Below are 70,397 nucleotides of genomic sequence, written 5' to 3'. Positions count from 1 at the left end.
CACTAGGCTACTGCCGCCCCTACACTCTACCACTAGACGACCTGCTGCCCCTCCACTCTAACCACTAGGCTACCTGCCACACCTCACACACTAACCACTAGGCCCTAACCGACTGGCCCCTACACACACGGAACCACTAGGCTACCTGCCGCCATTACACTCTAACCACTAGGCTACCTGCCGCCCCCCTACACTCTAACCACTAGGCTACCTGCCGACCTACACTCTAACCACTAGACGACCTGCTGCCCCTACACACTAACCCAACTAGGCTAACTGCCGCCCCCTACACTTACCACTAGGCTAACCTGCTTGCCCCTCCACTCTAACCACTAGGCTACCTGCCACCCCTACACACTAACCACTAGGCTACCTGCTGCCATTACACTCTAACCACTAGGCTACCTGCCGCCCCTACACTCTAACCACTAGGCTACCTGCCGCCCCTACACTCTAACCACTAGGCTACCTGCTGCCCCTACACAATAACCACTAGGCTACCTGCCGCCATTACACTCCAACCACTAGGCTACCTTCCGCCCCTACACTCTAACCACTAGGCTACCTGCCACCATTACACTCTAACCACTAGGCTACCTGCCGCCCCTACACTCTAACCACTAGACGACCTGCTGCCCCTACACACTAACCACTAGGCTACCTGCCGCCCCTACACTCTAACCACTAGGCTACCTGCTGCCCCTACACACTAACCACTAGGCTACCTGCCGACCCTACCCTCTAACCACTAGACGACCTGCTGCCCCTACACACTAACCACTAGGCTACCTGCCGCCCCTACACACTAACCACTAGGCTACCTGCCGCCCCTACACTCTAACCACAAGGCTACCTGCTGCCCCTACACACTAACCACTAGGCTACCTGCCGCCATTACACTCTAACCACTAGGCTACCTGCCGCCCCTACACTCTAACCACTAGGCTACCTGCCGCCCCTACACTCTAACCTCTAGGCTACCTGCCACCCCTACACTCTAACCACTAGGCTACCTGCCGCCCCTACACTCTAACCACAAGGCTACCTGCCGCCATTACACTCTAACCACTAGGCTACCTGCCGACCCTACACTCTAACCACTAGGCTACCTGCCGCCCCTACACTCTAACCACTAGACGACCTGCTGCCCCTACACACTAACCACTAGGCTACAGGCCGCCATTACACTCTAACCACTAGGCTACCTGCTGCCCCTACACACTAACCACTAGGCTACCTGCCGCCATTACACTCTAACCACTAGGCTACCTGCCGCCCCTACACTCTAACCACTAGGCTACCTGCCGCCCCTACACTCTAACCACTAGGCTACCTGCCGACCCTACACTCTAACCACTAGGCTACCTGCCGCCCCTACACTCTAACCACTATGCTACCTGCCACCCCTACACTCTAACCACTAGGCTACCTGCCACCCCTACACTCTAACCACTAGGCTACCTGCCGCCCCTACACTCTAACCACTAGGCTACCTGCCGCCCCTACACTCTAACCACTAGGCTACCTGCCGCCCCTACACTCTAACCACTATACTACCTGCCGCCATTACACTCTAACCACTAGGCTACCTGCCGCCCCTACACTCTAACCACTAGACTACCTGCTGCCATTACACTCTAACCACTAGACTACCTGCCGCAATTACACTCTAACCACTAGACTACCTGCCGCCATTACACTCTAACCACTAGGCTACCTGCCGCCCCTACACTCTAACCACTAGGCTACCTGCCGCCCATACACACTAACCACTAGGCTACCTGCCGCCATTACACTCTAACCACTAGGCTACCTGCCGTCATTACACTCTAACCACTAGGCTACCTGCCGCCATTACACTCTAACCACTAGGCTACCTGCCGCCCCTACACTCTAACCACTAGGCTACCTGCCTCCAATACACTCTAACCACTAGGCTACCTGCCGCCCCTACACTCTAACCACTAGGCTACCTGCCGCCCCTACACTCTAACCACTAGCCGACCTGCTGCCCCTACACACTAACCACTAGGCTACCTGCCGCCCCTACACTCTAACCACTAGGCTACCTGCTGCCCCTACACACTAACCACTAGAATACCTGCCGACCATACACTCTAACCACTAGGCTACCTGCCGCCCCAACACTCTAACCACTAGGCTACCTGCCGCCCCTACACTCTAACCACAAGGCTACCTGCCGCTATTACACTCTAACCACTAGGCTACCTGCCGCCCCTACACTCTAACCAATTGGCTACCTGCCGCCCCTACACTCTAACCACTAGACGACCTGCTGCCCCTACACACTAACCACTAGGCTACCTGCCGCCCCTCCACTCTAACCACTAGGCTACCTGCTGCCCCTACACACTAACCACTAGGCTACCTGCCGCCATTACACTCTAACCACTAGACGACCTGCTGCCCCTACACACTAACCACTAGGCTACCTGCCGCCCCTACACTCTAACTACTAGGCTACCTGCCGCCATTACACTCTAACCACTAGACGACCTGCTGCCCCTACACACTAACCACTAGGCTACCTGCCGCCATTACACTCTAACCACTAGACGACCTGCTGCCCCTACACACTAACCACTAGGCTACCTGCCGCCCCTCCACTCTAACCACTAGGCTACCTGCTGCCCCTACACACTAACCACTAGGCTACCTGCCGCCATTACACTCTAACCACTAGATGACCTGCTGCTCCTACACACTAACCACTAGGCTACCTGCCGCCCCTACACTCTAACCACTAGGCTACCTGCCGCCATTACACTCTAACCACTAGACGACCTGCTGCCCCTACACACTAACCACTAGGCTACCTGCCGCCCCTACACTCTAACCATTAGGCTACCTGCCGCCATTACACTCTAACCACTAGACGACCTGCTGCCCCTACACACTAACCACTAGGCTACCTGCCGCCATTACACTCTAACCACTAGACGACCTGCTGCCCCTACACACTAACCACTAGGCTACCTGCCGCCATTACACTCTAACCACTAGGCTTCCTGCCGCCCCTACACTCTAACCACCAGGCTACCTGCCGCCCCTACACTCTAACCACTAGGCTACCTGCCACCCCTACACTCTAACCACTAGGCTACCTGCCGACCCTACACTCTAACCACTAGACGACCTGCTGCCCCTACACACTAACCACTAGGCTACCTGCCGCCCCTACACTCTAACCACTAGACGACCTGATGCCCCTACACACTAACCACTAGGCTACCTGCCGCCCCTACACTCTAACCACTAGGCTACCTGCTGCCCCTCCACTCTAACCACTAGGCTACCTGCCACCCCTACACACTAACCACTAGGCTACCTGCCGCCATTACACTCTAACCACTAGGCTACCTGCCGCCCCTACACTCTAACCACTAGACGACCTGCTGCCCCGCCACTCTAACCACTAGGCTACCTGCCACCCCTACACACTAACCACTAGGCTACCTGCCGCCCCTACACTCTAACCACTAGGCTACCTGCTGCCCCTCCACTCTAACCACTAGGCTACCTGCCACCCCTACACACTAACCACTAGGCTACCTGCCGCCATTACACTCTAACCACTAGGCTACCTGCCGCCCCTACACTCTAACCACTAGACGACCTGCTGCCACTCCACTCTAACCACTAGGCTACCTGCCACCCCTACACACTAACCACTAGGCTACCTGCCGCCCCTACACTCTAACCACTAGACGACCTGCTGCCCCTACACACTAACCACTAGGCTACCTGCCGCCCCTACACTCTAACCACTAGACGACCTGATGCCCCTACACACTAACCACTAGGCTACCTGCCGCCAATACACTCTAACCACTAGGCTACCTGCTGCCCCTCCCCTCTAACCACTAGGCTACCTGCCACCCCTACACACTAACCACTAGGCTACCTGCCGCCATTACACTCTAACCACTAGGCTACCTGCCGCCCCTACACTCTAACCACTAGACGACCTGCTGCCCCGCCACTCTAACCACTAGGCTACCTGCCACCCCTACACACTAACCACTAGGCTACCTGCCGCCCCTACACTCTAACCACTAGGCTACCTGCTGCCCCTCCACTCTAACCACTAGGCTACCTGCCACCCCTACACACTAACCACTAGGCTACCTGCCGCCATTACACTCTAACCACTAGGCTACCTGCCGCCCCTACACTCTAACCACTAGACGACCTGCTGCCACTCCACTCTAACCACTAGGCTACCTGCCACCCCTACACACTAACCACTAGGCTACCTGCCGCCCCTACACTCTAACCACTAGGCTACCTGCTGCCCCTCCACTCTAACCACTAGGCTACCTGCCGCCCCTACACACTAACCACTAGGCTACCTGCCGCCATAACACTCTAACCACTAGGCTACCTGCCGCCCCTACACTCTAACCACTAGACGACCTGCTGCCCCTCCACTCTAACCACTAGGCTACCTGCCACACCTACACACTAACCACTAGGCTACCTACTGCCCCTACACACTAACCACTAGGCTACCTGCCGCCATTACACTCTAACCACTAGGCTACCTGCCGCCCCTACACTCTAACCACTAGGCTACCTGCCGACCCTACACTCTAACCACTAGACGACCTGCTGCCCCTACACACTAACCACTAGGCTACCTGCCGCCCCTACACTCTAACCACTAGGCTACCTGCTGCCCCTCCACTCTAACCACTAGGCTACCTGCCACCCCTACACACTAACCACTAGGCTACCTGCCGCCATTACACTCTAACCACTAGTCTACCTGCCGCCCCTACACTCTAACCACTAGACGACCTGCTGCCCCTCCACTCTAACCACTAGGCTACCTGCCACCCCTACACACTAACCACTAGGTTACCTGCCGCCCCTCCACTCTAACCACCAGGCTACCTGCCGCCCCTACACTCTAACTACTAGGCTACCTGCTGCCCCTCCACTCTAACCACTAGGCTACCTGCTGCCCCTACACACTAACCACTAGGCTACCTGCCGCCCCTACACTCTAACCACCAGGCTACCTGCCGCCCCTACACTCTAACCACTAGGCTACCTGCTGCCCCTACACTCTAACCACTAGGCTACCTGCTGCCCCTACACACTAACCACTAGGCTACCTGCCGCCCCTACACTCTAACCACTAGGCTACCTGCCGCCATTACACGCTAACCACTAGGCTACCTGCTGCCCCTACACTCTAACCACTAGGCTTCCTGCCGCCCCTACACTCTAACCACTAGACTACCTGCCGCCATTACACTCTAACCACTAGGCTACCTGCCGCCCCTACACACTAACCACTAGGCTACCTGCCGCCCCTACACGCTAACAACTAGGCTACCTGCTGCCCCTACACTCTAACCACTAGGCTACCTGCCGCCCCTACACTCTAACCACTAGACTACCTGCCGCCATTACACTCTAACCACTAGGCTACCTGCCGCCCCTACACACTAACCACTAGGCTACCTGCCGCCATTACACTCTAACCACTAGGCTACCTGCCGCCCCTACACTCTAACCACTTGGCTACCTGCCGCCCCTACACTCTAACCACTAGGCTACCTGCCACCCCTACACTCTAACCACTAGGCTACCTGCCACCCCTACACTTTAACCACTAGGCTACCTGCCGCCCCTACACTCTAACCACTAGGCTACCTGCCACCCCTACACTCTAACCACTAGGCTACCTGCCGCCCCTACACTCTAACCACTAGGCTACCTGCCGCCCCTACACTCTAACCACTAGGCTACCTGCCGCCCCTACACTCTAACCACTAGACTACCTGCCGCCATTACACTCTAACCACTAGACTACCTGCCGCCATTACACTCTAACCACTAGACTACCTGCCGCCATTACACTCTAACCACTAGGCTACCTGCCGCCCCTACACTCTAACCACTAGGCTACCTGCCGCCCCTACACTCTAACTACTAGGCTACCTGCCGCCATTACACTCTAACCACTAGGCTACCTGCCGCCATTACACTCTAACCACTAGACGACCTGCTGCCCCTACACACTAACCACTAGGCTACCTGCCGCCCCTACACTCTAACTACTAGGCTACCTGCCGCCATTACACTCTAACCACTAGACGACCTGCTGCCCCTACACACTAACCACTAGGCTACCTGCCGCCATTACACTCTAACCACTAGACGACCTGCTGCCCCTACACACTAACCACTAGGCTACCTGCCGCCCCTCCACTCTAACCACTAGGCTACCTGCTGCCCCTACACACTAACCACTAGGCTACCTGCCGCCATTACACTCTAACCACTAGATGACCTGCTGCTCCTACACACTAACCACTAGGCTACCTGCCGCCCCTACACTCTAACCACTAGGCTACCTGCCGCCCCTACACTCTAACCACTAGGCTACCTGCCGCCCCTACACTCTAACCACTAGACTACCTGCCGCCATTACACTCTAACCACTAGACTACCTGCCGCCATTACACTCTAACCACTAGACTACCTGCCGCCATTACACTCTAACCACTAGGCTACCTGCCGCCCCTACACTCTAACCACTAGGCTACCTGCCGCCCCTACACTCTAACTACTAGGCTACCTGCCGCCATTACACTCTAACCACTAGGCTACCTGCCGCCATTACACTCTAACCACTAGACGACCTGCTGCCCCTACACACTAACCACTAGGCTACCTGCCGCCCCTACACTCTAACTACTAGGCTACCTGCCGCCATTACACTCTAACCACTAGACGACCTGCTGCCCCTACACACTAACCACTAGGCTACCTGCCGCCATTACACTCTAACCACTAGACGACCTGCTGCCCCTACACACTAACCACTAGGCTACCTGCCGCCCCTCCACTCTAACCACTAGGCTACCTGCTGCCCCTACACACTAACCACTAGGCTACCTGCCGCCATTACACTCTAACCACTAGATGACCTGCTGCTCCTACACACTAACCACTAGGCTACCTGCCGCCCCTACACTCTAACCACTAGGCTACCTGCCGCCATTACACTCTAACCACTAGACGACCTGCTGCCCCTACACACTAACCACTAGGCTACCTGCCGCCCCTACACTCTAACCATTAGGCTACCTGCCGCCATTACACTCTAACCACTAGACGACCTGCTGCCCCTACACACTAACCACTAGGCTACCTGCCGCCATTACACTCTAACCACTAGACGACCTGCTGCCCCTACACACTAACCACTAGGCTACCTGCCGCCATTACACTCTAACCACTAGGCTACCTGCCGCCCCTACACTCTAACCACCAGGCTACCTGCCGCCCCTACACTCTAACCACTAGGCTACCTGCCACCCCTACACTCTAACCACTAGGCTACCTGCCGACCCTACACTCTAACCACTAGACGACCTGCTGCCCCTACACACTAACCACTAGGCTACCTGCCGCCCCTACACTCTAACCACTAGACGACCTGATGCCCCTACACACTAACCACTAGGCTACCTGCCGCCCCTACACTCTAACCACTAGGCTACCTGCCGCCCCTCCACTCTAACCACTAGGCTACCTGCCACCCCTACACACTAACCACTAGGCTACCTGCCGCCATTACACTCTAACCACTAGGCTACCTGCCGCCCCTACACTCTAACCACTAGACGACCTGCTGCCCCGCCACTCTAACCACTAGGCTACCTGCCACCCCTACACACTAACCACTAGGCTACCTGCCGCCCCTACACTCTAACCACTAGGCTACCTGCTGCCCCTCCACTCTAACCACTAGGCTACCTGCCACCCCTACACACTAACCACTAGGCTACCTGCCGCCATTACACTCTAACCACTAGGCTACCTGCCGCCCCTACACTCTAACCACTAGACGACCTGCTGCCACTCCACTCTAACCACTAGGCTACCTGCCACCCCTACACACTAACCACTAGGCTACCTGCCGCCCCTACACTCTAACCACTAGACGACCTGCTGCCCCTACACACTAACCACTAGGCTACCTGCCGCCCCTACACTCTAACCACTAGACGACCTGATGCCCCTACACACTAACCACTAGGCTACCTGCCGCCAATACACTCTAACCACTAGACGACCTGCTGCCACTCCACTCTAACCACTAGGCTACCTGCCACCCCTACACACTAACCACTAGGCTACCTGCCGCCCCTACACTCTAACCACTAGGCTACCTGCTGCCCCTCCACTCTAACCACTAGGCTACCTGCCGCCCCTACACACTAACCACTAGGCTACCTGCCGCCATAACACTCTAACCACTAGGCTACCTGCCGCCCCTACACTCTAACCACTAGACGACCTGCTGCCCCTCCACTCTAACCACTAGGCTACCTGCCACACCTACACACTAACCACTAGGCTACCTACTGCCCCTACACACTAACCACTAGGCTACCTGCCGCCATTACACTCTAACCACTAGGCTACCTGCCGCCCCTACACTCTAACCACTAGGCTACCTGCCGACCCTACACTCTAACCACTAGACGACCTGCTGCCCCTACACACTAACCACTAGGCTACCTGCCGCCCCTACACTCTAACCACTAGGCTACCTGCTGCCCCTCCACTCTAACCACTAGGCTACCTGCCACCCCTACACACTAACCACTAGGCTACCTGCCGCCATTACACTCTAACCACTAGTCTACCTGCCGCCCCTACACTCTAACCACTAGACGACCTGCTGCCCCTCCACTCTAACCACTAGGCTACCTGCCACCCCTACACACTAACCACTAGGTTACCTGCCGCCCCTCCACTCTAACCACCAGGCTACCTGCCGCCCCTACACTCTAACTACTAGGCTACCTGCCGCCCCTACACTCTAACCACTAGGCTACCTGCTGCCCCTACACTCTAACCACTAGGCTACCTGCTGCCCCTACACACTAACCACTAGGCTACCTGCCGCCCCTACACTCTAACCACTAGGCTACCTGCCGCCATTACACGCTAACCACTAGGCTACCTGCTGCCCCTACACTCTAACCACTAGGCTTCCTGCCGCCCCTACACTCTAACCACTAGACTACCTGCCGCCATTACACTCTAACCACTAGGCTACCTGCCGCCCCTACACACTAACCACTAGGCTACCTGCCGCCCCTACACGCTAACAACTAGGCTACCTGCTGCCCCTACACTCTAACCACTAGGCTACCTGCCGCCCCTACACTCTAACCACTAGACTACCTGCCGCCATTACACTCTAACCACTAGGCTACCTGCCGCCCCTACACACTAACCACTAGGCTACCTGCCGCCATTACACTCTAACCACTAGGCTACCTGCCGCCCCTACACTCTAACCACTTGGCTACCTGCCGCCCCTACACTCTAACCACTAGGCTACCTGCCACCCCTACACTCTAACCACTAGGCTACCTGCCACCCCTACACTTTAACCACTAGGCTACCTGCCGCCCCTACACTCTAACCACTAGGCTACCTGCCACCCCTACACTCTAACCACTAGGCTACCTGCCGCCCCTACACTCTAACCACTAGGCTACCTGCCGCCCCTACACTCTAACCACTAGGCTACCTGCCGCCCCTACACTCTAACCACTAGACTACCTGCCGCCATTACACTCTAACCACTAGACTACCTGCCGCCATTACACTCTAACCACTAGACTACCTGCCGCCATTACACTCTAACCACTAGGCTACCTGCCGCCCCTACACTCTAACCACTAGGCTACCTGCCGCCCCTACACTCTAACCACTAGGCTACCTGCCGCCAATACACTCTAACCACTAGGCTACCTGCCGCCCCTACACTCTAACCACTAGGCTACCTGCCGCCCCTACACTCTAACCACTAGACGACCTGCTGCCCCTACACACTAACCACTAGGCTACCTGCCGCCCCTACACTCTAACCACTAGGCTACCTGCTGCCCCTACACACTAACCACTAGGCTACCTGCCGACCCTACACTCTAACCACTAGACGACCTGCTGCCCCTACACACTAACCACTAGGCTACCTGCCGCCCCTACACTCTAACCACTATGCTACCTGCCGCCCCTACACTCTAACCACAAGGCTACCTGCCGCCATTACACTCTAACCACTAGGCTACCTGCCGCCCCTACACTCTAACCACTAGGCTACCTGCCGCCCCTACACTCTAACCACTAGCCTACCTGCCGCCCCTACACTCTAACCACTAGGTTACCTGCCGCCCCTCCACTCTAACCACTAGGCTACCTGCCGCCCCACACTCTAACCACTAGACTACCTGCCGACCCTACACTTTAACCACTAGGCTACCTGTCGCCCCTACACTCTAACCACTAGACTACCTGCCGACCCTACACTCTAACCACTAGGCTACCTGCCGACCCTACACTCTAACCACTAGGCTACCTGCCGACCCCACTCTCTAACCACTAGGCTACCTGCCGCCCCTACACTCTAACCACTAGGCTACCTGCCGACCCTACACTCTACCCACAAGGCTACCTGCCGCCCCTACACTCTAACCACTAGGCTACCTGCCGACCCTACTCTCTAACCACTAGGCTACCTGCCGCCCCTACACTCTAACCACTAGGCTACCTGCCGCCCCTACACTCTAACCACTAGGCTACCTGCCACCCCTACACTCTAACCACTAGGCTACCTGCCGCCCCTACACTCTAACCACTAGCCTACCTGCCGCCCCTCCACTCTAACCACTAGGCTACCTGCCGCCCTACACTCTAACCACTAGACTACCTGCCTCCTCTACACTCTAACCACTAGGCTACCTGCCGCCATTACACTCTATCCACTAGGCTACCTGCCGCCCCTACACTCTAACCACCAGGCTACCTGCCGCCCCTACACTCTAACCACTAGGCTACCTGCCACCCCTATACTCTAACCACCAGGCTACCTGCCTCCCCACACTCTAACCACTCGGCTACCTGCCCCCCCCTACACTCTGACCACTAGACTACCTGCCGCCCCTACACTCTAACCACTAGGCTACCTGCCCCCCCTACACTCTAACCACTAGACTACCTGCCGCCCCTACACTCTAACCACTAGGCTACCTGCCACCCCAAGACATACTGAAATACTATCAGAAACATGTTGGATCATTTTCACAGCTTTCAATTGACTTAAAACCGGTCAACAGCTGATTTTGTAAATGATGCACTGGAAATCTCCCCGCACCCTAAACGTCTTCCCTCCGAGAGAGAAGTAGAAATGAAAGACAAAACCTACAGATGATTAATTCCTTCTGTCGAATGATGACATTATTCTGGTGAGCTTTTGGGTTGATTTAGTCTTCTAGGGCAACATATAATGACAGAAGACAAGACAAAAGATGACATATTTATTGAACAACAAGGGGCATGCAGGAGGCAGGTCGTGGACTGGCAAAAGTTCGTAAAACAGGTCAGAGTTCCAAACGGTACAGGGCGGCAGGCAGGCTCGAGATCAGGCAGGCTCGAGGTCAGTCAGGCTTGAGGTCAGGCAGGCTCGAGGCCATGCAGGCTGAATGGTCAGGCAGGCTCGAGGTCAGGCAGGCTGAAAGGTCAGGCAGGCTCGAGGTCAGGCAGGCTGAATGCTCAGGCAGGCTCAAGGTCAGGCAGGCTCGAGGTCAGGCAGGCTCGAGGTCAGGCAGGCTGAATGGTCAGGCAGGCTCGAGGTCAGGCAGGCTGAAAGGTCAGGCAGGCTCGAGGTCAGGTAGGCTGAATGGTCAGGCAGGCTCAAGGTCAGGCAGGCTCGAGGTCAGGAAGGCTCAAAATGATCCAACATGTTTCTGTTGTCAGGATAGGCTGAATGGTCAGGCAGGCTCCAGGTCAGGCAGGCTCCAGGTCAGGCAGGCGGGCTTAGTGTCAAATAAGGCAAGACGTCAGAACCGGGAGGACTAGAAGAACAGAGACTAGGGAAAAAAACAGGAGCTTGGACAAACACGCTGGCAAGCTTGACAAGACGAACTGGCAACAGACAAACAGAGAACACAGGAGTAAATACCCTGGGGATAATGGGGACCTGGAGGGGGGTGGAGACAAGCACAAAGACAGGTGAAACAGATCAGGGTGAGACACCTGGAGGGGGGTGTAGACAAGCACAAAGACAGGTGAAACAGATCAGGGTGTGACAGATAGTTGTGAGTGGGATATCAAAGGTGCATGAAATCAGTTTATTCTGAATAAGACCTTAACCCGGGATATGAGCTAATATTCGTAGTACTGTGAGAATGTAAATATAGTCAGTGGTTCCTGCGCCATAGACAGGCAACTGCTTTGGATTTGAAATAATGTTAAAATACTTCAATATGATCAACCCTGAAATAATCCAGACCTACATTATGAGTTGTTGAACGGGAGTGACGAGTGTGTTGGTATATCAGTATGCGTAATATTATGAAAAGTACACATTTACAAAATACAATGAAAAAAATATGTATTTGTCACATGCTTCATAAACAACAGGTGTAGACTAACAGTGAAATGCTTCATAAACAACAGGTGTAGACTAACAGTGAAATGCTTCATAAACAACAGGTGTAGACTAACAGTGAAATGCTTCATAAACAACAGGTGTAGACTAACAGTGAAATGCTTCATAAACAACAGGTGTAGACTAACAGTGAAATGCTTCATAAACAACAGGTGTAGACTAACAGTGAAATGCTTCATAAACAACAGGTGTAGACTAACAGTGAAATGCTTCATAAACAACAGGTGTAGACTAACAGTGAAATGCTTCATAAACAACAGGTGTAGACTAACCGTGAAATGCTTCATAAACAACAGGTGTAGACTAACAGTGAAATGCTTCATAAACAACAGGTGTAGACTAACAGTGAAATGCTTCATAAACAACAGGTGTAGACTAACAGTGAAATGCTTCATAAACAACAGGTGTAGACTAACAGTGAAATGCTTCATAAACAACAGGTGTAGACTAACAGTGAAATGCTTCATAAACAACAGGTGTAGACTAACAGTGAAATGCTGACTTATGGGTCCCAACAACTAAGAAATAAAGAAAATAGAGAACTAATAGAAAAGTAATGACACATAATAATACAAGTATAAATAAATACATGATGAGTAACGATAACCAGGCTATATACAAGGGGTTATCAGTACAGAGTCAATTAGTAATGATAACCAGGCTATATACAAGGGGTTATCAGTACAGAGTCAATGAGTAATGATAACCAGGCTATATACAAGGGGTTATCAGTACAGAGCCAATGAGTAACGATAACCAGGCTATATACAAGGGGTTATCAGTACAGAGTCAATGAGTAATGATAACCAGGCTATATACAAGGGGTTATCAGTTCAGAGTCAATTAGTAATGATAACCAGGCTATATACAAGGGGTTATCAGTACAGAGTCAATTAGTAATGATAACCAGGCTATATACAAGGGGTTATCAGTACAGAGTCAATTAGCAATGATAACCAGGCTATATACAAGGGGTTATCAGTACAGAGTCAATTAGTAACGATAACCAGGCTATATACAAGGGGTTATCAGTACAGAGTCAATTAGTAATGATAACCAGGCTATATACAGGCGGTTATCAGTACAGAGTCAATTAGTAATGATAACCAGTCTATATACAAGGGGTTATCAGTACAGAGTCAATTAGTAATGATAACCGGGCTATATACAAGGGGTTATCAGTACAGAGTCAATCAGTAATGATAACCAGGCTATGTACAAGGGGTTATCAGTACAGAGTCAATTAGTAACGATAACCTGGCTATATACAAGGGGTTATCAGTACAGAGTCAATTAGTAATGATAACCAGGCTATATACAAGGGGTTATCAGTACAGAGTCAATTAGTAATGATAACCAGGCTATATACAAGGGGTTATCAGTACAGAGTCAATTAGTAATGATAACCAGGCTATATACAAGGGGTTATCAGTTCAGAGTCAATTAGTAATGATAACCAGGCTATATACAAGGGGTTATCAGTACAGAGTCAATGAGTAATGATAACTAGGCTATATACAAGGGGTTATCAGTACAGAGTCAATTAGTAATGATAACCAGGCTATATACAAGGGGTTATCAGTACAGAGTCAATAAGCACTAACTATTTAACTAACGATTTAACTAACTATTTAACTAACTATTTAACTAACGATTTAACTAACTGTTTAACTAACTATTTAACTAACTATTTAACTAACGATTTAACTAACGATTTAACTAACTATTTAACTAACTATTTAACTAACTATTTAACTAACGATTTAACTAACTGTTTAACTAACTATTTAACTAACGATTTAACTAACTATTTAACTAACAATTTAACTAACCATTTAACTAACCATTTAACTAACCATTTAACTAACGATTTAACTAATGATTTAACTAACTATTTAACTAACGATTTAACTAAGGGGGGGGGGGGGGTTGACACTTCACACCCTGTCATAAATTACAGAAGGAGACTTTATCTCCCCCTCCAGTATTTGACTCAAGGAATGTTCTTTGTTTCACAGACAGTTTTCCCAGCAAAGCTCTTACGGTCAAACGTGAATACCAGAACAATAATAACATAAGAATGTGGGGTATTGTCAGTGGGGAGCTAATGTCATACTGGGTTTTATTTTGTGATGTCATTAAAAAGATTATCAAGGAAATACTGTAACTTGAAAAGTATTTTGCATATAATATGAACAATTCGGACATTCTTTTTTAAAGATAGGAATGTGATTTTAGGAGTTATAAGAGAATCTATCTCTTATAAATTGTGCCACGCCCCGAAAAGGTGTCAGACTGACGAGGTGAAGAAATAAACTCAGAAGAATCTCAAATATAAAATATATTTTGATGTGTTTAACACTTTTTTGGTTACTACATGATTCCATATGTGTTATTTCCTTGTTTTGATGTCTTCACTACTATTCTACAATGTAGAAAATAGTACAAATAAAGAAAACCCCTTGAATGAGTCGGTGTGTCCAAACTTTTGACTGGTATTGTGTATATTATGCATGCTAACATATTTGGCAATAATTAGATCCAGCGTTTTACCATTGCACCATTTGATGTCACTTTCACTGTGGTTCGGGAAGTGTGATAGAGTTCACAGCTGCTGATGTCTCATCATGATTGGTTATTCCCCATCATTTTAAACATTGTCAATGAGCGTCATCATCTTTCCTTTGTGGTACCTCAAACTGTCTTGACTACCAGCTGAGATAAACTTTCAGGGGCTGAGAAGCGTTTGTTGTTGTTTTATAGCAGGTTTTAACAGGATTCCTAGAGCCTTTTCTGAGATGGTTTGTGAGACTCAAGGATAGTAGGATATTTTTTAAATAACATCAATCAAAGCCAAGATGCTGAGATTGTTTACAGTCACTGTGGCTAAATAGTGAAGTTACACTGAGACGTTATGGTGACGTTGGAACCCGTCTGATTGAGTTGACATCATTCTGAGGTCAGTAATGTCCTGTAACGGTCAGCCAGTTATTTATGAGTCGCCAAGGCACCACAGGGCTGCCATGTTGCCTGGGAACCAGTCCACTCCCACTGGGCAATTTTTGTTGTTGAATCAACGCTGTTTCTACGTCATTTCAACAACAACAACATCTATGTGATGACTTAAACGTGGAAAACTGATAGGATTTTCAAAAAATGGATCGAAAACTGTGGACACAAGGGCAAAATCTCTCTCTCTCTGTATCTCTCCCTCCCTCTTTGTCTCTCTCTCTCCCGTTCTCTCTCTCCTCTCTCCCGTTCTCTCTCCTCTCTCCCATTCTCTCTGTCTCTCTCTCCCGTTCTCTCTCCTCTCTCTCCCGTTCTCTCTGTCTCACTCTCTCTCCTCTCTCCCATTCTCTCCCTCCCTCCCTCTCTCTCTCCTGTTCTCTCTGTCTCTCTCTCTCCTCTGTCTCTCTCTCTCTCTCTCCTCTCTCTCTCCCTCCCCCTCTCTCTCCCGTTCTCTCTCTCCTCTCTCCCGTTCTCTCTCTCCTCTCTCCCGTTCTCTCTGTCTCTCTCTCCTCTCTCCCGTTCTCTCTCCTCTCTCTCCCGTTCTCTCTGTCTCACTCTCTCTCCTCTCTCCCATTCTCTCCCTCCCTCCCTCTCTCTCTCCTGTTCTCTCTGTCTCTCTCTCTCCTCTGTCTCTCTCTCTCTCTCCTCTCTCTCTCCCTCCCCCTCTCTCTCCCGTTCTCTCTGTCTCCCCTCATGTTTTTGTTGGACCACAGCCGTTGTCTTGTTTATAAATGCAACATTAAAGAGGAAGGGTGCAAATGGCAACCTATTCCCTATATAGTCCTTTTGGGCTCTGGTCTAAAGTAGTGCTCTAGATAGGGAATATGGTGCCATTTGGGACATATGGTTTCAAAACACATCTTCCTGTCAACACAGTTAGTAGACAGTAGAGACACATGATTTTGTACAGTATGAGTCACATCCGCTGTGTAAATCTAAGAGATGTCGCAATTCTTCAGTGAACAACTGGAAAATACTTGATAAGTATAGTGTATGTGATTCTTTATTCAAATCAAATCAAATCAAATTTATTTATATAGCCCTTCGTACATCAGCTGATATCTCAAAGTGCTGTACAGAAACCCAGCCTAAAACCCCAAACAGCAAGCAATGCAGGTGGAGAAGCACGGTGGCTAGGAAAAACTCCCTAGAAAGGCCAATACCTAGGAAGAAACCTAGAGAGGAACCAGGCTATGTGGGGTGGCCAGTCCTCTTCTGGCTGTGCCGGGTGGAGATTATAACAGAACATGGTCAAGATGTTCAATGTTCATAAATGACCAGCATGGTCGAATAATAATAAGGCAGAACAGTTGAAACTAGAGCAGCAGCACAGTCAGGTGGAAGTTGAAACTGGAGCAGCAGCATGGCCAGGTAGACTGGGGACAGCAAGGAGTCATCATGTCAGGTAGTCCTGGGGCATGGTCCTAGGGCTCAGGTCAGTTGAAACTGGAACAGCAGCATGGCCAGGTGGACTGGGGACAGCAAGGAGTCATCATGTCAGGTAGTCCTGGGGCATGGTCCTAGGGCTCAGGTCCTCCGAGAGAGAGAAAGAAAGAGAGAAGGAGAGAATTAGAGAACGCACACTTAGATTCACACAGGACACCGAATAGGACAGGAGAAGTACTCCAGATATAACAAACTGACCCCAGCCCCCCGACACATAAACTACTGCAGCATAAATACTGGAGGCTGAGACAGGAGGGGTCAGGAGACACTGTGGCCCCATCCGAGGACACCCCCGGACAGGGCCAAACAGGAAGGATATAACCCCACCCACTTTGCCAAAGCACAGCCCCCACACCACTAGAGGGATATCTTCAACCACCAACTTACCATCCTGAGACAAGGCTGAGTATAGCCCACAAAGATCTCCGCCACGGCACAACCCAAGGGGTTGCATATAACCTGCATATATAACCTGCATATAGAGCCAATCAGAACCGAACTGCTCTCTTTACAGTTCTGGATGTCCTAACAGTATGTAAATAAAACAGGTAATCCCTCTTAACAGAAACTATCGATGCCAAATGCTATTCCCTATATAGTGCACTACTTTTGACCAAGGCCCAAAGGGCCAGAACCTAAAATGAACGCCTGCCACCTTCCAAATGTGTGTAGTAGGTCTTGGCATTGGCTTCTACAGTGTGGGCGTTTCATACAATAGTCAAGTCAAGTATGGCCACATGTACGCGTTGTGATTTATAGGTAAATAAATGCTGCAGTAGCTGTTTTCTCAGTATTTGTGTCGTTTTGTTTCATGCTGGTAACGAACAAAGAATGTGAATCCTAACGTTATAGATATCGCGCAGCAACACTGTGAGTTACGTGTTGAAAGACTCGTTTTTAGAAGCAATGTGTGCAAGCATAAAAGTTGGTCTAATTTACTCGAAACTCTACTTAAGTGAGACTTTGTCCCTGTGTTTCTATTTACATAGTCTTCTTCATAAGCTAGGTTGCTGTTCGTCGTTTAGGTTTCCTTCCACTGCTAGCGAAGAGATAATGTCGCACACTTGAGGACGACACAGTGAATCTGCGAGGTAACGCAGGGGCAGCTGAGCATGTTCCTTAAAGGGGCAGCTGAGCATGTTCCTTAAAGGGGCAGCTGAGCATGTTCCTTAAAGAGGCAGCTGAGCATGTTCCTCTGGGATATTTTGGTTAAAACACTAAGGTACATAATATTCCATTACATTGAGAAAAATACCACATTACTTCTTACTAGTAATACATTTATTGTATTAGAAACATTACTAAGCATGCTCATCTGTTTTTTGTTGTTGTATTTCTTTGTGTAATTACAAAGAAATATATATTTTGGCTGGTAAAAACACAGCTGGTATATATCTTATATCTAACTGCCCCAGTGGCTGGTATATATCTTATATCTAACTGCCCCAGTGGCTGGTATATATCTTATATCTAACTGCCCCAGTGGCTGGTATATATCTTATATCTAACTGCCCCAGTGGCTGGTATATATCTTATATCTAACTGCCCCAGTGGCTGGTATATATCTTATATCTAACTGCCCCAGTGGCTGGTATATATCTTATATCTAACTGCCCCAGTGGCTGGTATATATCTTATATCTAACTGCCCCAGTGGCTGGTATATATCTTATATCTAACTGCCCCAGTGGCTGGTATATGTCTTATATCTAACTGCCCCAGTGGCTGGTATATATTTTTTAATCTAATTGCCCCAGTGGCTGGTACATAATTTTTAATCTAATTGCCCCAGTGGCTGGTGCATATTTTTTTAATCTAACTGCCCCAGTGGCTGGTATACTAAACAGTTTGTTTTAGGCTGTGCATAGGGCCCTTGTATAGTAGTAGTGCACATGCATACACACATGATAACATACACACTATACACACACATACACATGGATTATGTGTTGTAGATATGTAGAGTAGGGGCCTGAGGGCACACACTTAATGTGTTGATAAATATGTTGTGAATGTATTGTAAGTTTTTTAAATTGTATAACAGACTTAATTTTGCTGAACCCCAGGAAGAGTAGCTGCTGCCTTGGCAGGAACTAATGGGGATCCATAATAAACCCCAGGAAGAGTAGCTGCTGCCTTGGCAGAAACTAATGGGGATCCATAACAAACCCCAGGAAGAGTAGCTGCTGCCTTGGCAGAAACTAATGGGGATCCATAACAAACCCCAGGAAGAGTAGCTGCTGCCTTGGCAGGAACTAATGGGGATCCATAATAAACCCCAGGAAGAGTAGCTGCTGCCTTGGCAGGAACTAATGGGGATCCATAATAAACCCCAGGAAGAGTAGCTGCTGCCTTGGCAGGAACTAATGGGGATCCATAATAAACCCCAGGAAGAGTAGCTGCTGCCTTGGCAGAAACTAGTGGGGATCCATAACAAACCCCAGGAAGAGTAGCTGCTGCCTTGGCAGAAACTAATGGGGATCCATAACAAACCCCAGGAAGAGTAGCTGCTGCCTTGGCAGAAACTAATGGGGATCCATAATAAACCCCAGGAAGAGTAGCTGCTGCCTTGGCAGAAACTAATGGGGATCCATAATAAACCCCAGGAAGAGTAGTTGCTGCCTTGGCAGGAACTAATGGGGATCCATAATAAACCCCAGGAAGAGTAGCTGCTGCCTTGGCAGGAACTAATGGGGATCCATAATAAACCCCAGGAAGAGTAGCTGCTGCCTTGGCAGGAACTAATGGGGATCCATAATAAACCCCAGGAAGAGTAGCTGCTACCATGGCAGGAACTAATGGGGATCCATAATAAACCCCAGGAAGAGTAGCTGCTGCCTTGGCAGGAACTAATGGGGATCCATAATAAACCCCAGGAAGAGTAGCTGCTGCCTTGGCAGGAACTAATGGGGATCCATAATAAACCCCAGGAAGAGTAGCTGCTGCCTTGGCAGGAACTAATGGGGATCCATAATAAACCCCAGGAAGAGTAGCTGCTGCCTTGGCAGGAACTAATGGGGATCCATAATAAACCCCAGGAAGAGTAGCTGCTGCCTTGGCAGGAACTAATGGGGATCCATAATAAACCCCAGGAAGAGTAGCTGCTGCCTTGGCAGGAACTAATGGGGATCCATAATAAACCCCAGGAAGAGTAGCTGCTGCCTTGGCAGGACCTAATGGGGATCCATAATAAACCCCAGGAAGAGTAGCTGCTGCCTTGGAAGGAACTAATGGGGATCCATAATAAACCCCAGGAAGAGTAGCTGCTGCCTTGGCAGGAACTAATGGGGATCCATAACAAACCCCAGGAAGAGTAGCTGCTGCCTTGGCAGGAACTAATGGGGATCCATAATAAACCCCAGGAAGAGTAGCTGCTGCCTTGGCAGGAACTAATGGGGATCCATAACAAACCCCAGGAAGAGTAGCTGCTGCCTTGGCAGAAACTAATGGGGATCCATAATAAACCCCAGGAAGAGTAGCTGCTGCCTTGGCAAGAACTAATGGGGATCCATAATAAACCCCAGGAAGAGTAGCTGCTGCCTTGGCAGGAACTAATGGGGATCCATAATAAACCCCAGGAAGAGTAGCTGCTGCCTTGGCAGGAACTAATGGGGATCCATAATAAACCCCAGGAAGAGTAGCTGCTGCCTTGGCAGGAACTAATGGGGATCCACAATAAACCCCAGGAAGAGTAGCTGCTGCCTTGGCAGGAACTAATGGGGATCCATAATAAACCCCAGGAAGAGTAGTTGCTGCCTTGGCAGGAACTAATGGGGATCCATAATAAACCCCAGGAAGAGTAGCTGCTGCCTTGGCAGGAACTAATGGGGATCCATAATAAACCCCAGGAAGAGTAGCTGCTGCCTTGGCAGGAACTAATGGGGATCCATAATAAACCCCAGGAAGAGTAGCTGCTGCCTTGGCAGGAACTAATGGGGATCCATAATAAACCCCAGGAAGAGTAGCTGCTGCCTTGGCAGGAACTAATGGGGATCCATAATAAACCCCAGGAAGAGTAGCTGCTGCCTTGGCAGGAACTAATGGGGATCCATAATAAACCCCAGGAAGAGTAGCTGCTGCCTTGGCAGGAACTAATGGGGATCCATAATAAACCCCAGGAAGAGTAGCTGCTGCCTTGGCAGAAACTAATGGGGATCCATAATAAACCCCAGGAAGAGTAGTTGCTGCCTTGGCAGGAACTAATGGGGATCCATAATAAACCCCAGGAAGAGTAGTTGCTGCCTTGGCAGGTACTAATGGGGATCCATAATAAATACAAAAAAAAAAATAAGAAGGGAAGAAAGTGCCAATTGGTAGGGAGACCTTGAGTGTCTATACGAGCGCAGGAAAATGAATGACCAGGGCCTCATTCCTGCTGTCTGTCGTCTGAGCAATGAACGTTTCTGAGACAGTAAACATTTACTGACCGAGTCAAAGGTCATTTAAACTGACCTGTAGACCATGACTGTCCTGACATTCACATGCCCCTGTCGTCCTGTGACACGATAATATACCAACCATAACAAACCCTGCTCCTGCTAGCGTTCTGTACTCTCTGGACAGCCCAAAGCACTCTGGGTTGGAGAGAGACCCTCCCGCTAACACAGTCCCCTGCTCCGAGTTCCCCTGCTCCTGGTCATGCCTCTGGAATTCATCTGGCCGGTTTCCCGGACACATTAAGTCTAGTCCTGGAGAGCATCTTAGACTGAGTCAGTACAGAACCCTGAAAGCAAAGTAGGTTCTATGTAATGAATGTTCTACTGCAACCACAATAGAACCGGAATCACACAAACAGAGAGACATAAGAGCACAACAAATACATGTTTGGTTGGCTTTGGGAAACAAAATATTATCTTCATGATAATAAAGCCATCCGATCTGGGGCGGCTCCGAGTTCAGTCAGTCAGTAGTGGGAAGCTCCAGTCCCAGAGGAGTTCAGTCAGTGGTTGGAAGCTCCAGTCCCAGAGGAGTTCAGTCAGTCAGTGGTGGGAAGCTCCAGTCCCAGGGGAGTTCAGTCAGTGGTTGGAAGCTCCAGTCTCAGGGGAGTTCAGTCAGTGGTTGGAAGCTCCAGTCCCAGGGGAGTTCAGTCAGTGGTTGGAAGCTCCAGGCCCAGGGGAGTTCAGTCAGTGGTTGGAAGCTCCAGTCCCAGGGTAGTTCAGTCAGTGGTTGGAAGCTCCAGTCCCAGAGGAGTTCAGTCAGTCAGTGGTTGGAAGCTCCAGTCCCAGAGGAGTTCAGTCAGTCAGTGGTGGGAAGCTCCAGTCCCAGGGGTTCAGTCAGTGGTGGGAAGCTCCAGTCCCAGGGGTTCAGTCAGTGGTGAGAAGCTCCAGTCCCAGGGGAGTTCAGTCAGTGGTTGGAAGCTCCACCCAGGGTAGTTCAGTCAGTGGTTGGAAGCTCCAGTCCCAGAGGTTCAGTCAGTCAGTGGTTGGAAGCTCCAGTCCCAGGGGTTCAGTCAGTCAGTGGTGGGAAGCTCCAGTCCAGGGTTAAAGGTACAGTAGCCTGCGTCAGCTGACTACGTAGCGTATAGCGTAATGAACCAGGGAATGGATTGCCCTCTTCCTCTCTCCCCACTTCTCTTCTCTCTCTAAACTCAAAGTCCAGCACAGCCTACTGTACTGTAACTGTAGCATCCTGCCCACAGACCCAGCCTCCAGCCTGTCGCCTGATAAACACCTCATTCTCCACACAGATCATGTGCCTCAGCGTTCAGCCACTGGCTCGGCTCTCCTCTCCCTGCTGCAGGAAGTCTAGCTTGTTATTCTTTATACCCCCTCCTCCACTTCTCCTCTTCTCCATTCACCCTCCATTCTTTTCTTTCCTCTTAGAGCCTGACACCCCCATTCACTCACACATTTCTCTCTGCGCATTCGCTCTCTGCCTCCTGCTCTGTTAGGCGAAAGAGAGAGAGCTGTGTCTGTGTTGTCGTGCTGTAGCCCAGGCTGAAAGAGAGAGACAGAGGACGGCTCGTGAGAGGAGGAACCGTCACTACAGTGCACCGAAGGAGAGGAATAGAAGGAAGAAAGAAGAGGAGGAAAGGAGAGGCCCCCACTGTGGCTAGGAGATCCAGGGGCAGCCAAGTGAGAACCAGCCAGGGAGGGAAGAAGAGGCCCCCACTGTACCTAGGAGATCCAGGGAAAACCCTGGTAAAACCAGCCAGGGAGAGGAGAGGCCCCGACTGTACCTAGGAGATCCAGGGGCAACCAAGTGAGAACCAGCCAGACCAGGTGGTCATGGAGGCCCAGGTGAGGGATCTATCCCTCCTGTCTCCCCTGGGTACCAACGAGTCCCTCCCTCCCCCCACCTTGACCCCGGCTGTATCCCCTTACGTGAAGCTAGGTCTCACTGTGGTCTACACTGTCTTCTACTCCCTGCTGTTCCTCTTCATCTATCTACAGCTGTGGATGGTGCTGCGCTACAAACACAAGAGGTTCAGCTACCAGACAGTGTTTCTCTTCCTGTGTCTGCTGTGGGCTGCATTGAGGGCCGTCCTCTTCTCCTTCTACTTCAGAAACTTTGTGACAGCCAACACACTGGGACCATTCACCTTCTGGCTGCTCTACTGTTACCCTGTATGCCTGCAGTTCTTCACCCTCAGCCTCATGAACCTCTATTTCGCACAGGTGAGTTTAGCACAGTTGAGTCAGTACACCCTGTCTCTGTGTGGATCCTGCCTCTGTTTTAGCACATGTGAATGTAGTCCATGTGAAATAGCTAGCTAGTTAACTATGGCGCACCGGTAGCAAATCTATCGATATCGTGCAGTGACGTCAACTGTGACTCAAGAATGGGTGGTGAGTGTTGTTGTGTGCCGACGGTCTCTGTTTTCGGCCCAGCTCTGGGCAGACAGGAAGCAACACTGTTACAAGTGGAGCAGATCCACATGTATGAGACCAGTCAAGTTGTAGGTTGTTGAGGCCAGAGATGAGACCATAGCTGTGTTCCAAAACCCATACCAACATACTGTATACGGCATACTATATACTATTAGCAGTGGCGACCCACAGTTTTGCATGTTATTTTGGCATTAATACGTGTCACATATCAGTTTGCAAACATTGTAAAAAAATCATCAACATAATTGAGTCAATAAAGCCACCTGCAGACTTGGTCTCTTCTTTGCTATCCTGACTGAGGCAGCTCCAAAATGCAGGTGTTTCAGCCTAGCTCAGTGCTTTCCTGACTGAGGCAGCTCCTAAATGCAGGTGTTTCAGCCTAGCTCAGTGCTTTCCTGACTGAGGCAGCTCCAAAATGCAGGTGTTTCAGCCTAGCTCAGTGCTTTCCTGACTGAGGCAGCTCCAAAATGCAGGTGTTTCAGCCTAGCTCAGTGCTTTCCTGACTGAGGCAGCTCCAAAATGCAGGTGTTTCAGCCTAGCTCAGTGCTTTCCTGACTGAGGCAGCTCCAAAATGCAGGTGTTTCAGCCTAGCTCAGTGCTTTCCTGACTGAGGCAGCTCCTAAATGCAGGTGTTTCAGCCTAGCTCAGTGCTTTCCTGACTGAGGCAGCTCCAAAATGCAGGTGTTTCAGCCTAGCTCAGTGCTTTCCTGACTGAGGCAGCTCCTAAATGCAGGTGTTTCAGCCTAGCTCAGTGCTTTCCTGACTGAGGCAGCTCCAAAATGCAGGTGTTTCAGCCTAGCTCAGTGCTTTCCTGACTGAGGCAGCTCCAAAATGCAGGTGTTTCAGCCTAGCTCAGTGCTTTCCTGACTGAGGCAGCTCCTAAATGCAGGTGTTTCAGCCTAGCTCAGTGCTTTCCTGACTGAGGCAGCTCCAAAATGCAGGTGTTTCAGCCTAGCTCAGTGCTTTCCTGACTGAGGCAGCTCCAAAATGCAGGTGTTTCAGCCTAGCTCAGTGCTTTCCTGACTGAGGCAGCTCCAAAATGCAGGTGTTTCAGCCTAGCTCAGTGCTTTCCTGACTGAGGCAGCTCCAAAATGCAGGTGTTTCAGCCTAGCTCAGTGCTTTCCTGACTGAGGCAGCTCCTAAATGCAGGTGTTTCAGCCTAGCTCAGTGCTTTCCTGACTGAGGCAGCTCCAAAATGCAGGTGTTTCAGCCTAGCTCAGTGCTTTCCTGACTGAGGCAGCTCCTAAATGCAGGTGTTTCAGCCTAGCTCAGTGCTTTCCTGACTGAGGCAGCTCCAAAATGCAGGTGTTTCAGCCTAGCTCAGTGCTTTCCTGACTGAGGCAGCTCCAAAATGCAGGTGTTTCAGCCTAGCTCAGTGCTTTCCTGACTGAGGCAGCTCCAAAATGCAGGTGTTTCAGCCTAGCTCAGTGCTTTCCTGACTGAGGCAGCTCCAAAATGCAGGTGTTTCAGCCTAGCTCAGTGCTTTCCTGACTGAGGCAGCTCCAAAATGCAGGTGTTTCAGCCTAGCTCAGTGCTTTCCTGACTGAGGCAGCTCCTAAATGCAGGTGTTTCAGCCTAGCTCAGTGCTTTCCTGACTGAGGCAGCTCCAAAATGCAGGTGTTTCAGCCTAGCTCAGTGCTTTCCTGACTGAGGCAGCTCCTAAATGCAGGTGTTTCAGCCTAGCTCAGTGCTTTCCTGACTGAGGCAGCTCCAAAATGCAGGTGTTTCAGCCTAGCTCAGTGCTTTCCTGACTGAGGCAGCTCCAAAATGCAGGTGTTTCAGCCTAGCTCAGTGCTTTCCTGACTGAGGCAGCTCCTAAATGCAGGTGTTTCAGCCTAGCTCAGTGCTTTCCTGACTGAGGCAGCTCCAAAATGCAGGTGTTTCAGCCTAGCTCAGTGCTTTCCTGACTGAGGCAGCTCCTAAATGCAGGTGTTTCAGCCTAGCTCAGTGCTTTCCTGACTGAGGCAGCTCCTAAATGCAGGTGTTTCAGCCTAGCTCAGTGCTTTCCTGACTGAGGCAGCTCCAAAATGCAGGTGTTTCAGCCTAGCTCAGTGCTTTCCTGACTGAGGCAGCTCCTAAATGCAGGTGTTTCAGCCTAGCTCAGTGCTTGCCTGACTGAGGCAGCTCCAAAATGCAGGTGTTTCAGCCTAGCTCAGTGCTTTCCTGACTGAGGCAGCTCCAAAATGCAGGTGTTTCAGCCTAGCTCAGTGCTTTCCTGACTGAGGCAGCTCCAAAATGCAGGTGTTTCAGCCTAGCTCAGTGCTTTCCTGACTGAGGCAGCTCCAAAATGCAGGTGTTTCAGCCTAGCTCAGTGCTTTCCTGACTGAGGCAGCTCCTAAATGCAGGTGTTTCAGCCTAGCTCAGTGCTTTCCTGACTGAGGCAGCTCCAAAATGCAGGTGTTTCAGCCTAGCTCAGTGCTTTCCTGACTGAGGCAGCTCCTAAATGCAGGTGTTTCAGCCTAGCTCAGTGCTTTCCTGACTGAGGCAGCTCCAAAATGCAGGTGTTTCAGCCTAGCTCAGTGCTTTCCTGACTGAGGCAGCTCCAAAATGCAGGTGTTTCAGCCTAGCTCAGTGCTTTCCTGACTGAGGCAGCTCCTAAATGCAGGTGTTTCAGCCTAGCTCAGTGCTTTCCTGACTGAGGCAGCTCCAAAATGCAGGTGTTTCAGCCTAGCTCAGTGCTTTCCTGACTGAGGCAGCTCCAAAATGCAGGTGTTTCAGCCTAGCTCAGTGCTTTCCTGACTGAGGCAGCTCCAAAATGCAGGTGTTTCAGCCTAGCTCAGTGCTTTCCTGACTGAGGCAGCTCCAAAATGCAGGTGTTTCAGCCTAGCTCAGTGCTTTCCTGACTGAGGCAGCTCCTAAATGCAGGTGTTTCAGCCTAGCTCAGTGCTTTCCTGACTGAGGCAGCTCCAAAATGCAGGTGTTTCAGCCTAGCTCAGTGCTTTCCTGACTGAGGCAGCTCCTAAATGCAGGTGTTTCAGCCTAGCTCAGTGCTTTCCTGACTGAGGCAGCTCCAAAATGCAGGTGTTTCAGCCTAGCTCAGTGCTTTCCTGACTGAGGCAGCTCCAAAATGCAGGTGTTTCAGCCTAGCTCAGTGCTTTCCTGACTGAGGCAGCTCCAAAATGCAGGTGTTTCAGCCTAGCTCAGTGCTTTCCTGACTGAGGCAGCTCCAAAATGCAGGTGTTTCAGCCTAGCTCAGTGCTTTCCTGACTGAGGCAGCTCCAAAATGCAGGTGTTTCAGCCTAGCTCAGTGCTTTCCTGACTGAGGCAGCTCCTAAATGCAGGTGTTTCAGCCTAGCTCAGTGCTTTCCTGACTGAGGCAGCTCCAAAATGCAGGTGTTTCAGCCTAGCTCAGTGCTTTCCTGACTGAGGCAGCTCCTAAATGCAGGTGTTTCAGCCTAGCTCAGTGCTTTCCTGACTGAGGCAGCTCCAAAATGCAGGTGTTTCAGCCTAGCTCAGTGCTTTCCTGACTGAGGCAGCTCCAAAATGCAGGTGTTTCAGCCTAGCTCAGTGCTTTCCTGACTGAGGCAGCTCCTAAATGCAGGTGTTTCAGCCTAGCTCAGTGCTTTCCTGACTGAGGCAGCTCCAAAATGCAGGTGTTTCAGCCTAGCTCAGTGCTTTCCTGACTGAGGCAGCTCCTAAATGCAGGTGTTTCAGCCTAGCTCAGTGCTTTCCTGACTGAGGCAGCTCCTAAATGCAGGTGTTTCAGCCTAGCTCAGTGCTTTCCTGACTGAGGCAGCTCCAAAATGCAGGTGTTTCAGCCTAGCTCAGTGCTTTCCTGACTGAGGCAGCTCCTAAATGCAGGTGTTTCAGCCTAGCTCAGTGCTTGCCTGACTGAGGCAGCTCCAAAATGCAGGTGTTTCAGCCTAGCTCAGTGCTTTCCTGACTGAGGCAGCTCCAAAATGCAGGTGTTTCAGCCTAGCTCAGTGCTTTCCTGACTGAGGCAGCTCCAAAATGCAGGTGTTTCAGCCTAGCTCAGTGCTTTCCTGACTGAGGCAGCTTCAAAATGCAGGTGTTTCAGCCTAGATCAGTGCTTTCCTGACTGAGGCAGCTCCAAAATGCAGGTGTTTCAGCCTAGCTCAGTGCTTTCCTGACTGAGGCAGCTCCAAAATGCAGGTGTTTCAGCCTAGCTCAGTGCTTTCCTGACTGAGGCAGCTCCAAAATGCAGGTGTTTCAGCCTAGCTCAGTGCTTTCCTGACTGAGGCAGCTCCAAAATGCAGGTGTTTCAGCCTAGCTCAGTGCTTTCCTGACTGAGGCAGCTTCAAAATGCAGGTGTTTCAGCCTAGATCAGTGCTTTCCTGACTGAGGCAGCTCCAAAATGCAGGTGTTTCAGCCTAGATCTGCTTTCTGTGGTGGTGGGACAGCCAGTGGAAAATACTGAGCGTAGGGGTTGGTAATGTTCTCTAGTTGCGCTGTGATTGGCTCAGCGTTCTGTCACTCATGGGGACACCATGTCACCGCAAAATCTAAGGGTAGAGCTCGAAAATTCAAGCCCCTTGGGTGCTGCCATAGAGTTGCATTAGACGTGCCCATCCACGGAGGCTCAAGGTCATTTGCCACAGATAAATTTACATCAAATCACATGATATCTACAGCAGCTTTGATTGGACTGATCATGTCAGCATCATACTTTCAAAATCTTATCTAGTAAACTAGCAGTCATCATCATGAATGAAGACGACAATCTACAAGCAAATCCTTTTCAATCCTTGTCATATGAAGATAAATAATTAAGAGAAATTATAGATAATCGTATTGGTGCTCATCAACTATTGGACATAAACATTACACAACAAGTTGGAAATCGCAACAATGAGTGGTTTGGAAGGAATCAGTGGCTAACTGCAAGCATTGCAAAGCAATTACTAGCCTGCTATTCAGTGGAGTGGGTGTGTGGTCCCAAGTCTGGGTTTAAGGGTATCTTTTCCAAGGTTAAAGAAGATAAACATTCAACATTGGCCTTGCTGTCAATCCAGCATGACTTCTGCCGTGTCCAAAACAACTGGAAACTCAGAACTGGAAAATAAGACTTCAGTGAGTTCAAGACAACTGGGAACTTTGAAAGAAAAACAGCTCAGACTGGGAAAATTCATTTTGAACAGTCATCCAACTCGGAATTCCAAGTAGGGGACTCAAGCCTCATTCTAGAGTGCTGACCTTAAGATCACTGATGTTATGATTCGACCTTGTTTTCTTCAGAGTTCCCAGTTGTCTTGAAAGCACCATAAATCCAGAGAATGACAGGCTTTGATGACAAAGTTTGCTGACAGAATTTGCCCACAAGAAGGACCGCCGCGCCACCTTCCTGTACAAAGTGAGTCCAAAAATGTATTGTAAGCTGCTGCATAAATGATGTAATATGCCAGGGATATATGTATACTGTCTGTAGCTAAGAAAGTAATACTAAGTGTATGTTGTGTAGTAAGCCCATGTGCCTCACCCTCATAATTTGGTCACTTTTCCCCCCATAATTTTGCCTACTGTTCTGGCTTGGTGATGCACACGTAGCCTATAGCCTGTTTTAGAGAAATGTAATCATTGAATATTGTAAGAGCTTTCATTGTCTGTTTATATGCCCCCTTTTATTTATCCTATGGTTCTGACTTGGTGTACAGGAAGAATACTGTAAGAACAGCCCAGGTTCTGAATTCTGTTCGCTGTATATTTCAAAAGTGCTGAACAAATAGTTAAATTGACTACGTCCATCCTATCATTAATGTCTTAATTAAAATTATGGATTGCCTCTTATCCACTTGTCGTCCCCTTATGCCATAGTTTGTACATCTCAATTGTCATTAGAAACCACATTTGTTTAAGTAAGTCAGCCATATCAACTATGTTTTTTTGAAGGCAGTAAATGAGGCTGAATGAACTGTTTCGCTGCCAGACAAGGCTCCGCTGATAGTGTAGCAGTGGTAAGGTGTTTGGACTCTGCGGTTGGGACAGCTTTATGTAGGCCCTAACAGTTTGTGGGCACCGTTTGTCACCGTTATAGTGCAATGAATGTTTTGTTTAGTGTTGTGTAGTGGCTTTGCATAGAAATAAAAATAAAGTGTTTGCCTCACCAAGATTTACATGCTAAAATCGTCCCCTGACTATTAGTTAATTTTAGTATACTGTAAATGAACGGTATTCTTTCAGCTGAGCGTACTAGCTTCACCTGTCTACCTGAAGTTGATGCTGTTGCTATGCAACCTCTTGCTAGCTTGTTAGCATAACAAATTACTAGCTAGACATTTTACGACTTTGGGTATGTTTGTAAATTCACTCTGGATTGCCAGAATGTGCTCTGGGCGTTTGTAAATTCAAAGCGTTGTCAGATTGCCCTTAGGTAAATTCAGAGCATTCAGAATGCACACTGGACGCTCTGGCCAAGGAGTAGGGTTGATCTGAGCATTCTGACCTCACAACTGCAGTCAAGCACCCAAGCTAACTGGCTAACCTGCTAAGTACTTCCAGACACAAATGAGAGAACAGCTCACTCTGACCATTCTACTCTCCCTAGCAGAGCTAGTTAGGCTGTTTTCATGTTATCCAGAGCATTGGTGACTGTAACTGTGCTGCTGGCAAGAATTGAATTAATATTTTTTGCAGACCTTTACTGACACCGGCCATATTCATCTGGTGTTGAGCGTTCATGAATTCATCAGTTATTCTGCGCTCTGGCACACTCAGACAAGAGTGCTCTGAAATCAGAGTAGATAGCCAGAGTGAATTTACAAACGCACCATTGAGAACGCACAACAACTATACCACTTAGCTAAGAATGACGTAAATAATCATGTCAATAAACTTTGGGTAGTTAGTTAGATAGCATATAGTTAATATACTGGCAAGTTCGATGTATTAGTAGACAACTAGCGTTAGGTAGCTAGCTAACATACCGGTAACGTACATACTGATTACTGCTGTAATGATATGCTTTGCCAGCCAACAACATAATGTGTAACTTATTTGAAAAGTCATTACAGTATTACATTACTCAACATTTTGTTAACATTTGTCATAATTAGCTCTCGTTGCATATTTTCCGCTATTTTCTAACAAATCTGAAAATGTTGTGAAGCCACACCCATTTTCTGAAGAATTGCATTATGGGCCATAAAAGCAAGGAAATGTTTCCAATGCTTGTATACTTCGTATTTTGACAGATGTAGAACAACATCCGGGAACCTTTAGCATGCTAATTATATCTTACTCTGACTAATAAGCATACGACATAGTACATGCTAATTTTACATCACAAATAGTACGGTTAGTGCGTTACTATGCGTATTTGAACACAGCTCATGTCTCTCTGAGAGGTAAGGTGTTAGAGGTCAGGGGGTGAAGGCCACCATTTGGCACAGCAGTCAGACACAGACGCCGGAGCAAAGAGCTGCAACACAGTTTTGTCTAGTTTATGATTTGTTCAAAGCTTGGCTTGTGAAACGCTCCATAAACTGAATTAGACTACAGAACACTTTACGACTCATCATTGTGCTGCTCAGACTGGAGTCCTATTGTGGCTAAAGGACCTGCTCAGACTGGAGACGTTTGGTGGGAGAGAAAGAGAGTTGTGATGAGATGTTTGGTGGGAGAGAAAGAGAGTTGAGATGAGATGTTTGGTGGGAGAGAAAGAGAGTTGGGATGAGATGTTTGGTAGGAGAGAAAGAGAGTTGGGATGAGATGCTTGGTGGGAGAGAAAGAGAGTTGGGATGAGATGTTTGGTGGGAGAGAACGAGAGTTGGGATGAGATACTTGGTGGGAGAGAAAGAGAGTTGAGATGAGATGTTTGGTGGGAGAGAAAGGGAGTTAGTTTGAAGACTAGAAACATGTCTCACTCCTACAACAGAAGCATTACTTGTATCATTCAGTGGCTCTAGCAGATGTCAGTGCTCTAGCAGATGTTAGTGGCTCTAGCAGATGTTAGTGGCTCTAGCAGGGTCAAGAGACACTCCAACTGGTACTGCTGTGATGCCTAGCAACTGTAACTGAGCAACTGTAGCTTAAGGCCGTTCTACTTCTTTGAACTCAGCTATTCTGAACCCAGAGGTTTCAAAGGAATGTTTGGTGTCTTTAGGACAGAGAGAAAGCAGAAGTGAGAAAGCCTTGTTTTTTTCGTCCCTTTCAACAGAGAAACACAGAACATGCGATACAGTAGAATATATATATGAGGTTTAAAGGACATTTGTCTTTCTACAGGTTGTGTTCAAGGCAAAATCGAAACATGCACCAGAGCTTCTGAAATACAGGTACGATTTAATAAACACTAAGCACCATTCAACATACAATAATGTTCCATCCTACCGACACTATATATACTATATATACTATATATACTATATATACTAAAGTATGTGGACACCCCCTCTAAATTACTGGATTCGGCTATTTCAGCCACACCAGTTGCTCACAGGTGTATAATATCGAGCACCCAGCCATGCAATCTCCATAGACAAACGTTGGCAGTATAATGGCCTTACTGAAGAGCTCAGTGACTTTCAACATGGCACCATCATAGGATGCCACCTTTCCAACAAGTCAGCTTGTCAAATTTCTACCCTGCTAGTGCTGTAAGTGCTGCTTTGTGAAGTGGAAACATCTAGGAGCAACAACGGCTCAGCCGCGAAATGGTAGGCCACACAAGCCCACAGAACGGGTACGTAGCCCGTAAAAATCGTCTGTCCTCGGTTGCAACACTCACTACTGAGTTCCAAACTGCCTCCGGAAGCTTCATGAAATGGTTTTCCATAGCCGAGCAGCCGCACACAAGCCTAATATCACCGTGTGCAATACCAAGCATTGGCTGGAGTGGTGTAAAGCTCACCGCCATTGGACTCTGGAGCAGTGGAAACGCGTTCTCTGGAGTTATGAATCACGCTTCACCCTCTGGCAGTCAGACAGACAAATCTGGGTTTAGCAGATGCCAGGAGAACGCTACCTGCCCCAATGCATAGTGCCAACTGTAAAGTCTGGTGGAGGAGGAAAAATGGTCTGGGGCTGTTTTTAATGGTTCAGGCCCCTTAATTCCAGTGAAGGGAAATCTTAACGCTACAACATACAATGACATTCTAGACAATTCTGTTGCAACAGTTTGGGGAGGCCCCTTTCCTGTTTCAGCATAACAATGCCCCCGGTGCACAAAGCGAGGTCTATAAGGAAATGGTTAGTTGAGATCAGTGTGGAAGAACTTGACTGGCCTGCACAGAGCCCTGACCTCAACCCCATCGAAACACCTTTGGTAAGAATTGGAACGCTGACTGCAAGCCAGACTTAATCGGCCAACATCAGTGCCCTAATATTCTTGTGCACTAATGCTCTTGTGGCTGAAACGAAGCAACTCCCCGCAGCAATTTTCCAACATCTAGTGGAAAGCCTTCCCAGAAGAGTGGAGGCTGTTATAGCAGCAATGTTCCTACATCTAGTGGAAAGCCTTCCCAGAAGAGTGGAGGCTGTTATAGCAGCAATGGGTGGCAGCCAACTCCATATTAATGCCCCTGATTTTGGAATGAGTCGTTCGACAGGCAGGTGTCCACATACTTTTGGTCATGTAGTGTACTGTTCTATACTCTATAGTCCCTCTGTCTTCTGAACCTTACTGTTCTATACTCTATAGTCCCTCTGTCCTCTGTCCTCTGAACCTTACTGTTCTATACTCTATAGTCCCTCTGTCTTCTGAACCTTACTGTTCTATACTCTATAGTCCCTCTGTCCTCTGTCCTCTGAACCTTACTGTTCTATACTCTATAGTCCCTCTGTCTTCTGAACCTTACTGTTCTATACTCTATAGTCCCTCTGTCTTCTGAACCTTACTGTTCTATACTCTATAGTCCCTCTGTCCTCTGTCCTCTGAACCTTACTGTTCTATACTCTATAGTCCCTCTGTCTTCTGAACCTTACTGTTCTATACTCTATAGTCCCTCTGTCTTCTGAACCTTACTGTTCTATACTCTATAGTCCCTCTGTCTTCTGAACCTTACTGTTCTATACTCTATAGTCCCTCTGTCTTCTGAACCTTACTGTTCTATACTCTATAGTCCCTCTATCTTCTGAACCTTACTGTTCTATACTCTATAGTCCCTCTGTCCTCTGTCTTCTGAACCTTACTGTTCTATACTCTATAGTCCCTCTGTCCTCTGTCTTCTGAACCTTACTGTTCTATACTCCATAGTCCCTCTGTCCTCTGTCTTCTGAACCTTACTGTTCTATACTCTATAGTCCCTCTGTCCTCTGAACCTTACTGTTCAATACTCTATAGTCCCTCTGTCCTCTGTCTTCTGAACCTTACTGTTCAATACTCTATAGTCCCTCTGTCTTCTGAACCTTACTGTTCTATACTCTATAGTCCCTCTGTCCTCTGTCTTCTGAACCTTACTGTTCTCTACTCTATAGTCCCTCTGTCCTCTGTCCTCTGAACCTTACTGTTCTATACTCTATAGTCCCTCTGTCCTCTGTCTTCTGAACCTTACTGTTCTATACTCTATAGTCCCTCTGTCTTCTGAACCTTACTGTTCAATACTCTATAGTCTCTCTGTCTTCTGAACCTTACTGTTCAATACTCTATAGTCCCTCTGTCCTCTGTCTTCTGAACCTTACTGTTCTATACTCTATAGTCCCTCTGTCTTCTGAACCTTACTGTTCTATACTCTATAGTCCCTCTGTCCTCTGTCTTCTGAACCTTACTGTTCTATACTCTATAGTCCCTCTGTCTTCTGTCTTCTGAACCTTACTGTTCTCTACTCTATAGTCCCTCTGTCTTCTGAACCTTACTGTTCTATACTCTATAGTCCCTCTGTCTTCTGTCCTCTGAACCTTACTGTTCTATACTCTATAGTCCCTCTGTCCTCTGTCTTCTGAACCTTACTGTTCTCTACTCTATAGTCCCTCTGTCTTCTGAACCTTACTGTTCTCTACTCTATAGTCCCTCTGTCTTCTGAACCTTACTGTTCTCTACTCTATAGTCCCTCTGTCTTCTGAACCTTACTGTTCTCTACTCTATAGTCCCTCTGTCCTCTGAACCTTACTGTTCTATACTCTATAGTCCCTCTGTCTTCTGTCCTCTGAACCTTACTGTTCTATACTCTATAGTCCCTCTGTCTTCTGAACCTTACTGTTCTATACTCTATAGTCCCTCTGTCTTCTGTCCTCTGAACCTTACTGTTCTATACTCTATAGTCCCTCTGTCTTCTGAACCTTACTGTTCTATACTCTATAGTCCCTCTGTCTTCTGTCCTCTGAACCTTACTGTTCTATACTCTATAGTCCCTCTGTCCTCTGAACCTTACTGTTCTATACTCTATAGTCCCTCTGTCCTCTGTCTTCTGAGCCTTACTGTTCTATACTCTATAGTCCCTCTGTCTTCTGAACCTTACTGTTCTATACTCTATAGTCCCTCTGTCTTCTGAACCTTACTGTTCTATACTCTATAGTCCCTCTGTCTTCTGTCCTCTGAACCTTACTGTTCTATACTCTATAGTCCCTCTGTCCTCTGTCCTCTGTCTTCTGAACCTTACTGTTCTATACTCTATAGTCCCTCTGTCTTCTGAACCTTACTGTTCTATACTCTATAGTCCCTCTGTCTTCTGAACCTTACTGTTCTATACTCTATAGTCCCTCTGTCCTCTGTCTTCTGAACCTTACTGTTCTATACTCTATAGTCCCTCTGTCCTCTGTCCTCTGAACCTTACTGTTCTATACTCTATAGTCCCTCTGTCCTCTGTCCTCTGAACCTTACTGTTCTATACTCTATAGTCCCTCTGTCTTCTGAACCTTACTGTTCAATACTCTATAGTCCCTCTGTCTTCTGAACCTTACTGTTCTCTACTCTATAGTCCCTCTGTCCTCTGTCCTCTGAACCTTACTGTTCTATACTCTATAGTCCCTCTGTCCTCTGAACCTTACTGTTATATACTCTATAGTCCCTCTGTCTTCTGAACCTTACTGTTCTATACTCTATAGTCCCTCTGTCCTCTGTCCTCTGAACCTTACTGATCTATACTCTATAGTCCCTCTGTCCTCTGTCCTCTGAACCTTACTGTTCTATACTCTATAGTCTCTCTGTCTTCTGAACCTTACTGTTCTATACTCTATAGTCCCTCTGTCCTCTGTCCTCTGAACCTTACTGTTCTATACTCTATAGTCCCTCTGTCTTCTGAACCTTACTGTTCAATACTCTATAGTCCCTCTGTCCTCTGTCCTCTGAACCTTACTGTTCAATACTCTATAGTCCCTCTGTCCTCTGAAACTTACTGTTCTCTACTCTATAGTCCCTCTGTCCTCTGAACCTTACTGTTCTCTACTCTATAGTCCCTCTGTCTTCTGAACCTTACTGTTCTCTACTCTATAGTCCCTCTGTCTTCTGAACCTTACTGTTCTATACTCTATAGTCCCTCTGTCCTCTGTCCTCTGAACCTTACTGTTCTATACTCTATAGTCCCTCTGTCCTCTGTCTTCTGAACCTTACTGTTCTATACTCTATAGTCCCTCTGTCCTCTGAACCTTACTGTTCAATACTCTATAGTCCCTCTGTCTTCTGAACCTTACTGTTCTATACTCTATAGTCCCTCTGTCCTCTGTCCTCTGAACCTTACTGTTCTATACTCTATAGTCGCTCTGTCCTCTGAACCTTACTGTTCTCTACTCTATAGTCCCTCTGTCTTCTGAACCTTACTGTTCTCTACTCTATAGTCCCTCTGTCTTCTGAACCTTACTGTTCTATACTCTATAGTCCCTCTGTCCTCTGTCCTCTGAACCTTACTGTTCTATACTCTATAGTCCCTCTGTCCTCTGTCTTCTGAACCTTACTGTTCTATACTCTATAGTCCCTCTGTCCTCTGAACCTTACTGTTCAATACTCTATAGTCCCTCTGTCTTCTGAACCTTACTGTTCTATACTCTATAGTCCCTCTGTCCTCTGTCCTCTGAACCTTACTGTTCTATACTCTATAGTCCCTCTGTCCTCTGTCTTCTGAACCGTACTGTTCTATACTCTATAGTCTCTCTGTCTTCTGAACCTTACTGTTCTATACTCTATAGTCCCTCTGTCTTCTGAACCTTACTGTTCTCTACTCTATAGTCCCTCTGTCTTCTGAACCTTACTGTTCTATACTCTATAGTCCCTCTGTCTTCTGTCCTCTGAACCTTACTGTTCTATACTCTATAGTCCCTCTGTCCTCTGTCCTCTGTCTTCTGAACCTTACTGTTCTATACTCTATAGTCCCTCTGTCTTCTGAACCTTACTGTTCTATACTCTATAGTCCCTATGTCCTCTGTCTTCTGAACCTTACTGTTCTATACTCTATAGTCCCTCTGTCTTCTGAACCTTACTGTTCTATACTCTATAGTCCCTCTGTCCTCTGTCTTCTGAACCTTACTGTTCTCTACTCTATAGTCCCTCTGTCCTCTGTCCTCTGAACCTTACTGTTCTATACTCTATAGTCCCTCTGTCCTCTGTCCTCTGAACCTTACTGTTCTATACTCTATAGTCCCTCTGTCTTCTGAACCTTACTGTTCAATACTCTATAGTCCCTCTGTCTTCTGAACCTTACTGTTCTCTACTCTATAGTCCCTCTGTCCTCTGTCCTCTGAACCTTACTGTTCTATACTCTATAGTCCCTCTGTCCTCTGAACCTTACTGTTATATACTCTATAGTCCCTCTGTCTTCTGAACCTTACTGTTCTATACTCTATAGTCCCTCTGTCCTCTGTCCTCTGAACCTTACTGATCTATACTCTATAGTCCCTCTGTCCTCTGTCCTCTGAACCTTACTGTTCTATACTCTATAGTCTCTCTGTCTTCTGAACCTTACTGTTCTATACTCTATAGTCCCTCTGTCCTCTGTCCTCTGAACCTTACTGTTCTATACTCTATAGTCCCTCTGTCTTCTGAACCTTACTGTTCAATACTCTATAGTCCCTCTGTCTTCTGAACCTTACTGTTCTCTACTCTATAGTCCCTCTGTCCTCTGTCCTCTGAACCTTACTGTTCTATACTCTATAGTCCCTCTGTCCTCTGAAACTTACTGTTCAATACTCTATAGTCCCTCTGTCCTCTGTCCTCTGAACCTTACTGTTCTATACTCTATAGTCCCTCTGTCCTCTGAACCTTACTGTTCTATACTCTATAGTCCCTCTGTCTTCTGAACCTTACTGTTCTATACTCTATAGTCCCTCTGTCCTCTGTCCTCTGAACCTTACTGATCTATACTCTATAGTCCCTCTGTCCTCTGAACCTTACTGTTCTATACTCTATAGTCCCTCTGTCCTCTGAACCTTACTGTTCAATACTCTATAGTCCCTCTGTCTTCTGAACCTTACTGTTCAATACTCTATAGTCCCTCTGTCCTCTGTCTTCTGAACCTTACTGTTCTATACTCTATAGTCTCTCTGTCTTCTGAACCTTACTGTTCTATACTCTATAGTCCCTCTGTCCTCTGTCCTCTGAACCTTACTGTTCTCTACTCTATAGTCCCTCTGTCCTCTGAACCTTACTGTTCTCTACTCTATAGTCCCTCTGTCTTCTGAACCTTACTGTTCTCTACTCTATAGTCCCTCTGTCTTCTGAACCTTACTGTTCTATACTCTATAGTCCCTCTGTCCTCTGTCCTCTGAACCTTACTGTTCTATACTCTATAGTCCCTCTGTCCTCTGTCTTCTGAACCTTACTGTTCTATACTCTATAGTCCCTCTGTCCTCTGAACCTTACTGTTCAATACTCTATAGTCCCTCTGTCTTCTGAACCTTACTGTTCTATACTCTATAGTCCCTCTGTCCTCTGTCCTCTGAACCTTACTGTTCTATACTCTATAGTCCCTCTGTCTTCTGAACCTTACTGTTCAATACTCTATAGTCCCTCTGTCTTCTGAACCTTACTGTTCTCTACTCTATAGTCCCTCTGTCCTCTGTCCTCTGAACCTTACTGTTCAATACTCTATAGTCCCTCTGTCCTCTGAAACTTACTGTTCAATACTCTATAGTCCCTCTGTCCTCTGTCCTCTGAACCTTACTGTTCTATACTCTATAGTCCCTCTGTCCTCTGAACCTTACTGTTCTATACTCTATAGTCCCTCTGTCCTCTGAACCTTACTGTTCAATACTCTATAGTCCCTCTGTTTTCTGAACCTTACTGTTCAATACTCTATAGTCTCTCTGTCTTCTGAACCTTACTGTTCTATACTCTATAGTCCCTCTGTCCTCTGTCCTCTGAACCTTACTGTTCTATACTCTATAGTCCCTCTGTCCTCTGTCTTCTGAACCTTACTGTTCTATACTCTATAGTCCCTCTGTCCTCTGAACCTTACTGTTCAATTCTCTATAGTCCCTCTGTCTTCTGAACCTTACTGTTCTATACTCTATAGTCCCTCTGTCCTCTGTCCTCTGAACCTTACTGTTCTATACTCTATAGTCCCTCTGTCTTCTGAACCTTACTGTTCAATACTCTATAGTCCCTCTGTCTTCTGAACCTTACTGTTCTCTACTCTATAGTCCCTCTGTCCTCTGTCTTCTGAACCTTACTGTTCTATACTCTATAGTCTCTCTGTCTTCTGAACCTTACTGTTCTATACTCTATAGTCCCTCTGTCCTCTGTCCTCTGAACCTTACTGTTCTCTACTCTATAGTCCCTCTGTCCTCTGAACCTTACTGTTCTATACTCTATAGTCCCTCTGTCCTCTGTCCTCTGAACCTTACTGTTCTATACTCTATAGTCCCTCTGTCTTCTGAACCTTACTGTTCTATACTCTATAGTCCCTCTGTCTTCTGAACCTTACTGTTCTATACTCTATAGTCCCTCTGTCTTCTGAACCTTACTGTTCTATACTCTATAGTCCCTCTGTCTTCTGAACCTTACTGTTCTATACTCTATAGTCCCTCTATCTTCTGAACCTTACTGTTCTATACTCTATAGTCCCTCTGTCCTCTGTCTTCTGAACCTTACTGTTCTATACTCTATAGTCCCTCTGTCCTCTGTCTTCTGAACCTTACTGTTCTATACTCCATAGTCCCTCTGTCCTCTGTCTTCTGAACCTTACTGTTCTATACTCTATAGTCCCTCTGTCCTCTGAACCTTACTGTTCAATACTCTATAGTCCCTCTGTCCTCTGTCTTCTGAACCTTACTGTTCAATACTCTATAGTCCCTCTGTCTTCTGAACCTTACTGTTCTATACTCTATAGTCCCTCTGTCCTCTGTCTTCTGAACCTTACTGTTCTCTACTCTATAGTCCCTCTGTCCTCTGTCCTCTGAACCTTACTGTTCTATACTCTATAGTCCCTCTGTCCTCTGTCTTCTGAACCTTACTGTTCTATACTCTATAGTCCCTCTGTCTTCTGAACCTTACTGTTCAATACTCTATAGTCTCTCTGTCTTCTGAACCTTACTGTTCAATACTCTATAGTCCCTCTGTCCTCTGTCTTCTGAACCTTACTGTTCTATACTCTATAGTCCCTCTGTCTTCTGAACCTTACTGTTCTATACTCTATAGTCCCTCTGTCCTCTGTCTTCTGAACCTTACTGTTCTATACTCTATAGTCCCTCTGTCCTCTGTCTTCTGAACCTTACTGTTCTATACTCTATAGTCCCTCTGTCTTCTGTCTTCTGAACCTTACTGTTCTCTACTCTATAGTCCCTCTGTCTTCTGAACCTTACTGTTCTATACTCTATAGTCCCTCTGTCTTCTGTCCTCTGAACCTTACTGTTCTATACTCTATAGTCCCTCTGTCCTCTGTCTTCTGAACCTTACTGTTCTCTACTCTATAGTCCCTCTGTCTTCTGAACCTTACTGTTCTCTACTCTATAGTCCCTCTGTCTTCTGAACCTTACTGTTCTCTACTCTATAGTCCCTCTGTCTTCTGAACCTTACTGTTCTCTACTCTATAGTCCCTCTGTCCTCTGAACCTTACTGTTCTATACTCTATAGTCCCTCTGTCCTCTGAACCTTACTGTTCTATACTCTATAGTCCCTCTGTCTTCTGTCCTCTGAACCTTACTGTTCTATACTCTATAGTCCCTCTGTCTTCTGAACCTTACTGTTCTATACTCTATAGTCCCTCTGTCTTCTGTCCTCTGAACCTTACTGTTCTATACTCTATAGTCCCTCTGTCCTCTGAACCTTACTGTTCTATACTCTATAGTCCCTCTGTCTTCTGAACCTTACTGTTCTATACTCTATAGTCCCTCTGTCTTCTGAACCTTACTGTTCTATACTCTATAGTCCCTCTGTCTTCTGTCCTCTGAACCTTACTGTTCTATACTCTATAGTCCCTCTGTCCTCTGTCCTCTGTCTTCTGAACCTTACTGTTCTATACTCTATAGTCCCTCTGTCTTCTGAACCTTACTGTTCTATACTCTATAGTCCCTCTGTCTTCTGAACCTTACTGTTCTATACTCTATAGTCCCTCTGTCCTCTGTCTACTGAACCTTACTGTTCTATACTCTATAGTCCCTCTGCCCTCTGTCCTCTGAACCTTACTGTTCAATACTCTATAGTCCCTCTGTCCTCTGTCTTCTGAACCTTACTGTTCAATACTCTATAGTCCCTCTGTCTTCTGAACCTTACTGTTCTATACTCTATAGTCCCTCTGTCCTCTGTCTTCTGAACCTTACTGTTCTCTACTCTATAGTCCCTCTGTCCTCTGTCCTCTGAACCTTACTGTTCTATACTCTATAGTCCCTCTGTCCTCTGTCTTCTGAACCTTACTGTTCTATACTCTATAGTCCCTCTGTCTTCTGAACCTTACTGTTCAATACTCTATAGTCTCTCTGTCTTCTGAACCTTACTGTTCAATACTCTATAGTCCCTCTGTCCTCTGTCTTCTGAACCTTACTGTTCTATACTCTATAGTCCCTCTGTCTTCTGAACCTTACTGTTCTATACTCTATAGTCCCTCTGTCCTCTGTCTTCTGAACCTTACTGTTCTATACTCTATAGTCCCTCTGTCCTCTGTCTTCTGAACCTTACTGTTCTATACTCTATAGTCCCTCTGTCTTCTGTCTTCTGAACCTTACTGTTCTCTACTCTATAGTCCCTCTGTCTTCTGAACCTTACTGTTCTATACTCTATAGTCCCTCTGTCTTCTGTCCTCTGAACCTTACTGTTCTATACTCTATAGTCCCTCTGTCCTCTGTCTTCTGAACCTTACTGTTCTCTACTCTATAGTCCCTCTGTCTTCTGAACCTTACTGTTCTCTACTCTATAGTCCCTCTGTCTTCTGAACCTTACTGTTCTCTACTCTATAGTCCCTCTGTCTTCTGAACCTTACTGTTCTCTACTCTATAGTCCCTCTGTCCTCTGAACCTTACTGTTCTATACTCTATAGTCCCTCTGTCCTCTGAACCTTACTGTTCTATACTCTATAGTCCCTCTGTCTTCTGTCCTCTGAACCTTACTGTTCTATACTCTATAGTCCCTCTGTCTTCTGAACCTTACTGTTCTATACTCTATAGTCCCTCTGTCTTCTGTCCTCTGAACCTTACTGTTCTATACTCTATAGTCCCTCTGTCCTCTGAACCTTACTGTTCTATACTCTATAGTCCCTCTGTCTTCTGAACCTTACTGTTCTATACTCTATAGTCCCTCTGTCTTCTGAACCTTACTGTTCTATACTCTATAGTCCCTCTGTCTTCTGTCCTCTGAACCTTACTGTTCTATACTCTATAGTCCCTCTGTCCTCTGTCCTCTGTCTTCTGAACCTTACTGTTCTATACTCTATAGTCCCTCTGTCTTCTGAACCTTACTGTTCTATACTCTATAGTCCCTCTGTCTTCTGAACCTTACTGTTCTATACTCTATAGTCCCTCTGTCCTCTGTCTTCTGAACCTTACTGTTCTATACTCTATAGTCCCTCTGTCCTCTGTCCTCTGAACCTTACTGTTCTATACTCTATAGTCCCTCTGTCCTCTGTCCTCTGAACCTTACTGTTCTATACTCTATAGTCCCTCTGTCTTCTGAACCTTACTGTTCAATACTCTATAGTCCCTCTGTCTTCTGAACCTTACTGTTCTCTACTCTATAGTCCCTCTGTCCTCTGTCCTCTGAACCTTACTGTTCTATACTCTATAGTCCCTCTGTCCTCTGAACCTTACTGTTATATACTCTATAGTCCCTCTGTCTTCTGAACCTTACTGTTCTATACTCTATAGTCCCTCTGTCCTCTGTCCTCTGAACCTTACTGATCTATACTCTATAGTCCCTCTGTCCTCTGTCCTCTGAACCTTACTGTTCTATACTCTATAGTCTCTGTCTTCTGAACCTTACTGTTCTATACTCTATAGTCCCTCTGTCCTCTGTCCTCTGAACCTTACTGTTCTATACTCTATAGTCTCTGTCTTCTGAACCTTACTGTTCAATACTCTATAGTCCCTCTGTCCTCTGAACCTTACTGTTCAATACTCTATAGTCCCTCTGTCCTCTGAAACTTACTGTTCTCTACTCTATAGTCCCTCTGTCTTCTGAACCTTACTGTTCTCTACTCTATAGTCCCTCTGTCTTCTTAACCTTACTGTTCTATACTCTATAGTCCCTCTGTCCTCTGTCCTCTGAACCTTACTGTTCTATACTCTATAGTCCCTCTGTCCTCTGTCTTCTGAACCTTACTGTTCTATACTCTATAGTCCCTCTGTCCTCTGAACCTTACTGTTCAATACTCTATAGTCCCTCTGTCTTCTGAACCTTACTGTTCTATACTCTATAGTCCCTCTGTCTTCTGAACCTTACTGTTCTCTACTCTATAGTCCCTCTGTCTTCTGAACCTTACTGTTCTATACTCTATAGTCCCTCTGTCCTCTGAACCTTACTGTTCTATACTCTATAGTCCCTCTGTCCTCTGTCTTCTGAACCTTACTGTTCTATACTCTATAGTCCCTCTGTCCTCTGAACCTTACTGTTCAATACTCTATAGTCCCTCTGTCTTCTGAACCTTACTGTTCTATACTCTATAGTCCCTCTGTCCTCTGTCCTCTGAACCTTACTGTTCTATACTCTATAGTCCCTCTGTCCTCTGTCTTCTGAACCGTACTGTTCTATACTCTATAGTCTCTCTGTCTTCTGAACCTTACTGTTCTATACTCTATAGTCCCTCTGTCTTCTGAACCTTACTGTTCTCTACTCTATAGTCCCTCTGTCTTCTGAACCTTACTGTTCAATACTCTATAGTCCCTCTGTCTTCTGAACCTTACTGTTCTATACTCTATAGTCCCTCTGTCTTCTGTCCTCTGAACCTTACTGTTCTATACTCTATAGTCCCTCTGTCCTCTGTCCTCTGTCTTCTGAACCTTACTGTTCTATACTCTATAGTCCCTCTGTCTTCTGAACCTTACTGTTCTATACTCTATAGTCCCTCTGTCTTCTGAACCTTACTGTTCTATACTCTATAGTCCCTCTGTCCTCTGTCTTCTGAACCTTACTGTTCTATACTCTATAGTCCCTCTGTCTTCTGAACCTTACTGTTCTATACTCTATAGTCCCTCTGTCCTCTGTCTTCTGAACCTTACTGTTCTCTACTCTATAGTCCCTCTGTCCTCTGAACCTTACTGTTCTATACTCTATAGTCCCTCTGTCCTCTGTCCTCTGAACCTTACTGTTCTATACTCTATAGTCCCTCTGTCTTCTGAACCTTACTGTTCAATACTCTATAGTCCCTCTGTCTTCTGAACCTTACTGTTCTCTACTCTATAGTCCCTCTGTCCTCTGTCCTCTGAACCTTACTGTTCTATACTCTATAGTCCCTCTGTCCTCTGAACCTTACTGTTATATACTCTATAGTCCCTCTGTCTTCTGAACCTTACTGTTCTATACTCTATAGTCCCTCTGTCCTCTGTCCTCTGAACCTTACTGATCTATACTCTATAGTCCCTCTGTCCTCTGTCCTCTGAACCTTACTGTTCTATACTCTATAGTCTCTCTGTCTTCTGAACCTTACTGTTCTATACTCTATAGTCCCTCTGTCCTCTGTCCTCTGAACCTTACTGTTCTATACTCTATAGTCCCTCTGTCTTCTGAACCTTACTGTTCAATACTCTATAGTCCCTCTGTCTTCTGAACCTTACTGTTCTCTACTCTATAGTCCCTCTGTCCTCTGTCCTCTGAACCTTACTGTTCTATACTCTATAGTCCCTCTGTCCTCTGAAACTTACTGTTCAATACTCTATAGTCCCTCTGTCCTCTGTCCTCTGAACCTTACTGTTCTATACTCTATAGTCCCTCTGTCCTCTGAACCTTACTGTTCTATACTCTATAGTCCCTCTGTCTTCTGAACCTTACTGTTCTATACTCTATAGTCCCTCTGTCCTCTGTCCTCTGAACCTTACTGATCTATACTCTATAGTCCCTCTGTCCTCTGAACCTTACTGTTCTATACTCTATAGTCCCTCTGTCCTCTGAACCTTACTGTTCAATACTCTATAGTCCCTCTGTCTTCTGAACCTTACTGTTCAATACTCTATAGTCCCTCTGTCCTCTGTCCTCTGAACCTTACTGTTCTCTACTCTATAGTCCCTCTGTCCTCTGAACCTTACTGTTCTCTACTCTATAGTCCCTCTGTCCTCTGAACCTTACTGTTCTCTACTCTATAGTCCCTCTGTCTTCTGAACCTTACTGTTCTCTACTCTATAGTCCCTCTGTCCTCTGTCCTCTGAACCTTACTGTTCAATACTCTATAGTCCCTCTGTCCTCTGTCCTCTGAACCTTACTGTTCTATACTCTATAGTCCCTCTGTCCTCTGAACCTTACTGTTCTATACTCTATAGTCCCTCTGTCCTCTGAACCTTACTGTTCAATACTCTATAGTCCCTCTGTCTTCTGAACCTTACTGTTCAATACTCTATAGTCCCTCTGTCCTCTGTCTTCTGAACCTTACTGTTCTATACTCTATAGTCTCTCTGTCTTCTGAACCTTACTGTTCTATACTCTATAGTCCCTCTGTCCTCTGTCCTCTGAACCTTACTGTTCTCTACTCTATAGTCCCTCTGTCCTCTGAACCTTACTGTTCTCTACTCTATAGTCCCTCTGTCTTCTGAACCTTACTGTTCTCTACTCTATAGTCCCTCTGTCTTCTGAACCTTACTGTTCTATACTCTATAGTCCCTCTGTCCTCTGTCCTCTGAACCTTACTGTTCTATACTCTATAGTCCCTCTGTCCTCTGTCTTCTGAACCTTACTGTTCTATACTCTATAGTCCCTCTGTCCTCTGAACCTTACTGTTCAATACTCTATAGTCCCTCTGTCTTCTGAACCTTACTGTTCTATACTCTATAGTCCCTCTGTCCTCTGTCCTCTGAACCTTACTGTTCTATACTCTATAGTCCCTCTGTCCTCTGTCTTCTGAACCGTACTGTTCTATACTCTATAGTCTCTCTGTCTTCTGAACCTTACTGTTCTATACTCTATAGTCCCTCTGTCTTCTGAACCTTACTGTTCTCTACTCTATAGTCCCTCTGTCTTCTGAACCTTACTGTTCAATACTCTATAGTCCCTCTGTCCTCTGAACCTTACTGTTCAATACTCTATAGTCCCTCTGTCTTCTGAACCTCACTGTTCAATACAGTTTAGGCTGGGTTACTGTAAAGCGTTTGGTGACAACATTACCAATCAATTAGATTGATTGATTGATTGTGACCTCTACACCCTTCCTTCACCTTTGACCTCTAACAATGTTTCTTCCTGTCCCCAGGTTACCCCTGTACCTCCTCTTCTTGTCCATCAGTATGGTCTTCCTGGTAGTAAACCTGACCTGTGCCCTGCTAGTGAGGATGAGCACCACCGAGACCCAGACCATTGTACTGATCAGAGTAGCCATCAACGATACACTGTTTGTCCTGTGTGCCATCTCCCTCTCCCTCTGCCTCTACAAGATCGCCAAGATGTCCCTGGCTAATATCTACCTGGAGTCCAAGGTAAGAGATGTACACACACACCAATCCTTGGTTTAAATACATGTGGATTTGAGTATCTGGTAATCATAATACTTGTTTAGTGTGTATTTGAGTATCTTTGTACTTTAAGCATGTGTACATCGTTATGACATTTCTAATGGCTTCATTGTTTTGAAACTTCTGTATGTGTAATGTTTACTGTTAATTTGTATTGTTTATTTAACTTTTGTATATTATCTACCTCACTTGCTTTGGCAATGTTAACGCGTGTTCCCATGCCAATAAAGCCCCTTGAATTGAATTGAGTGAGTGCACTTGCTTACACCTGACGAGTGCCTGCCCTGCGCCCTGCTGAGTGTGCTGCTGTAGACACGGCTGTGTGAGCATCGAGAATCAAATGGCACAGTTGGGTAGTTGACGTGTACCAGCTTCTCTAACCTGGTCCCAGATTCGTTGGTACTGTCTGGCCTACTCGTTGAGGACCATAGGAGATGTCAGGACAAACAGATCTGGGACCAGACGACCTGACATGCTCTATAAAGACATAGGAGATGTCAGGACAAACAGATCTGGGACCAGACGACCTGACATGCTCTATAAAGACATAGGAGATGTCAGGACAAACAGATCTGGGACCAGACGACCTGACATGCTCTATAAAGACATAGGAGATGGCAGGACAAACAGATCTGGGACCAGACGACCTGACATGCTCTATAAAGACATAGGAGATGGCAGGACAAACAGATCTGAGACCAGACGACCTGACATGCTCTATAAAGACATAGGAGATGGCAGGACAGCACAACAGATCTGGGACCAGATTTTATGATTCACACAAAGCTAAAACTATTGCTATCTGAGACAGTGTGTTTTATTTCCCAGGGAACCTCATTGTGCCAGGTGACAGCTATAGGAGCCACAGTCACCCTGCTGTACACATCCAGAGCCTGTTACAACCTGCTGGTTCTGGCCCTCACCAACGTTAAGAGCATCAACTCCTTCGACTACGACTGGTACAATGTATCTGACCAGGTAATACTGTACGACAGTGTCTTTCCTGGTCCTGGGGACCAAAAAGATGCACATTTTTGTCACGACAATGTTCCTCTAATCAAGGTTGAAGGAAGTCTAGTGGTTAATAACTGAAAGGACGTTGGTTTGAATCCGCGAGCAGACTACATGAAAAATCTGTTGATGTGCCCTTGAGCAAGGCACTTAACCCTAGTTGCTCATGTAAGTCGCTCTGGATAAGAGGTGACTAAGTCATTTAAGCGTGCCGGCCCAGTATCGTCCTCAGAACAGGTGCAGAGCAGCTTTACGGACAGATTTACATCTCTCCCTGTCCCAGTCTGCTCTCCCCACATGCTTCAACATCTCTCCCTGTCCCCACATCCTTCAACATCTCTCCCTGTCCCCACATCCTTCAACATCTCTCCCTGTCCCCACATCCTTCAACATCTCTCCCTGTCCCCACATCCTTCAACATCTCTCCCTGTCCCCACATCCTTCAACATCTCTCCCTGTCCCAGTCTGCTGTCCCCACATCCTTCAACATCTCTCCCTGTTCCCTCATCCTTCAACATCTCTCCCTGTTCCCTCATCCTTCAACATCTCACCCTGTCCCCACATCCTTCAACATCTCTCCCTGTTCCCTCATCCTTCAACATCTCTCCCTGTTCCCTCATCCTTCAACATCTCACCCTGTCCCCACATCCTTCAACATCTCTCCCTGTTCCCTCATCCTTCAACATCTCTCCCTGTCCCCACATCCTTCAACATCTCTCCCTGTTCCCTCATCCTTCAACATCTCACCCTGTTCCCTCATCCTTCAACATCTCACCCTGTCCCCTCATCCTTCAACATCTCTCCCTGTCCCCTCATCCTTCAACATCTCTCCCTGTCCACACATCCTTCAACATCTCTCCCTGTCCCAGTCTGCTGTCCCCACATGCTTCAAGATGGCCACCATTATTCTTGTACCCAATAAAGGGAAGGTAACTGAGCTAAATGATTGTCACCTTCAGTCATCATGAAGCTTGAGAGGCTAGTTCAGGACCACATCGCCTTTACCTTACTCAACAACCTAGACCAAACGTCTTAAAGCCTCTTAGAGTAGGAGTGCTGGTCTAGGATCAGGTATTAAAGCCTCTCTAGGTAGGAGTGCTGGTCTGGGATCAGGTCTAAAAGCCTCTCTGAGTAGGAGGGCTGGTCTAGGATCAGGTATTAAAGCCTCTCTAGGTAGGAGTGCTGGTCTGGGATCAGGTCTAAAAGCCTCTCTGAGTAGGAGGGCTGGTCTAGGATCAGGTCTTAAAGCCTCTCAGTGTAGGGGTACTGGTCTAGGATCAGGTCTTAAAGCCTCTCAGTGTAGGGGTACTGGTCTAGGATCAGGTCATCCCTGGCCATAATCCTATTCATTATGATCTAAAAGAGAAAACTGGTCCTAGATCAGCACTCCTATATTCTGAAGCTCAATTCAATCCGTATTTTGGGAATTCAGCATTACAGCCTGATTGAAATGTAAAGGAAGTGTTCCCAGCATCAGCGGTGACTGAATTCATGTTAAACGCAGTTTATACAGGATTCAGACTGAATAGAGGAAGCCCTTAGTTTATACAGGATCCAGACTGAATAGAGGAAGCCCTTAGTTTATACAGGATCCAGACTGAATAGAGGAAGCCCTTAGTTTATACAGGATCCAGACTGAATAGTGGAAGCCCTTAGTTTATATAGGATCCAGACTGAATAGTGGAAGCCCTTAGTTTATACAGGATCCAGACTGAATAGAGGAAGCCCTTAGTTTATACAGGATCCAGACTGAATAGTGGAAGCCCTTAGTTTATACAGGATCCAGACTGAATAGAGGAAGCCCTTAGTTTATACAGGATCCAGACTGAATAGTGGAAGCCCTTAGTTTATACAGGATCCAGACTGAATAGTGGAAGCCCTTAGTTTATACAGGATCCAGACTGAATAGAGGAAGCCCTTAGTTTATACAGGATTCAGACTGAATAGTGGAAGCCCTTAGTTTATACAGGATCCAGACTGAATAGAGGAAGCCCTTAGTTTATACAGGATCCAGACTGAATAGTGGAAGCCCTTAGTTTATATAGGATCCAGACTGACCCTGGGAGACTCTTACTTCAGACTCTAACATTACATCCTGTCTGTGTGGTGTCTCTTACTTCAGACTCTAACATTACATCCTGTCTGTGTGGTGTCTCAGGCAGACCTGCAGTCGACCCTGGGAGACGCGGGGTACATTGTGTTTGGGGTGATTCTGTTTGTCTGGGAGCTGCTGCCAACCTCTCTGGTCGTCTACTTCTTCAGGGTCCGACAGCCTCACCAGGACAAGGTGAGGAGTGTGTGTGTGTGCGCGCGTGTGTGTGTGCGTGCCGATGACAATGACGTTGATTAGGCAGATCCCCGTTGGGTTAAATGTGGAAGACACGTATGGGTTCAACTGAGTAGGTTTCCCCTTTCCCAATACACTTTACTGTTCATTGGTTAAAACGTGTTCTGTCTTTCTCAATACACACACACACACGCACACACACGTACACACACGTACACACACACAGAGAGGACCAGGATAAGCAGCAATGGAAGGCCCCTGGATGGACAGCAATGTTCTTGATCTCCTTGCGACTGCTTTGCTCAAGGGCACGAGGGCAGGAGAGGGTTTACTGTGAACTGTTCTATACAGGGTCAAGTACAGCTGAATGCCAGTCAGGAAGCACACTGAAACTCTCATTCCAATGTTCTTCAATGCTTTTCAATAAGGGAAACGTGGAATTGAAATAGGTTTACTTGACCCCTAACCCTGGTACTATCCACTGACCCTAAAGGCTGGTTTCCTGGACACAGATGAATCCTAGTTAGACTAAAAAGCATGTTCAATGGAAATTCTTCATTTAGTGTGATTTTAGTTTAATACTAGGTGTGATTTGTGTCTGGGACAGAGTGGGTTTAGTATCATAGAAATCTTGAACTAGAACACCCTCTAGCCACACCCTGACCTACGACACCATAGAGAACCAAGGGCTCTCATTGGTCAGGGCGTGACAAGGTGTGATTTGTGTCTGGGACAGAGTGGGTTTAGTATGATAGGAATTTGACAGATATCTGGTTTTGTTGTTCTCCAGAGTGGGACGGGACTCCCAGGACACGTCTTCTCGTCCAGGGCCTATTTCTTTGACAACCCTCGACGTTATGACAGTGATGACGACCTGGTATGGAGCATCATCCCTCAGGACGTACAAGCCAGGTACATGAACAACAGACAATAAAATTGTATTTGTCACATGCGCCGAAATCAACAGGTGTAGTAGACCTTACAGTGAAATGCTGAATACAACAGGTGTAGACCTCACAGTGAAATGCTGAATACAACAGGTGTAGTAGACCTTACAGTGAAATGCTGAATACAACAGGTGTAGTAGACCTTACAGTGAAATGCTGAATACAACAGGTGTAGTAGACCTCACAGTGAAATGCTGAATACAACAGGTGTAGTAGACCTCACAGTGAAACGCTGAATACAACAGGTGTAGTAGACCTCACAGTGAAATGCTGAATACAACAGGTGTAGTAGACCTCACAGTGAAATGCTGAATACAACAGGTGTAGTAGACCTCACAGTGAAATGCTGAATACAACAGGTGTAGTAGACCTCACAGTGAAATGCTGAATACAACAGGTGTAGTAGACCTCACAGTGAAATGCTGAATACAACAGGTGTAGTAGACCTCACAGTGAAATGCTGAATACAACAGGTGTAGTAGACCTCACAGTGAAATGCTGAATACAACAGGTGTAGTAGACCTCACAGTGAAATGCTGAATACAACAGGTGTAGTAGACATTACAGTGAAATGCTGAATACAACAGGTGTAGTAGACCTCACAGTGAAATGCTGAATACAACAGGTGTAGTAGACCTTACAGTGAAATGCTGAATACAACAGGTGTAGTAGACCTTACAGTGAAATGCTGAATACAACAGGTGTAGTAGACCTTACAGTGAAATGCTGAATACAACAGGTGTAGTAGACCTCACAGTGAAATGCTGAATACAACAGGTGTAGTAGACCTCACAGTGAAATGCTGGACATTTTCCCTTAGGTGTGTACTCACTTTTGTTTCCAGCGGTTTAGACATGAATGGTTGTGTGTTGAGTTATTTTGAGGGGACAGCAAATGTACACTGTTATACAAGCTGTACACTCACTACTTTACATTGTAGCAAAGTGTCATTTCTTCAGTGTTGTCACATGAAAAGATACACTCAAATATTTACAAAAATGTGAGGGGTGTTGTGATATACTGTACCGGACGAGACTGCGATGATAAACGCCCAGAGTCTGTGAGGGGTGTCCTCACTTTGTGATATACTGTACCGGACGAGACTGCGATGATAAACGCCCAGAGTCTGTGAGGGGTGTCCTCACTTTGTGATATACTGTACCGGACGAGACTGCGATGATAAACACCCAGAGTCTGTGAGGGGTGTCCTCACTTTGTGATATACTGTACCGGACGAGACTGCGATGATAAACGCCCAGAGTCTGTGAGGGGTGTCCTCACTTTGTGATATACTGTACCGGACGAGACTGCGATGATAAACACCCAGAGTCTGTGAGGGGTGTCCTCACTTTGTGATATACTGTACCGGACGAGACTGCGATGATAAACGCCAGAGTCTGTGAGGGGTGTCCTCACTTTGTGATATACTGTACCGGACGAGACTGCGATGATAAACACCCAGAGTCTGTGAGGGGTGTCCTCACTTTGTGATATACTGTACCGGACGAGACTGCGATGATAAACGCCCAGAGTCTGTGAGGGGTGTCCTCACTTTGTGATATACTGTACCGGACGAGACTGCGATGATAAACACCCAGAGTCTGTGAGGGGTGTCCTCACTTTGTGATATACTGTACCGGACGAGACTGCGATGATAAACGCCCAGAGTCTGTGAGGGGTGTCCTCACTTTGTGATATACTGTATATATAGATAATTTGTTAGTCCAAAAATGGATGCCGACAGCAGTCGCACCATTGGAAGACATAGCTTGGACTGTAGCCTACAGTGGTTAGAGCGGTGGGAGGCAGGTAGCCTAGTGGTTAGAGTGTAGGGGCGGCAGGTAGCCTAGTGGTTAGAGCGGTGGGAGGCAGGTAGCCTAGTGGTTAGAGTGTAGGGGCGGCAGGTAGCCTAGTGGTTAGAGTGTAGGGGCGGCAGGTAGCCTAGTGGTTAGAGTGTAGGGTCAGCAGGTAGCCTAGTGGTTAGAGTGTTGGGCGGCAGGTAGCCTAGTGGTTAGAGTGTAGGGACGGCGGGTAGCCTAGTTTTTAGAGTGTAGGGGCGGCAGGTAGCCTAGTGGTTAGAGTGTAGGGTCGGCAGGGTAGCCTAGTGGTTAGAGTGGAGGGGCGGCAGGTAGCCTAGTGCTTAGAGTGTAGAGGAGGCAGGTAGCCTAGTGGTTAGAGTGTAGGGGCGGCAGGTAGCCTAGTGGTTAGAGTGTTGGGCGGCAGGTAGCCTAGTGGTTAGAGTGTAGGGACGGCAGGTAGCCTAGTTGTTAGAGTGTAGGGGCGGCAGGTAGCCTAGTGGTTAGAGTGTTGGGCGGCAGGTAGCCTAGTGGTTAGAGTGTAGGGTCAGCAGGTAGCCTAGTGGTTAGTGTTGGGCGGCAGGTAGCCTAGTGGTTAGAGTGTAGGGTCAGCAGGTAGCCTAGTGGTTAGAGTGTAGAGGAGGCAGGTAGCCTAGTGGTTAGAGTGTAGAGGAGGCAGGTAGCCTAGTGGTTAGAGTGTAGAGGAGGCAGGTAGCCTAGTGGTTAGAGTGTAGAGGAGGCAGGTAGCCTAGTGGTTAGAGTGTAGGGGCGGCAGGTAGCCTAGTGGTTAGAGTGTAGGGACGGCAGGTAGCCTAGTGGTTAGAGTGTAGGGGCGGCAGGTAGCCTAGTGGTTAGAGTGTTGGGCGGCAGGTAGCCTAGTGGTTAGAGTGTAGGGACGGCAGGTAGCCTAGTGGTTAGAGTGTAGGGGCGGCAGGTAGCCTAGTGGTTAGAGTGTAGCGACGGCAGGTAGCCTAGTGGTTAGAGTGTAGCGACGGCAGGTAGCCTAGTGGTTAGAGTGTAGGGACGGCAGGTAGCCTAGTGGTTAGAGTGTAGGGTCAGCAGGTAGCCTAGTGGTTAGAGTGTAGGGACGGCAGGTAGCCTAGTGGTTAGAGCGTTGGGAGTGAGTCTACGGTTTCTGGGATAATGCCATGAGCCATGACCAGCCTTTCAAAGGACTTCATGACTACAGATGTGAGTGCTACCGGTCGGTATTCATTTAGGCAGGTTACCTTAGTGTTCTTGGGCACAGGGACTATTGTGGTCTACTTGAAACATGTAGGAATTACAGACTCGGTCAGCCAGTTGATCAGCACATGCTCTGAGTACACATCCTGGTAAACTGTCTGTGGCCTAGTGAATGTTTAAAGGTCTTACTCACATTGGCTATGCAGATCACACAGTCACACACCAGGGACATTTAAAAACACAGACAACCTGGTAAACACACATACACACATGCTGCTGTCAGGTATTACACGTTTTAATATCGAAGTGAGGACCGTGACATGCCTGTGGAGAAGCAAGGACCGGGCTTTCCAATAGAGCTTAGATACATACTGACACCGCATTTCAATTAGTAGAAGTTCTGATCTAGGATCAGATCTCCCTGTCCTTCTTTTTCATCTTACAGGGCAAAACTGATCCTAGATCAGAACACCTACCATGAGACTTTGTGAATATGGGCCCAGGAATGTAATGTTTGTTTTGTCTTTGTCCTCAGTTTGACAGCAGACAGCTATGATTGCAGCAGCAGCACAGCCCTGCCCCCAGAGGAGCTCAACCCTTATTGAAGACTTTCTATTGGCCCTGAACCTTATTTAAGAGCTCTGATTGGTCCGGAACTTTTACAAGAGCTCCTATTGGTCTGGAGCTCTTTTTGAAGTCTTCCTGTTGGCCCTGTCTCTTTTTTTGCACACGCCTACACTTATGACCTCACACCCGAGGGCCTCGGATCGAGACACGGGGGTGAATATCATCAAGGACTTTATTCATTCTATTTTCTACTATTTTGATAAATAAAGTCAACATATTTTCTAAAGGGCAGTAAGTATTGAAATGATGGTCTTACATAACTTGCACAAACAAATATGTAAAAAGGTTTATAGTCAAGGTGTACAACATTGGCAGCTAAGAGCTGAATTGCACTGTACAGTCCATCAGAATATGCATTACCTGAATTCACTATTTTAAAAACATGTTTACTGTTTAGAAGCCAATAATTCATTTACAGGTATTTCCTAATCTTGTATGTAAAATGTATCCATTTATATTCCCAATGTCTCATTTTCATGTTTTTAACACAAGCAGCTAAAATGGTTCATAGGCATTAGTTATCTTTGCTGAGGGAGGAGATGTACTGTACATGTGTTCTGGTCTTTACAATCCTCTCTCACATTGGAGTCTCCATAATAAAAAACTATTTTATAAAACACCTTGATTGTGCTTTAGGACAGTGTGGTGGAACATTCTAATTCTATAGGTGGAACACATTCTAATTCTATAGGTGGAACACATTCTAATTCTATAGGTGGAACATTCTAATTCTATAGGTGGAACATTCCAATTCTATAGGTGGAACACATTCTATAGGTGGAACACATTCTAATTCTATAGGTGGAACATTCTAATTCTATAGGTGGAACACATTCTATAGGTGGAACACATTCTAATTCTATAGGTGGAACATTCTAATTCTATAGGTGGAACATTCCAATTCTATAGGTGGAACATTCCAATTCTATAGGTGGAACACATTCTAATTCTATAGGTGGAACACCTTCTAAATCTATAGGTGGAACATTCTAATTCTATAGGTGGAACATTCCAATTCTATAGGTGGAACATTCCAATTCTATAGGTGGAACATTCCAATTCTATAGGTGGAACATTCCAATTCTATAGGTGGAACACATTCTAATTCTATAGGTTGAACACATTCTAATTCTATAGGTGGAACACATTCTAATTCTATAGGTGGAACATTCTAATTCTATAGGTGGAACATTCCAATTCTATAGGTGGAACACATTCTAATTATATAGGTTGAACACATTTTAAATCTATAGGTGGAACACATTCTAAATCTATAGGTGGAACACATTCTAAATCTATAGGTGGAACACATTCTAAATCTATAGGTGGAACACATTCTAATTCTATAGGTTGAACACATTCTAAATCTATAGGTGGAACACATTTTAAATCTATAGGTGGAACACATTCTAAATCTATAGGTGGAACACATTCTAAATCTATAGGTGGAACACATTCTAAATCTATAGGTGGAACACATTCTAAATCTATAGGTGGAACACATTCTAAATCTATAGGTGGGACACATTCTAATTCTATAGGTTGAACACATTCTAAATCTATAGGTGGAACACATTCTAAATCTATAGGTGGAACACATTCTAAATCTATAGGTGGAACACATTTTAAATCTATAGGTGGAACACCTTCTAAATCTATAGGTGGAACACATTCTAATTCTATAGGTGGAACACATTCTAAATCTATAGGTGGAACACATTCTAATTCTATAGGTGGAACACATTCTAAATCTATAGGTGGAACACATTCTAAATCTATAGGTGGAACACATTCTAAATCTATAGGTTGAAGATGTTTTTGTCTGTCTTCAAGACCCTACCAGCAACAGTCTGTGATAGCCACTGCTGGGAACCTGCACTCTGAGAACCACTCGTAAAGAAAACCACTGAATTACAGTCCATACATGTGGTCAGACAGGAATCTGTCTCTTCAGCCCTTTCCCAAGGATCATAGTCTGTTTGGAAAGACATTTAGTTCTGACAGAGTCAGCATATTGTCGCCACATTTCTGCTTGATGTCTGAGCAATGAATCAACAGAAACATGGATCAAGTGTAACGACAATCAATCCATCAAGTCCTTTACAGAAGTACAACATTCATACTAGTCTGGAATTGTGATTGGCATTAACAATATAGTTGTAATTGGCATTAACAATATAGTTGTAATTGGCATTAACAATATAGTTGTAATTGGCATTAACAATATAGTTGTAATTGGCATTAACAATATAGTTGTAATTGGCATTAACAATATAGTTGTAATTGGCATTAACAATACAGATGTAATTGGCATTAACAATACAGATGTAATTGGCATTAACAATAAATGAAAAGTTCAGATTGAGAATACTTTGAATGGTTGTAGTAAATAGTGCTTGCAGTAATGACATTGACCTTAATGTGTGAGATGGTTTACTGTTAAGTCTGGTGGATAAATAGAGTATTATTGTTTCACCTAGCAACAACCCTGAACAACAAGACTGATGTGGAATACAACAGCACATGTCTCCACTGGGAAGAGCCTGCAGTTAGATGACAGACCAACACAGAGGACTGGATGCACACAGATGACAACAGTAACAGTATACAACAGCTCCCTATTGACTAAGTTAGCCCAGAGCAGTGCTGCCATCTGCAGGCTGGAGTCCATCAGTCAGTTAAAGATGACTATGTCAGCCCAGAGTCCATCAGTCAGTTAAAGATGACTATGTCAGCCCAGAGTCCATCAATCAGTTAAATATGACTATGTCAGCCCAGAGTCCATCAGTCAGTTAAATATGACTGTCAGCCCAGAGTCCATCAGTCAGTTAAATATGACTGTCAGCCCAGAGTCCATCAGTCAGTTAAATATGACTATGTCAGCCCAGAGTCCATCAGTCAGTTAAATATGACTATGTCAGCCCAGAGTCCATCAGTCAGTTAAATATGACTGTCAGCCCAGAGTCCATCAGTCAGTTAAATATGACTATGTCAGCCCAGAGTCCATCAGTCAGTTAAATATGACTATGTCAGCCCAGAGTCCATCAGTCAGTTAAATATGACTATGTCAGCCCAGAGCAGTGCTGCCATCTGCAGGCTGGAGTCCATCAGTCAGTTAAAGATGACTATGTCAGCCCAGAGCAGTGCTGCCATCTGCAGGCTAGAGTCTATCAGTCAAATTCAACATATGTTTCATAAAATGTCTCATAATCATTTAATATGTATTGTACTTTGATATTGTACAAACAATTATTGTAAATCCTGGCAAGAAGGGAGGGATAGAGAGAGGGAAGAAGGGGGAGGGAGGGAGAGAGAGAGGGAAGAAGGGGGAGGGATAGAGAGAGGGAAGAAGGGGGAGGGAGGGAGAGAGAGAGGGAAGAAGGGGGAGGGAGGGGGGAGGGATAGAGAGAGGGAAGAAGGGGGAGGGAGGGATAGAGAGAGGGAAGAAGGGGGAGGGAGGGGGGGAGGGATAGAGAGAGGGAAGAAGGGGGGAGGGAGGGATAGAGAGAGGGAAGAAGGGGGGAGGGAGGGAGAGAGAGAGGGAAGAAGGGGGAGGGATAGAGAGAGGGAAGAAGGGGGAGGGAGGGAGAGAGAGAGGGAAGAAGGGGGAGGGAGGGGGGAGGGATAGAGAGAGGGAAGAAGGGGGGAGGGAGGGAGAGAGAGAGGGAAGAAGGGGGAGGGAGGGAGAGAGAGAGGGATAGAGAGAGGGTAGAAGGGGGAGGGATAGAGAGAGGGAAGAAGGGGGAGGGAGGGGGAGGGATAGAGAGAGGGAAGAAGGGGGAGGGATAGAGAGAGGGAAGAAGGGGGAGGGATAGAGATGGGGAAGAAGGGGGAGGGAGGGGGGGAGGGAGGGGGGAGGGAGGGAGGGGGAAGGAGGGGGAGGGATAGAGAGGGGGAAGAAGGGGGAGGGAGGGGGAGAGGGAAGAAGGGGGAGGGATAGAGAGAGGGAGGGGGAGGGATAGAGAGAGGGAAGAAGGGGGAGGGATAGGGAGGGATAGAGAGAGGAAGAAGGGGGGGATAGAGAGGGGGAGGGATAGAGAGGGAAGAAGGGAGGGGGAGGGATAGAGAGGGAAGAAGGGGGAGGGAGGGGAGGGATAGAGAGGGGGAAGAAGGGGGAGGGATAGAGAGAGGGAAGAAGGGGGAGGGATAGAGAGGGGGAAGAAGGGGGAGGGAGGGGGAGGATAGAGAGAGGGAAGAAGGGGGAGGGATAGAGAGGGGGAAGAAGGGGAGGATAGAGAGAGGAAGAAGGGGGAGGGATAGAGAGGGGGAAGAAGGGGGAGGGAGGGGGAGGGATAGAGAGAGGGAAGAAGGGGGAGGGATAGAGAGAGGGAAGAAGGGGGAGGGATAGAGAAGGAAGAAGAGGGAGGGAGGGGGAGGGATAGAGAGAGGGAAGAAGGGGGAGGGATAGAGAGGGAAGAAGGGGGAGGGAGGGGGAGGGATAGAGAGAGGGAGGGATAGGGAGGGAGGGGGGGATAGAGAGAGGGAGGGATAGGAGAGGGAGGGGGGAGGATAGAGAGGGGAGGGATAGAGATGGGGAGGGATAGAGAGAGGGAAGAAGGGGAGGGAGAGAGAGGGAAGAAGGGGGAGGGAGGGAGAGAGAGAGGGAAGGAGGAGGAGGGATAGAGAGAGGGAGGATAGAGAGGGGGAGGGATAGAGAGAGGGAAGAAGGGGGAGGGAGAGAGAGGGAAGAAGGGGGAGGGAGGGGAGAGAGGCAGGAGGGGAAGGAGGGAGGAGGATAGAGAGAGGGAGGGATAGGGAGAGGGGGAGGGATAGAGAGAGGAAGAAGGGGGAGGGCTGAGAGGGAAGAAGGGGAGGGAGAGAGAGGGAAGAAGGGGGAGGGAGGAGAGAGAGGGAAGGAGGAGGAGGGATAGAGAGAGGGAGGGGGAGGGATAGAGAGAGGGAGGGGGAGGGATAGAGAGAGGGAGGAGGAGGAGAGAAAGAGAGAGGGAGTGGGTAGGAGAGGGAGGGGGTAGGGAGGAATAGAGAGAAGGGGTGAGAGGGAGAGAAAGAGAACGAAGGAGGGACTGAGAGAGGGAAGGAGGGGGAGGAATGGAGAGAGAGAGGGAGGTGGGAGGGATAGAGAGAGAGAAAGAGGGGATAGGGAGGGATAGAGAGGGGGAGGTGGAGGGATAGAGAGAGGGAAGGGGAGGGATAGAGAGGGGGTAGGGCGAGGAGGGAGGGAGGCAGGGATAGAGAGATTGAGGGATAGAGATTGGGAGGGAGGGATAGAGGGAGGGCAGGGAGGGATAGATGGAGGGGGGAGGGATATAGAGAGAGAGGAAGAGTTGCCTTCTAGTACATATTAAGATAAACTGAAGGGAAGAGGTGACCTCTAGTACATATTAAGATAAGTATGTTAACTGGGATATTTGGGACGGTAGCGTCCCACCACGCAAACAGCCAGTGAAAGGAAACCATGCACATATCAGTCATTACATTAAAACTAAGGAAGGACAGACAACCACATATCAGTCATTACATTATAACTAAGGGAGGACAGACAACCACATATCAGTCATTACATTATAACTAAGGGAGGACAGACAACCACATATCAGTCATTACATTATAACTAAGGGAGGACAGACAACCACATATCAGTCATTACATTATAACTAAGGTAGGACAGACAACCACATATCAGTCATTACATTATAACTAAGGTAGGACAGACAACCACATATGTCATTATAACTAAGGGAGGACAGACAACCACATATGTCATTATAACTAAGGGAGGACAGACAACCACATATGTCATTATAACTAAGGGAGGACAGACAACCACATATGTCATTATAACTAAGGGAGGACAGACAACCACATATCAGTCATTACATTATAACTAAGGTAGGACAGACAACCACATATCAGTCATTACATTACAACTAAGGCCCCCCTAGCCTGCCTGCCTGGCCTGCCTGCCCCCCTGGCCTTGCCTGCCCCCCCTGGCCTGCCCGCCCCTGGCCTGCCTGCCCCCTGGCCTGCCTGCCCCCCTGGCCTGCCTGCCCGCCTGCCTGCCCCCCTGGCCTGCCTGCCCCCCTGGCCTGCCTGCCCGCCCCCTGGCCTGCCTGCCCCCCCTGGCCTGCCTGCCCGCCCCTGGCCTGCCTGCCCCCCTGGCCTGCCTGCCCCCCTGGCCTGCCTTGCCCCCCCTGGCCTGCTGGACCTGGGACTCCTCCACGGGCTGACCCAGCTGGTTGTAATTTTTAGGGGTAGGTCAGCTTTAATATTGCAGATAGATTGTGGCTTCTATCAATGTAAATGTCTGCATCATTTCCAAACTCCAGTATATATTTTTGTAAGTATTTGTAATATCATTTTTAATATATATATTTAAATATATTTTCCTTCTTTATTATTTCCCCCTATCCTACCACCCCTTCCTACCACCCCTTCCTACCACCCCTATCCTACCACCCCTTCCTACCACCCCTATCCTACCACCCCTAACCTACCACCCCTAACCTACCACCCCTATCCTACCACCCCTATCCTACCACCCCTAACCTACCACCCCTATCCTACCACCCCTAACCTACCACCCCTATCCTACCACCCCTATCCTACCACCCCTATCCTACCACCCCTAACCTACCACCCCTATCCTACCACCCCTATCCTACCACCCCTATCCTACCACCTCTATCCTAATTGGAGTAAACTAATTAAATATATTTCTCTTATTTATTATTTTCTCCTATCCTACCACCCCTAATCTACCACCCCTATCCTAATTGGAGTAAACTAATTAAATATATTTCTCTTATTTATTATTTTCTCCTATCCTACTACCCCTATCCTACCACCCCTATCCTAATTGGAGTAAACTAATTAAATATATTTCTCTTATTTATTATTTTATCCTATCCTACCACCCCTAACCTACCACCCCTATCCTACCACCCCTATCCTACCATCCCTAACCTACCACCCCTATCCTACCACCCCTATCCTACCACCCCTATCCTACCACCCCTATCCTAATTGGAGTAAACTAATTAAATATATTTCTCTTATTTATTATTTTCTCCTATCCTACCACCCCTAACCTACCACCCCTAACCTACCACCCCTATCCTACCACCCCTATCCTACCACCCCTATCCTACCACCCCTAACCTACCACCCCTATCCAACCACCCCTATCCTACCACCCCTATCCTACCACCCCTAACCTACCACCCCTATCCTACCACCCCTATCCTACCACCCCTACCCTACCACCTCTATCCTAATTGGAGTAAACTAATTAAATATATTTCTCTTATTTATTATTTTCTCCTATCCTACCACCCCTAACCTACCACCCCTATCCTACCACCCCTATCCTAATTGGAGTAAACTAATTAAATATATTTCTCTTATTTATTATTTTCTCCTATCCTACCACCCCTATCCTAATTGGAGTAAACTAATTAAATATATTTCTCTTATTTATTATTTTCTCCTATCCTACCACCCCTATCCTACCACCCCTATCCTAATTGGAGTAAACTAATTAAATATATTTCTCTTATTTATTATTTTCTCCTATCCTACCACCCCTAACCTACCACCCCTATCCTACCACCCCTAACCTACCACCCCTATCCTACCACCCCTATCCTACCACCCCTATCCTAATTGGAGTAAACTAATTAAATATATTTCTCTTATTTATTTTCTCCTATCCTACCACCCCTAACCTACCACCCCTATCCTACCACCCCTATCCTAATTGGAGTAAACTAATTAAATATATTTCTCTTATTTATTATTTTCTCCTATCCTACCACCCCTATCCTACCACCCCTATCCTAATTGGAGTAAACTAATTAAATATATTTCTCTTATTTATTATTTCCTCCTATCCTACCACCCCTAACCTACCACCCCTATCCTACCACCCCTAACCTACCACCCCTATCCTACCACCCCTATCCTACCACCCCTATCCTACCACCCCTATCCTACCACCCCTATCCTAATTGGAGTAAACTAATTAAATATATTTCTCTTATTTATTATTTTCTCCTATCCTACCACCCCTAACCTACCACCCCTATCCTACCACCCCTATCCTACCACCCCTATCCTACCACCCATCCCTTAATTGGGTTAAACTAACAGACAACAATACTTAGGTTTCTACTTCCAGTTTATACATACTATATACATTTTACAGATAGTTTTACATGAGTTATCTGTTGTTTGTTTTTAGTCCTTCAGCTCAACCATTGTTCCCTCAAATTGTTTTCCGTCACTGAACACATTTCAGGTCTGCTGAGCACAACCTTGAACGTTGTTTCCAGCATTTACTGTGAATGCTGAGGCTGTACCCACTTTAAATGACAGTTTTAACTGTGGCCAAGTAGGCTACTGTGACTATTTGATCATAATGCCTACCATCAAAAACAATGTAGAAAATGCATTACATAACATGGTAATTTTAACATGGTAATAGCTGTTCTATCATTCAGCCTACATCAGCAGCCAATGTGTGGTGTTCAATGTAGGCCAACATTCCATGAGACTTTTAGAAAAAACATGCATGGCTTGACATTAACCTGTTTAATAGTCAAGGAGGTGACTGAAAATGTGTTTGATGCAAGAAACCACTTTACAAAATAAAATGCATGCTACCCTCTGCTTATTAGCTACTTATCTTACTCAAGCCTGTCTCAAAATACAACACTGCCCCTTTAAGAGAAAAAAAGCTTCTGTCGGAAATATCTCAGTTTGCCTCTGTGAATGGTTTGTCCTCTGACAAATCAACTGTAAATTTAGGTGTTCCTCAAGGTTCCGTTTTAGAACCACTATTGTTACAGGGGGTTCAGGGGGTTCTGCCAGCCTGTCCTTAATCCAACGGCCAGACGGAGCGAGCCAATCAAGATATGGAGACGGCACTCCGGTGTCTGGTTTCCAGTAACTCCACCACCTGGAGTCAGCATCTGGTCTGGTTGGAATATACACTCTCCCCTGCTCAGCTACTGGACTCTCCCCCTTCATATGCCCCGTGGGGTATTAGCCTCCGCTCTTCCCAGAGCAAGAAGTTGAGGTCAACATCCCTTCAGCCCATATGTTCGTCCGCCGCTGTCGGCGTACCTGGAAAAGAGCTTGGTCGGCTCTTCGACAAGCGGATCACCACCGGACTTCGGCTCCTGCTATCGTATCGGGCAGAGGGTATGGTTGTCCACTCGGGACCTTCCCCATTTCTAAAGTCCTTAGTCCCACTGCTGTCCGCCTGCTGTTATACCGTACCCTCCGTGTTCACCCTACTTTTCACGTGTCCAGGAGCTCTTGTCTCACATTCATGTGTCTTCTGTTTCTAGGCCCATCCCTCCCCCCATGTCATCGATGGCCAGCCAGCGTACACGGTGAGACGCCTCCTGAGGGTTCGACCACGGGGCAGTGGTTTCCAGTACCTGGTTGACTGGGAGTGTTATGGCCTGGAGGAGAGGTGCTGGGTTCCCGTTAAAGACATCCTGGACCCAGACCTCATAGCTGATTTTCACCCTGATCTGTTTCACCAGTCTTTGTGATTGTCTCAACCCACCTCCAGGTGTCACCTGTTTCCTCATTAGTCCCTGGGTATTTATTCCTGTGTTCCCTGTTTGTCTGTCTAGTTTTGTCAAGTCAACCAGCGTGTTATTTCCGTGCTCCTGCTTTTTCTTATCTCTCTTTTGCTAGTTCTCCCAGTTTTGACCCTTGCCTGCCTTGACTCTGAACCCACCTGCCTGACCATACTGCCTGCCCTGACCTCGAGCCTGCCTGCCACTCTGTATCTCCTGGACTCTGACCTTGTTATGATAATTTTGCCTGTCCACGACCGTTCTCTTGCCTGCCCCTTGGATTATAATAAATATCAGAGACTCGAACCATCTACCTTCCGTGTCTGTATCTGGGTCCCGCCCTGTGCCCTTATAATTATACTGTATTAACTATACTAGAAATGAGATATGGACAGAACATGTATTATATTAAGTGCTTATTTTTTACTTTAAAAATCACTTTTTGTGCTTCATAAAAATATTGTATTGTATAATATTAAAGTACTTATTTTACACTATTTGACTGCGTCTCTGGAACTCAAAATGGTTTCACATTTGTAATTAATATATACTTTGTAATTGCATTTATTATGGATCCCCATTAGTTCCTGCCAAGGCAGCAGCTACTCTTCCTGGGGTTTATTATGGATCCCCATTAGTTCCTGACAAGGCAGCAGCTTCTCTTCCTGGGTTTATTATGGATCCCCATTAGTTTCTGCCAAGGCAGCAGCTACTCTTCCTGGGGGTTTATTATGGATCCCCATTAGTTCCTGACAAGGCAGCAGCTAATCTTCCTGGGGGTTTATTATGGATCCCCATTAGTTTCTGCCAAGGCAGCAGCTAATCTTCCTGGGGTTTATTATGGATCCCCATTAGTTTCTGCCAAGGCAGCAGCTAATCTTCCTGGGGTTTATTATGGATCCCCATTAGTTTCTGCCAAGGCAGCAGCTACTCTTCCTGGGGTTTATTATGGATCCCCATTAGATCCTGCCAAGGCAGCAGCTACTCTTCCTGGGGTTTATTATGGATCCCCATTAGTTCCTGTCAAGGCAGCAGCTACTCTTCCTGGGGGTTTATTATGGATCCCCATTAGTTTCTGCCAAGGCAGTAGCTACTCTTCCTGGGGTTTATTATGGATCCCCATTAGTTTCTGCCAAGGCAGTAGCTTCTCTTCCTGGGGTCCGACAAAATGAAGTCAGGTATACAATTTAAAAAACATTCATAACAGATTTCACAACATACTAAATGTGTGCCCTGATGCCCCTACTCCACTACCACATATCTACAACACAAAATCCATGTGTACGTATGTGTATGGTGTGTATGTTATCATGTGTGTGTGTGCATGTGTCTGTGTCTATGTTTGTGTTGCTTCACAGTCTCCATAAGGTGTATTTTTATGTTTTTTTAATCTGATTGTCCTGCTGCATCAGTTACCTGATGTGGAATAGAGTTCCATGTAGTCATGGCTCTATGTAGTACTGTGGAATAGAGTTCCATGCAGTCATGGCTCTATGTGGTACTGTGGAATAGAGTTCCATGCAGTCATGGCTCTATGTAGTACTGTGGAATAGAGTTCCATGTAGTCATGGCTCTATGTAGTACTGTGGAATAGAGTTCCATGTAGTCATGGCTCTATGTAGTACTGTGGAATAGAGTTCCATGTAGTCATGGCTCTATGTAGTACTGTGGAATAGAGTTCCATGTAGTCATGGCTCTATGTAGTACTGTGGAATAGAGTTCCATGTAGTCATGGCTCTATGTAGTACTGTGGAATAGAGTTCCATGTAGTCATGGCTCTATGTAGTACTGTGGAATAGAGTTCCATGTAGTCATGGCTCTATGTAGTACTGTGGAATAGAGTTCCATGTAGTCATGGCTCTATGTAGTACTGTGGAATAGAGTTCCATGTAGTCATGGCTCTATGTAGTACTGTGGAATAGAGTTCCATGTAGTCATGGCTCTATGTAGTACTGTGGAATAGAGTTCCATGTGGTCATGGCTCTATGTAGTACTGTGGAATAGAGTTCCATGTAGTCATGGCTCTATGTAGTACTGTGGAATAGAGTTCCATGTAGTCATGGCTCTATGTAGTACTGTGGAATAGAGTTCCATGTAGTCATGGCTCTATGTAGTACTGTGGAATAGAGTTCCATGTAGTCATGGCTCTATGTAGTACTGTGGAATAGAGTTCCATGTAGTCATGGCTCTATGTAGTACTGTGGAATAGAGTTCCATGTAGTCATGGCTCTATGTAGTACTGTGGAATAGAGTTCCATGTGGTCATGGCTCTATGTAGTACTGTGGAATAGAGTTCCATGTAGTCATGGCTCTATGTAGTACTGTGGAATAGAGTTCATGTAGTCATGGCTCTATGTAGTACTGTGGAATAGAGTTCCATGTAGTCATGGCTCTATGTAGTACTGTGGAATAGAGTTCCATGTAGTCATGGCTCTATGTAGTACTGTGGAATAGAGTTCCATGTAGTCATGGCTCTATGTAGTACTGTGGAATAGAGTTCCATGTAGTCATGGCTCTATGTAGTACTGTGGAATAGAGTTCCATGTAGTTATGGCTCTATGTAGTACTGTGGAATAGAGTTCCATGTAGTCATGGCTCTATGTAGTACCGTGGAATAGAGTTCCATGTAGTCATGGCTCTATGTAGTACCGTGGAATAGAGTTCCATGTAGTCATGGCTCTATGTAGTACCGTGGAATAGAGTTCCATGTAGTCATGGCTCTATGTAGTACTGTGGAATAGAGTTCCATGTAGTCATGGCTCTATGTAGTACTGTGGAATAGAGTTCCATGTAGTCATGGCTCTATGTAGTACTGTGGAATAGAGTTCCATGTAGTCATGGCTCTATGTAGTACTGTGGAATAGAGTTCCATGTAGTCATGGCTCTATGTAGTACTGTGGAATAGAGTTCCATGTAGTCATGGCTCTATGTAGTACTGTGGAATAGAGTTCCATGTAGTCATGGCTCTATGTAGTACTGTGGAATAGAGGTCCATGTAGTCATGGCTCTATGTAGTACTGTGGAATAGAGTTCCATGTAGTCATGGCTCTATGTAGTACTGTGGAATAGAGTTCCATGTAGTCATGGCTCTATGTAGTACTGTGGAATAGAGTTCCATGTAGTCATGGCTCTATGTAGTACTGTGGAATAGAGTTCCATGTAGTCATGGCTCTATGTAGTACTGTGGAATAGAGTTCCATGTAGTCATGGCTCTATGTAGTACTGTGGAATAGAGTTCCATGTAGTCATGGCTCTATGTAGTACTGTGGAATAGAGTTCCATGTAGTCATGGCTCTATGTAGTACTGTGGAATAGAGTTCCATGTAGTCATGGCTCTATGTAGTACTGTGGAATAGAGTTCCATGTGGTCATGGCTCTATGTAGTACTGTGGAATAGAGTTCCATGTAGTCATGGCTCTATGTAGTACTGTGGAATAGAGTTCCATGTAGTCATGGCTCTATGTAGTACTGTGGAATAGAGTTCCATGTAGTCATGGCTCTATGTAGTACTGTGGAATAGAGTTCCATGTAGTCATGGCTCTATGTAGTACTGTGGAATAGAGTTCCATGTAGTCATGGCTCTATGTAGTACTGTGGAATAGAGTTCCATGTAGTCATGGCTCTATGTAGTACTGTGGAATAGAGTTCCATGTAGTTATGGCTCTATGTAGTACTGTGGAATAGAGTTCCATGTAGTCATGGCTCTATGTAGTACTGTGGAATAGAATTCCATGTGGTCCTGGCTCTATGTAGTACTGTGGAATAGAGTTCCATGTGGTCATGGCTCTATGTAGTACTGTGGAATAGAGTTCCATGTAGTTATGGCTCTATGTAGTACTGTGGAATAGAGTTCCATGTGGTCATGGCTCTATGTAGTACTGTGGAATAGAGTTCCATGTGATCATGGCTCTATGTAGTACTGTGGAATAGAGTTCCATGTAGTTATGGCTCTATGTAGTACTGTGGAATAGAGTTCCATGTGGTCATGGCTCTATGTAGTACTGTGGAATAGAGTTCCATGTGGTCATGGCTCTATGTAGTACTGTGGAATAGAGTTCCATGTAGTCATGGCTCTATGTAGTACTGTGGAATAGAGTTCCATGTAGTCATGGCTCTGTGTAGTACTGTGGAATAGAGTTCCATGTAGTCATGGCTCTATGTAGTACTGTGGAATAGAGTTCCATGTAGTCATGGCTCTATGTAGTACTGTGGAATAGAGTTCCATGTAGTTATGGCTCTATGTAGTACTGTGGAATAGAGTTCCATGTAGTCATGGCTCTATGTAGTACTGTGGAATAGAATTCCATGTGGTCCTGGCTCTATGTAGTACTGTGGAATAGAGTTCCATGTGGTCATGGCTCTATGTAGTACTGTGGAATAGAGTTCCATGTAGTTATGGCTCTATGTAGTACTGTGGAATAGAGTTCCATGTGGTCATGGCTCTATGTAGTACTGTGGAATAGAGTTCCATGTGATCATGGCTCTATGTAGTACTGTGGAATAGAGTTCCATGTAGTTATGGCTCTATGTAGTACTGTGGAATAGAGTTCCATGTGGTCATGGCTCTATGTAGTACTGTGGAATAGAGTTCCATGTGGTCATGGCTCTATGTAGTACTGTGGAATAGAGTTCCATGTAGTCATGGCTCTATGTAGTACTGTGGAATAGAGTTCCATGTAGTCATGGCTCTGTGTAGTACTGTGGAATAGAGTTCCATGTAGTCATGGCTCTATGTAGTACTGTGGAATAGAGTTCCATGTAGTCATGGCTCTATGTAGTACTGTGTGCCTCCCATCGTCTCTTCTGGACTTGGGGACTGTGAAGAGACCTCTGGTGGCATGTCTTGTGGGGTATGCATGGGTGTCCGAGCTGTGTGCTAGTAGTTTAAACAGGCAGCTCGGTTCATTCAACATGTCAATACCTCTCACAAATACCAGTAGTTATGAAGTCAATCTCTCCTCCACTTTGAGCCAGATGGGAAAAAAGGAAGGGGCCTAGACAGCTGCCCTGGGGAATTCCTGATTTTACCAGTTATGTTGGAGAGGCTTCCATTAAAGAACACCCTCTGTGGTCTGTTAGACAAGTAACTCTTTATCCACATTATAGCAGAGGGTGTAAAGCCATAACACATACGCTTTTCCAGCAGTAGACTGATTAATAATGTCAAAAGCCGCACTGAAGTCTAACAAGACAGCCCCCACAATAATTGTCAAAAGGGGCTCCTGAGTGGCGCAGCGGTCTAAGGCACTGCATCGCAGTGCTAGAGGCGTCACTACAGATCCTGGTTCGATTCCAGGCTGTATCACAACCGTCCGTGATTGGGAGTCCCATAGGAGGGCACAGCGTGGATAGGGTTTGGCTGGGGTCGGCAGTCATTGTAAATACGTTTTTTTTTCCTAACTGACTTGCATGGTTAAATACAGATTTTTAAAAAAAGCGTATTTTTATTTGTGTAGGTACTTGTTGAGTGTCCTTCCCTATAAGCGTGCTGAAAGTTTGTTAATTTGTTTACTGTAAAATAGCATTGTATCTGGTCAAACACAATTTTTTTTAAGGGTTGGTAACAGGCTGATTGGTTGGCTATTTGAGCTAGTAAAGGGGGCTTTACTATTCTCAGGTAGCAGAATAAATTTTGCTTCCCTCCAGGCCTGAGGGGACACACTTTTTGGTAGGCTTAAATTGAAAATATGGCAAAAAGGAGTGGCAATATCGTCCGCTATTATCCTCAGTACATTAAACTACATTAAAACTGTTAGTTGGTATTGGTGAACTCGATTAGTTCACATGAACACAATCATCATTTCATTCCTCTAAACAAATGACATCTTTCATTCCATGATTGTGATGGAGCTGACTACAGTATGTTCCCAGAAAGTTAGTGAGCTCAAGTCTTGATTCTTCCTTTAGTTGGCAGAACGGGACAACTAAAGGAACTCCTACTGGTACAGTATGTCATCAACCAAGCATCATTTGTTGCATATCAAAAGAGAGAAAGAGAAAGAGGGAGAGAGGAGCGAGAGAAGAGGGAGAGAGGAGCGAGAGAAGAGGGAGAGAGGAGCGAGAGAAGAGGGAGAGAGGAGCGAGAGAAGAGGGAGAGAGGAGCGAGAGAAGAGGGAGAGAGGAGCGAGAGAAGAGGGAGAGAGGAGCGAGAGAAGAGGGAGAGAGGAGCGAGAGAAGAGGGAGAGAGGAGCGAGAGAAGAGGGAGAGAGGAGCGAGAGAAGAGGGAGAGAGGAGCGAGAGAAGAGGGAGAGAGGAGCGAGAGAAGAGGGAGAGAGGAGCGAGAGAAGAGCGAGAGA

At 46.8% G+C, this 70,397-nt stretch overlaps 1 protein-coding gene across 1 annotated transcript; it reads left to right on the top strand.

Annotated features, from left to right (window-relative positions):
• The first annotated feature begins 22,676 nt into the window (after positions 1-22,676).
• gpr137ba (G protein-coupled receptor 137Ba) lies at positions 22,677-55,175 on the top strand. The gene is made up of 7 exons (XM_031799823.1): positions 22,677-23,582; positions 31,977-32,026; positions 46,439-46,661; positions 47,526-47,675; positions 49,867-49,995; positions 50,786-50,907; positions 54,459-55,175. Exons 1-7 carry the CDS (start codon positions 23,193-23,195, stop codon positions 54,526-54,528), a joined length of 1,134 nt encoding a protein of 377 aa, XP_031655683.1. The 5' UTR covers positions 22,677-23,192; the 3' UTR covers positions 54,529-55,175.
• The last annotated feature ends 15,222 nt before the right edge of the window (positions 55,176-70,397 follow it).

This window comes from Oncorhynchus kisutch, linkage group LG20 (assembly GCF_002021735.2).
Source record: "Oncorhynchus kisutch isolate 150728-3 linkage group LG20, Okis_V2, whole genome shotgun sequence".
NCBI lineage: Eukaryota > Metazoa > Chordata > Actinopteri > Salmoniformes > Salmonidae > Oncorhynchus > Oncorhynchus kisutch.
The sequence above is the reverse complement of the archived record's forward strand: the minus strand, read 5'-3'. Positions and strand labels throughout refer to the sequence as shown.

Coding starts and splice junctions, on each gene's coding strand:
- gpr137ba (XM_031799823.1), top strand. CDS start 23,193: ATGGAGGCCCAGGTGAGGGATCTATCCCTCCTGTCTCCCCTGGGTACC. Junction 32,027..46,438: donor CCAGAGCTTCTGAAATACAG/GTACGATTTAAT, acceptor TCCTGTCCCCAG/GTTACCCCTGTACCTCCTCT. Junction 50,908..54,458: donor CCTCAGGACGTACAAGCCAG/GTACATGAACAA, acceptor CTTTGTCCTCAG/TTTGACAGCAGACAGCTATG.